Source organism: Bufo gargarizans, chromosome 3, assembly GCF_014858855.1.
Source record: "Bufo gargarizans isolate SCDJY-AF-19 chromosome 3, ASM1485885v1, whole genome shotgun sequence".
In the NCBI taxonomy this organism is placed as follows: domain Eukaryota; kingdom Metazoa; phylum Chordata; class Amphibia; order Anura; family Bufonidae; genus Bufo; species Bufo gargarizans.
In genome coordinates, this window is record NC_058082.1 from 450959909 (window position 1) to 451031997 (window position 72089).

At 42.9% G+C, this 72089-nt stretch overlaps 2 protein-coding genes across 5 annotated transcripts in view; one reads left to right on the forward strand and one right to left on the reverse strand.

Moving 5' to 3' along the window:
* The window catches only part of LOC122931662 (probable G-protein coupled receptor 139), a gene marked incomplete at its 3' end in the record, with an annotated part of 23932 nt that extends 22338 nt beyond the window's left edge, over positions 1 to 1594 (forward strand). The window contains exons 3-4 of the mRNA XM_044285736.1: positions 1 to 436; positions 1563 to 1594. The exon at positions 1 to 436 is cut by the window's left edge and continues 437 nt beyond it. Coding sequence (XP_044141671.1) covers positions 1 to 436; positions 1563 to 1594 — 468 coding nt within the window. The remainder of the gene's footprint in view (positions 437 to 1562) is intronic.
* A 10079-nt stretch (positions 1595 to 11673) lies between these two features.
* On the reverse strand, positions 11674 to 54782 carry LOC122930293 (ras and Rab interactor 3-like). 4 transcript variants are annotated; one of them, XM_044283552.1, is made up of 7 exons: positions 41440 to 41494; positions 38725 to 38771; positions 29705 to 29982; positions 25357 to 26139; positions 18035 to 18346; positions 17789 to 17917; positions 11674 to 11899 (listed from the first exon to the last, which is right to left on the reverse strand). In XM_044283552.1, the coding sequence occupies exons 3-7, from the start codon at positions 29931 to 29933 to the stop codon at positions 11724 to 11726; spliced, it is 1629 nt and encodes a 542-aa protein (XP_044139487.1). In that variant the 5' UTR covers positions 29934 to 29982; positions 38725 to 38771; positions 41440 to 41494; the 3' UTR covers positions 11674 to 11723. The 4 variants fall into 4 exon arrangements, with proteins under 4 accessions (XP_044139487.1, XP_044139486.1, XP_044139489.1 ...); XM_044283551.1 differs by lacking the exons at positions 38725 to 38771; positions 41440 to 41494 and adding an exon at positions 54705 to 54782; XM_044283554.1 differs by lacking the exons at positions 38725 to 38771; positions 41440 to 41494 and adding an exon at positions 41717 to 41821.
* Between the last annotated feature and the right edge of the window lie 17307 nt (positions 54783 to 72089).

The window sequence follows — 72089 nt, forward strand, 5'->3', positions numbered from 1 at the left end:
AAGCTGTACGTGGATTGTTTGGTATGGCTTCAGAACACTCTTGTATATATCATACCATTAATTATCATCTTTACTCTCAATGGATTCATTTTAAAACAGATCTGCCAAAGCAACAAAGTGCACAGTGAAATACAGCAAAACCGCAAGAGTTTTTTAGCGTTTGTCATGGTGAAGAAGCAACGTTTGAAGTCAATGGTGCTATTAGTGACCATTTCCATGACTTTTTCTTATCTATGCACCACACGTTTTGTTACCCAAGTCCTTATCAAAACAATGCACTATGATATAGATAGAGAAGACTATAGTAAAAGCATTAACATTGCTGCAGACATGGGCACCATGCTTGACCTTTCCAACTCTGCAGTCAACATGTATCTGTATGCTTGTACTCAGCCAAGATTTCGAAAGGAGATTATACAGCTGGTAAAATCTTTGATAATCCCTTGCAAACATGAGAAGTTGGAAACTAATATTCCTGTCATATCTCGCATGCTTTCCTAGAACCATATAAAAAGCCACGGGCAACTACACAATGCAAAGTGGCCTCTTATAATTTGAAGCAAACCTTTCCTGCCAGTAAAGTTAAAGGGAACCAGTCCCCTCCCAAAAACATCCCTAGCCGGCAGCAGTACCTGAGAGTAGCCAGCAGCGTGTTTGTAACCATCATTTTCTTCCTGCAGGCAGTTAAAGCAAAAGCTGTAATAACGTTCTTTAATCCCCTGCCAGCGCGCGTCTCTAGTTAGGCTTGAAGTCACGGAGGCAGTGGCCTCCTTGCTTCAAGTCACGGTACCCACGCCCCCTTCCCTGCCCCTTTGCTGAACTGCCGGCTGTCAGTCACAGTGAAGCCAGCCGAACTGTCGTGCATTAGCACTGTCAATCACAGCGAAGGGGCAGGGAAGGGGGCGTGGTTGCAAGTATATTAGACGGTCATTGGATATCAATTTTACTGCAGGCCAGTACAAATAGATGTCAAATACATATGTTTAAAAGAACAAAAAATATTGGATTGGATAAAAAACATGGCTAACAAAATTCCTCCTCTTGAAAAAAAACCAAATGATAATAGTTGAAATTTGATAACACGTGGCCGTCGTCAAAACATGTGTTGAATTCCTCCAAGGTCCCAAACATTAGGCATTCACCGGACAGAAAAGAACAATTATGTGGCTGGAGGTATATTAGAAGGTCATTCAAAATCAATTTTACTGCAGGCCAGTGTAGTACAGGCCCCAAACATTAGGCATTCACCGGACAGAAAAGATCAAGTGATAATGTGGCTGGAGGTACAGTAGGTGGTCACCGTATAACAATTTTACTGTTTTCCAGTTAGATTACAGGCCCCAAAAATTATGCATTCAACGTACATAAATGATCAAGTGATTATGTGGCTGGAGGCAAATTAGGCGGTCACCTTATAACAATTTTACTGTTGGCCAGTTAGATTACAGGCCCCAAAAATTATGCATTCACTGTACATAAATGATCGAGTGATTATGTGGCTGGAGGTTTATTAGATGGCCAATCAATATCAATTTTACTGCAAGCCAGTGTAGTACAGGCCCCAAACATCAGGCATTCACTGGACAGAAAAGAACAAGTAATTATGTGGCTGGAGGTATATTAGACGGTCATTAGATATCAATTTTACTGCAGGCCAGTACAGATAGATGTCAAATACATATGTTTAAAAGAACAAAAAATATAAAATTGGATTAAAAACATGGCTAACGAAATCCCCCATCTTGAAAAAAAAAAAATGATAATAGTTGAAATTCTATAATGCATGGTCATCACAGGTGTTGAATTATGCCGAGGTCCCAAACATTAGGCATTCACCAGACAAAAAAGGCCTTTTATGCCGCTGTATTTACCTAAGACAGGGACCATTATTTGTTCTGCGTAGTGGCGGATATTTGTGGGCTGTCATGAGGAAATTTAATTAAATGTGGTCATCACAGATGTTGAATTCCTCTGAGATCCATGCCTCATTCATTTTTAGAAATGTGAGATAGTCCACACTGTCGTGAGCTAGGCGATTGCACTTATCGGTCACGAGCCTCCTGCTGCGCTGAACGTCCTTTTCGACAGGACACTCGACGAGGGGCAAGCCAAGAGTTCCATGGCAAATTGTGCAGGCTCTAGCCTAGGTCAAGGCTGCACACCCAGTAGTCCAGGGATTCCTCTCTTCTCAGAGCGTCCACATTGGACGTTAATCCGATGTAGTAGGACACCTGTCGGTCTAGGCATCCTCTGAGGCTGGATCCGGAGGGCGGCTGTTGATGGTTTGGCTGCAAGAATGATCTCATATCCGAAGTGACCAACACATCTTCAAACCGCCCTCTTCTTGCATACGCTGTAGGATTGGTACTCACAACTGTTTCTCTGTGGGTCGAAATTACTCTGACAGTGCCCGCAACAGCAGAATGCAGCATCTCTCGCAGCAAGGCCTGGAAATGCTGCATTCTGACAGCCCTCTGTGATGCTGGTAACATGTCCTCCATTTTGTGTTTGTACCTGGTGTCTAAGTACGTTGACACCCAGTACTGGTCATTGCCCTTTATGATTTTTATACGGGGGTCCCTCCTCAAACACTGGAGCATGAAGGCCCCCATTTGCACTAAATTAGAAGCGGCCTGGCTCCTGCTCATCGCCCAGGAGAATGTCGTCCTCGGTCTCCACCCCCAGCCACGGACAACACCAGGGATCCCAGAAAAGTGTAAAGCCTGCTCTTCTTGCTCCTCCTCCTCCTCCTCCTCCTCCTCCTCCCCCCTCAGGCACCATCCTCCTCTGATTCCTCTTCAGACTCCTGCTGACTTGTCTCAGATGGAGTAGCCCCCCTTGGTAATTCATTCAGCATTGCGACTCATCTTCCTGCTCCTCGACGACTTGATCAATGACACGACGCAATACATGCTCCAGAAAGAAGGCGTAAGGTATGATGTCACTGATGACTCCCTGGCTGTGACTGACCAGTTTGGTGATCTCATCAAATGGCCGCAGAAGTCTGCATGCATCGCGCATGAGCAGCCACTGGCACAGTGAAAAAAAAACAAGCTCCCCAGAACCTGTCCTGCCGCAGAGTTTGTACAGGTAGTTGTTAATGGCACGTTTCTGCTTAAGAAGCCTATCAAGCATATACAAGGTGGAGTTCCAGCGCGTCGGGCAGTCACAAATCAGACGTCTGACAGGTAAGTGGTGTCGCCACTGAATGTCAGCAAGGCGAGCCATGGCCGTGTAAGATCTTCTAAAATGACCAGATATTTTCCTGGCCTGCCGCAAGACGTCCTGGACCCCAGGGTATTTAGCAATGAATCGCTGCACGACTAAGTTCAGGACGTGTGCCATGCACGGCACATGTGTCATTTTTCCCTGTTTCAGTGAGCTCAGCAGATTGGCATCGCTGTCGCACACCACTTTACCAACTGTCAAATTGAGTGGGGTTAGCCACTGATGGACCTGTGACTGCAGAGCTGAAAGCAGTGCAGGACCGGTGTAGCTCTTGTCTTCCATGATCAACAGCCGCAGCACAGCTGGGCAACCTCTCACCTTGCACGTTAATTAGGTTTTGGGGAGCCTGGGGGGTGCAGCGGAAGAGGCAGTAGCAGTGGAAAAGGAGGTGTCAGCAGAGGAGGAGACTGAAGATGGAGTAGTAGTAGGAGGAGAAGAAGAAGCAGGCCTGCATGCAATCTGTGGCGGTAACACCAAATCCACACGGGTGCCATGGTTACATGCTTGACGGCCGTCCGAAGGTTCACCCAGTGGGCAGTAAAAGTTATGTACCTTCCCTGCCCGTGTTTTCTAGACCATGTGTCTGGTCAGATGTATCTTGGCACCGACACTGTGTGCCAGAAATACATTCACTTGCCGCTGAACATGGCCATATAGCTCTGGGATGCCCTTCTGGGAGAAATATTTTCTTCCATTGCAGTGTGCCAATGTGGCCACAAATTTTCTAAAGGCCTTTGAGTCCACCAATTCATATGGTAGTAGTTGGCGGCCTAGCAGTTCAGACAAGCCAGCGGTCATCCGTTGGGCAAGAGGATTATCCGGTGTCATCATTTTTTTTACGCTCGAACATTTGAATGTGGAGTGGAGGACACTTGGGAGGAGAGAGGAGAAGAAGAAGAGGCAGGACGTGGAGCACCAGGAGTGTGACTTTGTGGGTTCTGACGGCGTTGCTCCCACTGGGCTTGGTGATGGGAGGCCAGGTACCCCCTCTCCAGCCACCATCAGCATACAGTCCCATGTAAATAACATCACACCATCTCTCCAGCCCCCTCCAATATACAGTCCCATGTAAATAATATTCTTCTCTGTCTACAGCCCCCTCCAATATACAGTCCAATGTAAATAACATCACCCCCTCCCTAGCCTCCTCCAACATACAGCCTCATATAAATAAAATCGCCCCCTCCCCAGCCTCCTCCAACATGCAGTCCCATGTAAATAACATCACTCCCTCTCACAACCACCATCAACATACAGTCCTATGTAAATAACATCACTCCCTCCCCCAGCCACCATCAATATACAGACCCATGCAAATAACATCACTCCTGAACTTTAGTCCCATGATAATATCCCTCCCTTCAGTCCTAATATACAGTCCCAGTTAAATAACCACAACTCCCAGCATTGCTCTGCCTCTCCCTTCACTTACTCCTCATGTAGCAAACATCACCACAGCTTCTTCCCAAGGACTTTTTCTCTTCACTGCGGGCCTCTCCTGCACTGGTCACATGATGGTGACATCATCGCAGGTCCTTCTCAACCCCTGCCTTCTGCACTGATCACGTAACCTTTGATGTCATCAGAGGGCCTTCAGATCTTGCAGTGCATTATATTCAATTGTATTGCCATCCTAAGGATGGCAATACAGTTGTATCTGCCTGGCAGGCAGTGCATTCGGGGCCTGGGACAAAACATCAGGGGCCCAGTCCCCAAATGTTTTAGCCTAGCAATGCCCCTGATTGACAGACTAACTCAGGTATACATGCCTAGCTCTAATAAACTAGCAAATAAAAAATAAAAATATGACAGTTATCCTTTACCCTTTGTTTCAGAAATTTCACAACTGAAAATCAGTTCCATTCACCTGTATGTGGCTTGCCACCCCATTCAAATGAATGGAACTGGGTTTCAGTCGTGGAAAATTCTGCATCAAATTCTGCAGCGTGTGAGTGCACTCAAATAGAGGCTGACTTGCAGACAAGCAGGTGTTGCCAAATTACAGCATAAAGGCCATAGGCTTGAATTTTCAATCTCTGTTTTGGTAACCACTTGCATCCCCCATGTACAGTCGTGGCCAAAAGTTTTGAGAATTACATAAATAGTGGAAATTGGAAAAGTTGCTGCTTAAGTTTTTATAATAGCAATTTGCATATACTCCAGAATGTTATGAAGAGTGATCAGATGAATTGCATAGTCCTTCTTTGCCATGAAAATTAACTTAATCCCAAAAAAACCTTTCCACTTCATTTTATTGCTGTCATTAAAGGACCTGCTGAGATAATTTCAGTAATTGTTTTGTTAACTCAGGTGAGAATGTTGACAAGCACAAGGCTGGAGATCATTATGTCAGGCTGATTGGGTTAAAATGGCAGACTTGACCTGTTAAAAGGAGGGTGATGCTTGAAATCATTGTTCTTCCATTGTTAACCATGGTGACCTGCAAAGAAACGCGTGCAGCCATCTTTGCATTGCATAAAAATGGCTTCACAGGCAAGGATATTGTGGCTACTAAGATTGCACCTCAATCAACAATTTATAGGATCATCAAGAACTTCAAGGAAAGAGGTTCAATTCTTGTTAAGAAGGCTTCAGGGCGTCCAGCAAGCGCCAGGATCGTCTCCTAAAGAACAGTGTTGATCACGAATACTCGAATTGCAAATTTTAATCGCGAATATCGCCATTTTCGAGAATTCGCGAATATTTAGAATATCGCTAAATGTAATCGTAATCGCGAATATTTGTTTTTTCTTAAATAACAGTGTATGCAAATTTTTATGCAAGTTTTTTTATGCAAATTTTTGCAATCAAGAAAATAATGCCTGGAGATCACCAATTCACGAATTCTCAAATATATGGCGAATATTCGCAAAATATTGCAAATTCGAATATTGCCCCTTCCGCTTATCACTACTAAAGAGGATTCAGCTGCGGGATCGGAGTGCCACTAGTGCAGAGCTTGCTCAGGAATGGCAGCAGGCAGGTGTGAGCGCATCTGCACGCACAGTGAGGTGAAGAATTTTGGAAGATGGCCTGGTGTCAAGAAGGGCAGCAAAGAAGCCACTTCTGTCCCAAAAAAAAACCCATCAGGGACAGATTGATCTTCTTCAGAAAATATGGTGACTGGACTGCTGAGGACTGGGGCAAAGTCATATTCTCCGATGAAGCCTCTTTCCGATTGTTTGGGGCATCAGGAAAAAGGCTTGTCCGGAGAAGAAAAGGTGAGCGCTACCATCAGTCCTGTGTCATGCCAACAGTAAAGCATCCTGAGACCATTCATGTGTGGGGTTGCTTCTCATCCAAGGGAGTGGGCTCACTCACAATTTTGCTGCTACACCCAATACTGTGCCCCCTGTGCTCCTCAATGCCCCAAATACTATACTGAAGAAACAACAGTGTCATACAGATAGTACCCCTCCATAATGATAGTGCTACCACACTGCCCTAAATAGTAATAGTGCCCTACAGTACCCCCAATAGCAATCACATCAGTAATGCCCTCCATAGTGTGCTCTATAACATTGCTCCCACAGCATCCCTGATATTAATAATGCCTCCATAGGGACCCTAGTAGAAATAAGTCCTCCTATACTGTTACCATCAGCAACCAGACCCCTCTAAAAGGGCCCCCTTATAGAGCCCACAGTAGTAATAAGGCGTATCTATAAGGCCCTCCTATAGAGCCCACAGTAGTAATAAAGTCTCCTATAGTGTCCCCAGTAGTTATAATGCCTCCCGTAGTAGCCAGTATTTATAAAGCATCACTGCAGTGCCCCTTGTATTATAATACCCCCTATAGTGCCACTACATATAATGCCACCCCCGCCCACCCCCACCCCTTAGTGCCCATATGTATAATGCCCCATCTGTATTATTACAATATAAATGGATCCCCTCTATATTATTAGGATATATAATAGCCCCCCTTGTATTATTAAAATATAAATTGGTCATCTCTGTATTATTGGTATATATAATGGCCCCCTCTGTATTATCAGTATATATAATAGCCCCCTCTGTATTATTAGTATATATAATGGCCCCTCTGTATTATTAGTATATATAATGGCCCCCTCTGTATTATTAGTATATATAATGGCCCCTTCTGTATTATTAGTATATAATAGCCCCCTCTGTATTATTAGTATATATAATAGCCCCCTCTGTATTATTAGGATATATAATGGCCCCTCTGTATTATTAGTATATATAATAGCCCCCTCTGTATTATTAGTATATATAATAGCCCCCTCTGTATTATTAGGATATATAATGCCCCCCTCTGTATTATTAGTATATATAATAGCCCCCTCTGTATTATTAGTATATATATAATGGCCCCTTCTGTATTATTAGTATATATAATAGCCCCCTCTGTATTATTAGTATATATAATAGCCCCTCTGTATTATTAGGATATATAATGGCCCCCTCAGTATTATTAGGATATATAATGGCCCCTACTGTATTATTAACTAATTATTAACATACATACTGTAATTCCCCCACTGTATTATAAGAGTATAATGGCCCCTCTGTTTAATTAATACATATACCATAATTCCCCCTCCATGGAAAAGAAAGGGGAGAAGAGGAGGCAGCTCGTGTGTAGAACCTTACGAGTAGTGATAACACAAATACACTGATTGTGCTTACCATATATGGTTGTGATAGTCACAACGCCTGTAGGTCGCCTTGCTGGATTTTTCCCGTCCAGCTTGCGGGAAGGACTCTGCAACTGCTGTCCAGGTCTGTGCCCTTTTCCGTGGCTCACAGTCAATGGGATAAGGAAGAATCATTTGAGAATAGAAGAATTCAGACCATCCAAATCGGCGCTGATGCAGTGAAGAACTCCGTATTTCAATGTTACTATAAACGGTAATCTTTTATTCAAAAGTCGACGCGTTTCAGGGGCGAACTGCCCCCTTCATCAGGCTTGTAAAAGTTTTATTGTCCTGATGAAGGGGGCAGTTCGCCCCTGAAACGCGTCAACTTTTGAATAAAAGATTACCGTTCATGGTAACATTGAAATACGGAGTTCTTCACTGCATCAGCGCCGATTTGAATGGCCTGAATTCTTCTTCTCTCAACTGATAATTCCCCCTCCGCAAGATTTAAAATGCTCTACCCCACCCCTGTTGTGCCCCCAGTACTGCCTGCATTAGCATATACATGCATTTAACAAAACAAATAGTCACCTGTGATCCTCTCTCTGTCGCTGCCTGTGACCTGAGTTCCAGCATCCCAGGCACAGGGTAACGGTCACCCTGTGCCCTCCTGTTCCACGTCCTCACGTCATCTCGCGAGACACAGAGCAGGAAGTCACGTGAGGTCTCCTGCGCCGTTCTACTGCCTCATAGGTTTCAGGCCTAGTGGCCTGAGACCTATGAGGCTGAACTGCGGGGAAAGAAGCCATAAGCTCCCGTGCCCCACAAGAATCTACACTGCTGCCTGGCACCCGGGAATTTGTCACCATGATTCTGTACTGTTATCTGCAGTATTATATGAGTAGTACTGCACATAAGGAGTCTAGCTTGCCATTTTTTTATTTTCCTGCTGCTCCCCTTCCCTATTTTGCCTCTGTCAGCATACACAGTTGCACTAAAAATCAGAGGACTGCTCTGCTAACACAATAGAGAGGACTCCTGTGCACATGCACAGCAGTCCCAACAATATATTTCAATACAGCTTTAAACACTGACAGCAGGAGAACAGGGGCCAGTAGAAAAATAAAAAACTAGGTTATTTGTCTGTCTACAGATGTTTATGAGGCCTACATAATGGTTAAAGGGGTCCTAACCTTTGCTGAAACCACAAAGGAGCAGCAGTGCTTGTTTGAGTGCTTTGCACCTTTAGAATTAATCGGCTTTGCTCAGATCTATGGATCCATAGAATGTATAAGGGATCTGTACTCCGCACACTAGAAAAGCCAAGCAGATCCAATGAAAGCTGAAGCTCTTGAGAAGCCGTCCTCTCCTGCTCCTCTGTGGTTTCAGCAAAGGTTTCGGTCCCCTTTCGAGCAGGCTCTGATACCTGTACCAAAAACATAGAAGGAGGGTGTACTTACTTTTCTTTCGTGACTGTATTTATGTAATCATAGGCTACAATTCTGTAAGATATGCTGTTGAATAGGAACTTGGGCAACATTTTGTTACTACACATATATGTCCTCATTGCTTAATGCTCATGGTTGCAATGTTACTCGTTGCATGAGTTTAGCAATTTGTTTAGCTTATTGTATTTCTTCATATTGTGTTATCAGGCTGACGGAGGCTAGCAAGATGAAACTCACCCTGGTTGTCTTTAGCCTGTACTGTAAAAACTGCTTGTGTACACTATTGTACTAAGATAGCCATCTACTTATTATATTGTATATGGGCTTGCTTCTTGTCATGTAGTCGAACAGTCCATTTCCATGTTAGTGCTGTAATCAGATGTCACATCAAAGATGCTCAGACGTAATGGCACAGATAAGAGATGGTTAGAAATTAACTATTATGCCATGTGTGTATTTGAGGAAGGATTTACTTAGATTGGATGAATATATATATACCTATTTAATCAAGTCTTACTTTTAATTGACTTTGTCATTTTATTTAGTATAGAACGTCTAAGGGATCCAAATGCATTGTAAATATTTGCTTGGATTCAGTTGTAAATTTGAAATATTAATTTCTGTTCAGGTTCAGTAAAATGAAATCTTACCTTGTCACTGTCTTTAGTTTGTTTTGTACCATGTATTAGGGCTCATGCACACGAAAGTATTTTCTTTCTTTCTTTCTTTCCGTTGTTTTTTTTGCAGACTGTATGCGGAACCATTCACTCCAATGGGTCCGCAAAAAAAACCAACTGAAGTTACTCCGTGTGCATTCCATTTCCGTATGTCCGTATTTCCGTTGCACAAAAAAATAAAACATGTCTTATTATTGTCCACATTACAGACAAGTATAGTACTGTTCTATGAAGGGCCAGCTGGGAATGCACATGGATGTCATCCGTGTTTTTTGGCGGACCACAAGATACAAACGGTCGTGTGCATGAGCCCTTATGTTGTGCCTATTTGCAATTATTGCACATGTAGAGATGAAAGGCAGTTACGTCACACATGCCTACATTCAGGGATCTGATGCTCCATCTGTCTACATTGCTAACTAAAGGAAATCCAGTGACCAAACAAGTGTATTGCCATAGGCAATGATCAGGCAGGGAGTGACTGGTTTTCATAGTCAGGCGCTCTGGGACTACATACTATCACCAACCTCTGTAAACAGAGAACTAAGTTTTATTTTTTGCATTTGGATTCCAAACCAACTTTAACCCTTTCATGACCGGGCAATTTTCTCTTTTTATATTTTTTTTTTTATTCCCAGCCCTCCCAAAGCCATAACTTTTTTTTATTTTTCTGTTAACATAGCTGTATGAGGGCTTGTTTTTTGTAGGACAAGAAGCTCTTTCTAATGGCACTATTGACGGTTGCACCAAAGTCATTCCAGGCCTTCTATGTTAGTGTGGTTCCGTTGGACCTTATCCAAATACCGTTCATAGACCTCGATCATATGGAAAACCCAAGCCATGTTTGGCTTACTGAAAAATGGCTTGTCATAATAAGTAAGAGTTCAATCACAGACTTGTCAAGTCTCCCTTTTTAGAAAAAGATGAGTTTTCTCATCCCCCTATAAATGCTGACTCTCAAGTACCTCCTAAAAAAGAACCAAAAACCAAACTAAAATGTCCAGACCCAAATATCTTATAGCTTACATATTAACTCAAGTCTCTGTAATGTATTTCTTGCCAGTAAATAAGACCCATATGGGAACAGAGCAAATACTGAGCTGTACTAAGACGGTGTACCCCCCTTAATGCCCCAGGAAAATCCAGAAGCTCTGTCTGTCCATATGTGGCCTCGTTCTCATCTCTGACTCTAAGTTAGGGGCCTCCTTCACAGATTCTGTTAAAAATGTCAGACAGAAAAAAAAAAATGCAGTATGTAGCACTGTTATGTCATTATATTCAATGGTGTCCATCAGGTGCTGCTCAAGTCCATCATTCAAGTGATCCTATGTTCCTATGATGGAAATTATCATGCAGTCAACAACTTTGCCCATTTTACCCAAATATTAATCAATATATTGGAGAAATCAGCTTCCGTGTATACATCAGCGTTGTGACCATAATGCTTTGTGCCAAGAGTTGCATTCAGACTTCTCCTTGCTAGGTCTTGGTCCTGAAATGCTTTACAACAGGGATGCTCAACCTGCGGCCCTCCATCTGTTGCAAAACCACAACTCCCAGCATGCCCAGACAGCCTTCAGCTATCAGCCTACAGCAGGGCATGGTGGGAGTTGTAGTTTTACAACAGCTGGAGGGCCGCAGGTTGAGCATCCCTGCTTTACAACATCACCATTGTAGAACTGAATAGTAACTTATTTCACACTAACACATGTGGACCTTATAATATACAGTTCTTTATTACATTCCAAGAGGTGCGCATTTTTCTACATTTCCATGCTAAATTTACTAGATTTTTGAAAAGTAGGTCTGTGATGAATAGTCCGTCTGCGCTGCCATTGGCGAATAGAATTTTGGGCCTCCCAACTAAGTTTCCGTGAGACTGTGTTAAAGCTGCTTATATGATACAGGGCTCCAAACATAGTAGTCAGGTAGTAGCCACCTGAAAAGAGATAGAAAAAAGTGGTTTCACACAAAGCATTTTTAAACAAACTCTGCAATTATTTCTGGCATTTTTAGAATTCTGCTGCCAGATATTAGCTGAAATTCAATAGCGATATATGAAAAAAGTGTGTTTTTGGGCAATTCTTCATTTCTTTTGGTGCATTTTTCAGGTCCATGGCACAATATCTAATAAGGATATTGTGCCATGGATTATTAGGATATCTAATAAACAAGTTTTTTTTGTTAGCCAGCGCATGCGCATTAATTACTGTGATGCCGTACCAGGAATGGACATCGCAGTGCGCATGCGCCCGCCGACGGACTCAGCGCGCAGGCGCGGGATCTCGGCAAGAGAAGAAGTAAGAAGATGGGCGGGCAGAGGTATTGACTGGGTGGGGGGAAGCGACGATAAGGCAGAGCTGCCTGGGCACCTACGAGGTTGACGCCGCCCCTGGGCACTTGCGAGCCCTCATTTGCATATCCTACTAAGATGGTTTTTGCCAGTTTTATAAGTCCACGATTTCTTATAAAGGTAACGTTTTTATCAACTGTAATGCTGCTAGAAAGCTATGGGAAGGGTTAAAAAGATGAAACTGTGATGGCAGACTCCCTCAAGGCTAAATGCACACGATCAGGATTGAGTGCGGATTTGCGTGTGTAAAATCTGCACTGTAGGTCATGTACATTTTATTCTATGAGAATTAGAAATTCCCAGTGCACACGATGCAGATTTTTTCCGCGCCGATTTTGACCTGCGGTGCGGATTTTTAAAATCCGCAGCATGTCAATTTATTTAATTTTTCCTGACCAGATTTTCTTCATTCACTTAGTAAAATCTGCATGCGGAAAATCCGCACCGAAACCACACCAAATCCGCATGCAAATCTGCACCAATTGATGCGGATTGACCGCACAGATTTGTCTGCAAACATCTGCGGATTTCAGTGTGGGTGCTCCGCACATGAATCCTGAACGTGTGCATCTACCCTTAAAGTGCCTTTGATTAACCCCAAATAAAGTTCAGCTGCTCTAGTTGGTCTTTCCTGAAGTTTTCTTAGTTGCATCCCAAAGCAAAGGCCATGGTCCACAGAGAGCTTCCAAAGCATCAGAGGGATCTCATCAGTCAGGAAGGGTACAAAAGAATTTATTAGAACACAGTGAAGACAGTCATCATCAAGTGGAGAAAATATGGCACAACAGTGACATTACCAAGAACTGGACGTCCCTCCAAAATTGATGAAAAGACCAGAAGAAAACTGGTCTGGGAGGCTACCAAGAGGCCTACAGCAACATTAAAGGAGCTGCAGGAATATCTGGCAAGTACTGGCTGTGTAATACATGTGACAACAATCTCCCGTATTCTTCATATGTCTGGGCTATGGGGTAGAGTGGCAAGACGAAATCCCTTTCTTACGAAGAAAAACATCCAAGCCAGGATACATTTTACAAAAACACATCTGAAGTCTCCCAAAAGCATGTGGGAAAAGGTGTTATAGTCTGATGAAACCAAGGTTGAACTTTTTGGCCATAATTCCAAAAGATATGTTTGGCGCAAAAACACTGCACATCACCAAAAGAACACCATACCCACAGTGAAGCATGGTGGTGGCAGCATCATGCCAAGGGTCTGTTTTTCTTCAACTGGAACTGGGGCCTTAGTTAAGCTAGAGGGAATTATGAACAGTTACAAATACCAGTCAATATTGGCACAAAACCTTCAGACTTCTGCTAGAAAGCTGAACATGAAGAGGAACTTCATCTTTCAGCATGACAACGACCCAAAGCATACATCCAAATCAAAAAAGGAATGGCTTCACCAAAAAATGGCCCAGCCAGAGCCCAGACCTGAATCGGATTGAAAATCTGTGGGGTGATCTGAAGAGGGCTGTGCACAGGAGATGCCCTCGCAATCTGACAGATTTGGAGTGTTTTTGCAAAGAAGAATCGGCAAATCTTGCCAAGTCAAAATGTGCCATGCTGATAGGCTCATACCCAAAAAGACTGAGTGCTGTAATAACATCAAAAGGTGCTTCAACAAAGTATTCGCTTAAGGGTGTGCACACTTATGCAACCATATTATAAAATTTTTATATTTTTTCTTCCCTCTACCTAAAAGATTTCAGTTTGTTTTTCAATTGAGTTGTACAGTTTATAGGTCATATTAAGGCCTTATGCACACGACCTTTCGGTTTTTTGCGGTCCGCAAATTGCGGATCTGAAAAACATGGAAGCCGCCCGTGTGCCTTCCACAATTTTCGGAACGGAACAGGCAGCCCATCGTAGAAATGCCTATTCTTGTCTGCAAAACAGACAAGAATAGGACATGTTATATTTTTTGGGGCGGGTCTACGTAACGGAGCAACGGATGCAAGACAGCACACAGAATGCTGTTCACATCTTTTGCGGCCCTATTGAAGTGAATGGGTCCGCACCCGTGCCGCAAAAACTGCGGCTCGGATGCGGACCAGAACAACGGTCGTGTGCATGAGGCCTTAAGTTCTGAAATTATTTATCTTTGTCTCATTTTTTTACATCACAGAAACCTGACATTTTAACAGGGGTGTGTAGACTTTTTATATCCACTGTGTATATATATATATATATATATATATATGTTGTGAGACAGTGACAGGTCTCACACAGGTTAGAGGCAAGGAAGGGGTGGATAGTTCGGTCCACACCCCTATTCCACCACAGGTGAGACCAGCTGGAAGTAATCAGGCTGGCACAAAGCACCTCCCAGGGTGTCAGCAAGGGGGGAGTGTGTTGCCTGTGGACAGAGGCCTGGAGGCTCTGTGTGGTCCAAGCCAGGAGGGCTGACAGACCACTATTCCCTATGTGTGCTGAGACACTGGACTGGAGGCAGTGGGCGTACTGTGCTCTGTACAGCCAGGAGGCTGTGGGACATTGGCTGAGAAAGCCGCTTGTGTTCACAGGGTGTGAACAAGGACTTAGGTGAGTCAGGAAACTCTGTGTTAGTTAGAACCTAGCCGGGCAAGTGTTTATTATTTTATGTGGATGTCACATGTGTAAGGTGAAGCTGCGACTTCATGATAACCTGTATTGGTTGGAGTGTGCACAATAAATGCACGGTTTGGACCTGAAACCTGGTGTCCTAAAGTCGTATCTGTGAGAATGACCCCCAAATAAGAGGCGATCCCTTACTATATATATATATATATATATATATATATACACACATGGGTAGGGGTTCTACCTTTGTCCATCCCACCACTGGAGTTTCTTACCCAATTCGATTTCACCTTACATGCAATTCAAACTATGTAATTTATGTTTTGATCGGTCCGTGTAAATTATTATATGTGGGTGAAACGTCGACGGATCTTAGAACGCGGTTGAACAATCATCGATTGTCCATACGCAAAAAAAGAAAGGACCTCCCTGTTGCCAAACATTTTACGGAGCTTCAACACTCCGAAAGAGATCTCAAATGTTGGGCTATTGACCACATTCCCATGCCTAGACGTGGGGGCAACAGAGTGTTGATCCTTAGAAAAAGAGAGCTTTTTTGGATCTATACCCTCAACAGCTTGAGACCCAATGGGCTTAATGCGGATTACAATCCGGGGTTATATGCTTAGAGAAGCGGTTTGCCCCACAATTGTTATGTGTGCGATATGTGTCTACTTTTTGAGGGTACTTAGTGTACTATGAACACTATTAAGCCAGTTTCTTATTTTTATTCTCCTTCTCTCTTTTTTTCACAGACAAGAATGATGCTGCGGGTTGGAGAAGTGAAACGTACCCGATGTGTTCCGTATTTGCCTACATGCTTCCATGCAGTGTTTATGTTGTTTTTTGTTTTGGTTACACTTTTTTCATACTTGGTGCATTACGCTATCTACTGTGTGTCCTGTATTGAATGTGTGTCCATTGGGAACTGTGGGCCTTTTTGTGGCATGCCCGCAGCATTCTTGTTGCTTGGTATATTGCTTCAAATGGCGCATTTGTGAAATGAGTAGCATCCTGTGTATGCATTCTCTTTTCTCTTTCCTCCTGCTTGATTTAAGTGTTCCTTCATTGTCATCTTGCGCATATTCTCACCGTTATTTGTGAGGATATTACACTACATCGCGTCTATGATGCGGTCTATTGTCTGCGCTTTTTTTTCCCATTTGAGGTTTTTACCACTTCCAAGATGGCCGACATAGCTTTTTACACTTATGCGCATGCTCCGGCTATGTCATTTGAGGAAGTTACATCTTACTCCTCACGCGACGTGGCGCCTGCGCACTGCATCCATCTGAACGCCGGAGTGGCGGTGTTCGACATGTGTGGCACGGATGGCGACACTGGGTATGTTATCGCTCCTCCTCCCTTTGGCAGCATCGTTTTGTCCCTCCCACTTAATATACACCTTATTATACACCTGATATGTATCGATTAATCAATTTATCTTTATGCACTTTTTGCGATCATGCATTTACTATATAATGTATTTGATATATATTATCGATTCATCCTTGCATCTTACACTGCTATATCTATATTTTTATGTAATACATATGCACTATTCGCACTTTATTGTACTTGGTTGTTAATTGATTACATTGTGATGTCATAGGGGTTGGCCTATATATACCCCCTTTTGTATTGTGTTCATTGCTTGAAAAAGGCTCTTGTATGAGCTGAAACGTTGCCATCCACATGGGTGATTAAACACCACTAGCTTTTACTTGGAGTGCTGTCCGTTTTTTCATCTTCTATTGACGGGGTAAGCTGCTACATCCCTGGACATAGCACCCTCCTTGTGTTTTCTTCCAGTGCCGCCATTGTTTTCTTTTCTTCTATATATATATATATATATATATATATATTGCAGACTCCATTTTGTGCTGCAAAAATACAGCGCTCTAGATTTTTTCTAATTGAAGCGCAATTTCTGTAACATACCTCTAAGAGTACTTTAACACTTGCGTTTTTCTTTTCCGGCACTGAGTTCCTTCAAAAGGGCTCAATGCCGGAAAAGAACTGATCAGTTATATCCTCATGCATTCTGAATGGAGAGCATTCCGTTTAGGATGGATCAGGATGTCTTCAGTTCAGTCTTTTTGATTGATCAGGCAAAAGATAAAACCGCAGCATGCTACGGTTTTATCTCCAACCCAAAAAACTGAAAACTTGCCTGAATGCCGGATCCGCCATTTTTTCCATAGGAATGTATTAGTGCCGGATCCAGTATTTAAAATACCGGAATGCCGGATCTTCCCTTGCGCAGACCGAAAAAAAGGTTAAAAAAATAAATGCTGAATCCGTTTTGCCAGATGACACTGGAAAGACGGATCCGGCATTTCAATGCATTTTTCGGACTGATCAGGCATTTTTAAGACTGATCAGGATCCGGCGACGGAACTGCTTGCCAGATCACTCTGCCGCAACTGTGAAAGTAGCACAAGTCAGTTATATGTTTGACCAAATATAGCAGTCAAATTTTTAAGATGAGAATTTTGTATGGCCCGCGAATGATGTAACAAATATCCAAATGGCCCTCAGCAACAAAAAAGGCTCCCCACCCCTGTTCTATAGAACCAACATATTCTGCATAAGACTGTATATTCACTCCCCCCAGTGAGATTAACAGTAATTTTTATTTCTCGAGCACTCATGCACACAATCGTTTTAACTTCACTAAGGAATTTATTAGTGTGTGAGATAAAACCCCAATAAAAAAAAGCAATAACGCATAAATGTTGTGTACCTGTTGCTTGGATAATATTCAATCATAGGTCTATGAGATCCTTAGTCAAAATGAAGTCTCATGTCCATGGCCAACATAATGTTACTGAACAGCAAGAGTATGATTTTCTCTTGGAAGGTTAGCAATCCTATTATGTGAACATGGATCATCCTCCATTATCTAACATACCTTCTCCTTGAAGTTGAGTGGGATCCAGAAGTTCCATCATGTACTCTACATCTAGCTGCACAGAAGTTAGGTCACAACCCAACAAAACATGGATGAGAACTGGTAAGAAGTCATCAGCACCAAAGGCTTCTAGAGAATGCAGATATCACACTTGATTAAATCACTCAGTTAATGCACAGAGGAAAAAAAAAAAAAAAACTATGCCACTGTATGCTACACATTTGTGTTTTAGCACATTTAACAAACCTTTCTTTCCACTGGAGGTCTCCATTGCCTCATAAATGAGTTTACACACTTTCAGCAACAGCCGTATCTTCTTCTCTGGGGAATAGGCCATGTGCATGAGGGACAACTTCTGTTGAATCTTCTCCATATTAGAGGGCCCAGGTACTCCCGAACGGGGTTTCTGTTCAAGACTGCTAGCCTTCATCTTCTTTTGGTTACCCAATAACTTGGCCAAGGAACCATCTTTGTTGTGCATCTCCAGGAGTTGGGAGTAAATCACACTTTTAAGAGGTTTCAGCAGACATTTGTAAAGTGATTTTTCAATGATACAAGCTACAAGAAATAAATATAGTTTGATTATTTAGTCATACTAGTATGACCCTAGTATGGTTAATTTAGTAATTGGTGACCCACTAAAATGGTGGATCACTGACTAAGAAGCTTCTGGCAAAGGTGTTGCTTGAAAAATGGTATCCACAATGGAATGGAAAGCTGACAATATCTTTGTAAGAATAATAATATAAGAACAAACTTTAGCTGTCCCTTTAATTTCTTATTAGATCCAGTAAAACTTGTAATTTTTATATTTATACCTGCAGCCCTGTGAAGTGCTATCGGTACAGGAGGGAGGTGTTATCAGTGACTGACAGCTATCTCTGTATGGTCTCTTATACACACAGTGCTATCAATCACTAATAACTCCTCTTTCCTATACCAATAGTTCACAGGAGGTAGAAAAAATTAAAATCTAAATGTATAAATTGCAGGTTTCCTAAATCTTTTCCCACAAAAATATACATCAATCTGCTCGGCTCATCCTGCTCTATAACACACTGCTTTCAGATTGTATAGCATTTTTTGGTGACAGGTCCTCTTTAAATATTACTTTATTATGTATTCCCAAATACCTTTCATTAACTATAATGGCTCGTTTTGTCTAGGGAGCAATCAGAGGAAATAAAATGTCAGCCTTCCTATTAGCACACACAAAACCTGGCCTAGTCACACAGCAGAACAAGTTACTTCAGAGAACTGAGCTAAAGAGATCTCTCATTTCCCTCTCTGCTCTACTTGTCAGGGAATATGACCCTGAATAAGATCTTTAGCTGTATCTCTGTAGAAATGGAGGTCACGAGGAGACCAGAATACATAAACTGTTGCTATGCACTGGCCCAAGTATGTTTCATTGGAAGCCATATTGTCTTTTAAAATAAGTACTATATATATTAATTCCTTTAAACAGGGGCGTAGCTATAGGGGGTGCAGAGGTAGCAGTCGCTACCGGGCCCAGGAGCCTGAGGGGGCCTAAAGACCCCTGTGCCACATAAGAAGACACTGGTATTATAGAAAGTGCATGCATGTCAAGTTACACTTCTGGTTGGAGAGAAGGGGTTAGGTCAAGAATTTGGCATGAGGGAGGGGGTGCCATTTCAATTTTTGCCTCAGGCAGCACAAAGGCTAAGTGCTCCCCTGCCCCTGGCCACAAAGCACTGAGGGAAGGGCAGTCCAAGCTCAACTCTTGCACCAGGGTCCATCAGCCTTTAGCTACGCCCCTGCCTTTAAACAGTGATCAATCAGGGTGTTACCAGTTGGGGGTGTGGAGGTGTCCATGCACAATTTAACCCTGGCAGCACTAAATAGATAGTGTCCGATTGTGCAGGGACACAACCCAACTGGTAACACCCAGCTGGACCTTCAGTGCAAAGTGCTAGCAGTTCATTCATACCTGTAACTGCTTGCAGGAGTAATAAGGGAATGGATCAATACACTGTAGAATCATAGGAAAGATGCTCCAGAAGGTTATTACATGCAGAATTCAAGTAGTTACTAAAATAAACATACCTGGAGAGGTGACCGCTCCTCAGCCTAGATATTAAAGGGGTTGTCCGGGTTCAGAGCTCAACCTGGACATACCCTTATTTTCACCCAGGCAGCCCCCCTGATGCTAGCATCGGAGCATATTATGCTCCGATGCGCTTCCTTGCCCTGCGCTAGATCGCACAGAGCACGGGCTCTTATGTTTAAAACAAGACACTGCCGGGGTGGAAGCTTTTTACTGGCTAGGGCAGCGCTTAAAGGGAACCTGTCACCAGGATTTTGCACATAGAGCTGGGGACATGGGCTGCTAGATGGCCGCTAGCACATCTGCAATACCCAGTCCCCATAGCTCTCTGCGTTTTTATTGTGTTAAAAAACCGTTTTGATTGATATGCAAATGACCTGATATGAGTCCTGTACCTGGAGATGAGTCAAGCGGAAAGGAGCCCAGCACCGCCCCGCGTCCTCCGAATCTCCTCCTTGCTGGCTGACGTCACAGAGCTAGAGCGCCGAAATCTCGCGATGCGCGAGCTAGCGCATGCGTAGTTAGTTCCCTGTGCTGATGTCGGCACAGGGAATGAACATGATGCCGACACTGCGCATGCGCTAGCTCGCTCATCGCGAGATTTCGGCGCTCCAGCTCTGTGACGTCAGCCAGCAAGGAGGAGATTCGGAGGACACGGGGCGGTGCTGGGCTCCTTTCCGCTTGACTCATCTCCGGATACAGGACTCATATCAGGTCATTTGCATCTCAATCAAAACGGTTTTTTAACACAATAAAAGCGCAGAGAGCTATGGGACCTGGGTATTGCTAGTGGCCATCTAGCTGCCCATGTCCCCAGCTCTATGCGCAAAATCCTGGTGACAGGTTCTCTTTAAGCCCGCCCATCAGTGCCGGTGACGTCACCGGGATTCCTGGCAGCCCCATGGAGAGCCCAGTTCGTCACCGGAACTCCTGAAAATGCCTTTGCCCTGCGCGATTTAGCGCAGGGCAAAGGAGAGCATTGGAGCATGAACTGCTTCGATGATCAAGTCAAGGGGGCTGTCTGGGTGAAATTAGGGGTATGTCCGGGTTCAGCTCTGAACCCGGACAACCCCTTTAAGTGTCACTAACATTTTAGAATCTCACAAAAACAAAAGAGACAAATGCCAAGAGAATAATAAAGCCTTGTCTGATTCATTTTAGGTAAAGTTTTGTATTATTACTTTCATAATGACTGTATGTAATCCAACTGATAATTGTATATGATACGTGTATAAAATCAGCTTTCATTTTTCTCTACTTTTAGCTGTTGAATGAGACCGGAAGTCTCTGCTGGCATTGTTAAACCACAGCCACATATCAGTTCTGAGAAAGAGTGTGGTGGCTTTATACAGAGGCTTCACTAAACCAGAGAAGATACATACAGTACATGTGAAATGGTAGCTTTAAAGGGCCCACAGACAATTACTAGAGCCAATTTCATATAAAGGGGTTCTCTGTCATTTTGATATTGATGGCCTATCCTCAGCAGGGACGGACTGGGAACTTGATTTGGCCCTGGAAAAAAAGCTAAAAGTGGCCCCAATTTTGTAGGTTAGTCCAAATTGAGGGTGTGGTATCACAAACAGATGGGGCCAATACAAGTTGGCAGGGTCAGTAATACAATTCCACAGACCCAAATACTACAGTCCAGCAGAAAATACCTCCCCAGAAGCTGTCCCTGTGTGGAGGCCATCAATAGCTGCTACATTCTGCCTCCTCCTCGAATTGTCTCTAATATGGATATGGAGCAGGGCGCTTAGGAGGTGAGATGTGGGCCACAACACCAAGCTAGCCCTATCTTTAGCATGTTACCCGAACTTACTGTAATAATGACCCCTATAGGTTTTCCAACAGTATGAACCCGGCCAGCGGCAGTAAAGAGATTTCGGATGGCACTCAGGACAGTCATTAATATGAAATCGGAGCTGGTCTGACACCCAGTATCCCGCTGATCAGCTATATGAAGATGCTGTGGCACCCCCTGAGTGCTTAGGCTTCTTAGTAGGCCTGTGACGTTACATTTATCAGTCACATGGCCTAGGAGCAGCTCAGTCCCATTTAAGTGAATGTGCCTGAGCTGCAATACCAAGCACAGCCACTAACAAATGGGCGGCGTTTGGTAAGCTGCGAGAAGGCCACGTGCTCAAAGGAGCGCCGGGGAGCTCTGTTCTTCTACAAACAACTGATTGGAGGAGTATGCGAGGAGTTGGACCCCGTTTGATCTCATGTTGATGGCTTATCCTGAGGATAAATCCTGGAGAACTTTTAAGTCAATAAAATAACTACAATAAATTGTTTTCCCCTTGTACAATGATACTTAAATTTATAGCCGTAGTAGTGAAGATTGTGGTACTTTCAGGCTATGCGGCGCATATGTCGCAGAAAAGTCGTGCAACATTTTTTAGAATAATATCCAACGGTGTCATCCTGCGACATGCCACGACTGCGACGCGACAGTCACAAACCTCAGTCGCAGCATGTCGCAGTGCGACACCATTGACAATCATTACGAAAAATGTTGCGTGACATTGTGTGACACCTGTCGCAGTGTAGCCCTAGCCTTACTAGCAGGAGTAATTTGAGTAATACAACAGGGCATCCATTAGGTCTAGGAGATCATATCCTCCACATTATCTATCCCAGCACATCAGCTCTTGGCACTTATGTACTTTAAATGGCTAAGGCCTCATTCACATTTCTGTTTTTCCCTGATGTGTGAAATGATGATGTACCCACAAATTTTAATATGCTTATTCACAAATCGGTATTTTTTTAATGACCTTGGGTCAGTGAGAAACCACGGAGACATCTACTGCTTTGGTCCACGATGCGGACCAAATGCGCCTATTATATGGGTCTATGGGTCCGTGTTTGGTCCGTTTTTTACTAACTACTAATGGGAGATGCCCTGGAAATAAACTTTTAGCTGGGCAGTGTCCTTGGAATACAAATAAAAAATGGAGGGCAAAAGGCATTGACCAAAGATGAAGATCTTCACGGATAAAACACATGGAAATGTGAAAGAAGTCTAAAGAAGTGCTGCAGTATTCCTGCATGATAACAGCTATATTAGTTGTCACTCTACTCTCCAAGAACAGATGTAACGTATATTGGAACATTTTAGTGAGAAAGCTAATTCTTCGACCATATAGACAAGCTCTGGGGTAGGGGGGTTACTCATTGAAGAGATCCAGCTGGTACATGGAGACTTACAGGAAATGTTCCATGGGAAAAAAGATGCAAATTATCTCTCCTCCAAACGTGCTAAATTGCATATCATATAGTTAAGTAAGACACAATGTACCTAGAGAAAAGTCCATTAATGTTTGTAACTTGCAACCCTCGATCAGTTATGAAAGTTAGTGCTGAACCAGACTGAATATCAAAAGGGAAACTGTCTGTTGTAGATATGACTGGTCACTATGCTTTTACCCTAGTGTCAGCTGCCAGTGAAATGACCCTATCACTAAGTTCTTGTAATGCTCCTGACAATTCTGGTGCCACCAGTGCACAATATTATCCACAGCCGCTAACTTGCCACCCAGCCAGTATCTCGCCGGAAAGGCCGGTATTTTAGTGGCCCTGCCAGTGTCTGTAATTTTTTTTTTCTACCAGCAATATTAATTGCCGGTATTTTTCTACAAGCACTGTTACTAATGAGCGCTTCCACTGTGGAGCACTCATTAGTACAGCTTTTAGCCCCACCCACACACACACACACGTGTTAATAAAAAAAAAAAAAAGAACTCACCACCTCCATTTGCTCACGCTGTGGGGAAAACTGGCTGCTGACTGGAGGACAGGACCTGTGAGACATCATCACGCTACAGAGCAGGTCCTGTCCTGAGCTTCCAGTCAGCAGTGAGTGCGAGCAAAAGGAGGAGGTGAGTTTTTTTTTTTTTTTGCAGAAGCAGAGAAGGCGGCACTAATGGGGGCATTACTGTTATTGGGGGAACTAATGAGGGCATTATTCTTACTGGGGGCACTATTATTGGGGGCACTAATCGGGGCATTATTCTTACTGGGGGGCACTAATGGGGGCATTACTTTTACTGGGGAGCACTAATAGGAGCATTATTCTTACTGGGGGGCACTAATGGGGGTATTACTATTACTGGGGGGCACTAATGGGAGCATTATTCTTACTGGGGGGCGCTAATGGAGGCATTAATTGTGGGGCACACTAATGGGGGCATTACTATTACTGGGGCACTAAAGGGCGCAATATTAATTCTGGGGGATGTTAATGGGGGCATTAATATTATTGGGGAGCACTAATGGGGGCATTATTAATTTTGGGGGGCACCAATGGGGGCATTACTATTACTGAAGACACTAACGGGGGCAATATTTATTCTATGCAGCAGTAATGGGGGCTATATTAATGCTGGGAAGCACTAATGGGGGCATTATTAATTCTGTGTGGCACTAATGGGGTTGTTATTATTACTGGGGGCACTAATGAAGGCATTAATATTAGTGTTAAGCCACACCTACAACCACACCCCCTGTGGGTGTGGCTTAACTTGGCAGGTATTTTTTGTTGGGAAAGGTGGCAACCCTACTGGTGGGGCACATGTGGCTCCTAAGCTAGTGGTTGGCTTAGAATCAGGATTTATAAAATTGGAGTATGTTACTTGTTTTTTGTTATCCTTTTAACTACTTGCCATTACTGAGCAGACATTTTACAAGGATATGGGGTAAAACAAATTTGAGTTCATGAAAATCAAATAAAGCAAAAATATGGCTAAAGGGTGAAGTTGCCATGTAACAACTGTATGTGTACAGGCAGCCAAGCAATATTATGGATTTTGCAATAAATGTATTTACATGTAAATGTCATATAAATTCCTGCCTTACATGTTAATGCCTGAATTGCTGAATTTTTATGAGGACCTTTTTGATGTCAAAAAGTGTGGAGAGATCCATTCCATCACAGAACGATCCATTTCACTTCCAGCTAAGCTGAGGGTTTTATACAGATATCATGATGTACTCTCTAGTTTAACACAGGACTGTAGTGAAAACTAATCTTTCCATGCAGGATGAACCAGGAATGTATGTTAAAATGAATGGGCTTCCATAACTCTCATATGAGCTCGCTTGAATGTCTCCATAGTTCCATCCACCTCTGGACACTGCATTCCTTGCAGGAAAGGACCGGGGGTGAAAGGATGGGGGGGGGGGGCATTTTAAAGACAGACGGGAATGACATCTAACATACATTTATAACATATCCTATAAAGATGAGAATACTCTTTTAAAGGGGTTGGCCAGCCACCAAAAAATTTGTGTAGTATAATAAAAGATGCAATATTCACCATACCAATCACCTGCCACTCCTGTTACAAAGCTTTCTAGGTTCAGCAGTTGTCTCTGTACTTCGTAGCCCCCTAGATCTGGACAAGTGACACTGCAGCCACTTTAGCTTCTGAACAACCCCTTCTATAAATAATTTTATATATATATATATATATATATATATATATATATCTCTTACCAATTGTTGACTCATCCATTTCTTGATGTTCCACATGCTCCCAAATTTCATTGCTCACAAGCAGGTAACTCTTCATGTTGGTGATCTGCTGACGTAGGGCTTGTAACATTTCCATGGTAGAGATGTACTGTACAGATCTCTTTTTCATATTACTTATAAATGTTTGAGCCGCACTTCCAAGATACGTTGATGAGTCTTCTGCAAGCAACTGGATTCTGTTTCCAAGATGTTTCTCATTGGAAATAAGTCCAGTGAGTGCAGTGCTAACTGCTAGAAGGCTATGTCTAACCATGTCTCCAAGTCCATGAGAATGTGTCTTCTTGTGCCTCAAGGTACTGTGCTCCCCTTCTTCTTCAATACTGCTGATGGAAACAGAGTCCATTTCTGGCAATGGTGGCAGTAAAAAGCTGTCTGATGAGTTCAGAGAAGAGTCTGAGCTTGATTTTGTCAAAGAAGCGCCTGAAATATGTTCGTGTTCTTCAATCCATGAAACTCTGTGGGGGATGAGTGAATGTCTCTTTCTGTGGGCCTTCTGAAGTGTACTTTCTATGTCAATGGAGCCTTCCTCTGGATTTTGGCTTTTGTTGGATCCATGTCGCATCCTTATGACAGATTTCCTAAGAAACGTTGAATTGCGGAAATGTGGCTTTAAATGGTCTTGACCTTCACAACTCTCACTTTCTGTTGTCTCTGGAGTATTTAATGTGTAAGAGTCTTCCCTGCTGGGTGCTTTATAGACATTTGGTGGTTCTTCTGTATCACTGTGTTCGTGGCCATTTATATCTAGAGAAATAGTATTTAGTCAAAGATGTTTAAATTAGTACACTACTGTTTGGCAGTATTGTCTACACTAACATTGAATCATATGGTATCTGATAATGGACCTAGGATTAGAGTATTTTATGAATACTGCCTTAACGTTTTTATTAATTAAAGTAGTTGTCTGTACTCTTAATTTTTAATCTTTAATTAAAAATGCTCTGCACGGTGTAAAATAATAAAATAAATCATATTTACCATATTGATCCCTTGTTCCTATGCTGGTCTCAGCTTCCTGTTCCCTCTCAACACATAGGAAATGGCTGCTCAGCCATTCACAGACTGCATCCACTGACTGGCTATGTGGTCCTGCATGTCAAGTGGGACCAAGTAGCAGAGACTGGCATGGAGCAGTTGGGAAAAGGGTTGTCCCACAATTAAATATATAGTCATGAAAAACATAGTGTGTGTGTGTGGGGGGGGGGGGGGGGGGGGTTATTATTTGCGTTGGTTTTGGTGTAAGTTTTAAGTCTGTCTTTTCTTTGTGAGGTTGCGCCAAATTTATGAAGTAGCGCCCAGTAACAATATATTTGGCGCAAGTGCAATGTGGTGTACATTTATGAGCTCTTTACAAGTTTTGCCTAATGCCACCAGGTATAAGTCAACATGTAACCCTTTAAATAGGCCTTGAAAGATGACTTTGATAACAAATAAGCCATCACCTTCTCTGCAGACAGCTGTTTCAGGGTGAGAACCCCTCATCAGTATAGAGCAGAGAGTACTGGTTTAACTGGGTGAGAGGCCTAAGCTTGTTGATAACTCATTTGCTTCCCTTTCTTCCATAGATGGTTTAACTGGGTGAGAGGCCTAAGCTTGTTGAGAACTCATTTGCTTCCCTTTCTTCCCAAGATTCCAAAGTATGGCCTATAAGCCTTTTCACTCCGATAAAGGCACTTTCCCCAAGGAGAGATAGTACCCCCAAATCCTGACTTAGGCCTCTCACCCAGTTAAGCCAGTACTCTCTGCTCTGCACTGAAGAGGGGCAATCACCCTGAAACAGCTGTCTGCAGATAAGGTGCTGGCTTATTTATTATCCAAGTCATTTCTCAATGCCTGAGATAAAGGGTCAAACATTGGCTTATAGGACAGTTAAGAGCTCATTTGCATCCCTTTCTTCCCAGAATTTATGAGGAGCATGTATGGCCTATAAACCTTCTCATGCCAATTAAGGTACTCTTCCCAAGGAAATATAGTACCCCCCAAAACCTGACATAAAGGTGTTCTAATCTGAAATCCTGACCTACTATTCACTCGCTTCTAAAAGTAGTGAAGGTCGCTGCTTCTCGGCCTTTTGGCTAAGATCAAGTCTATTGTCTGTTCTTATCAGTTCTGGAGGTTGCCAGTCCAGGCATGGGATCCAGCCGGTTCTCTCCGGTTCTGCCGAACCGTTTGTTAAAATTACAGGCGGTTCGCAGGACCGGTGAGAAGCAGGGATCCCGACCCGGTCCTGCAGCTGCGCCTGCACCAGTGGCGTAGCTATAGGGGTGGGGGCGGAGCGGAAGCCGAGAGGAGAGGCCCTGTGTGACGCGCACTGTGCAGGGCAGCTGGGCAGGCGAAGTGAGGAGGGGCCGGGGGAGCGGCTTCAGTTGAGGTGCGACGCAGGACTTAGTCACGTACCTCACTGTGACCTCCTGCGGCGGATCTCGCGAGATGACGCGATGACGCGGCGCGGGAAGGCACAGTGAGCGAGGCATTGGTGACCGCCTGTACCAGGATGCCACAAGCTGTGAAGGAGAGAGAGGTAAGTATTAATTATTTCTCCTAAGCAGGTGCCTACTCCACCTTCCCCTCATCCTGACCCAATGTTTAGATTCTTTTAGCCAAACAAGAGTTATGGATGGGGTTGATGACAATATTTAAGGTGGCCACACACAGGGAAACACATCTATTTTGCCCACAGAGTAAGAGCAGCTTTTTTAAGCGGTACTCCACTATGTAATGGCCCCCTCTTTATTATTAATATAATGGCCCCCTCTTTATTATTAATGTAATGGCCCCCTCTTTGTTATTAATGTAATGGCCCCTCTTTATTATTAATGTAATGGCCCCCTCTTTGTTATTAAAGTGGGGGCCATTATATTAATAATAAAGAGGGGGCCATTATATTAATAATAAAGAGGGGGCCATTATATTAATAATAAAGAGGGGGCCATTATATTAATAATAAAGAGGGGGCCATTATATTAATAAAAAAGAGGGGGCCATTATATTAATAAAAAAGAGGGGGTCATTATATTAATAATAAAGAGTGGGCCATTACAGTAATAACAAAGAGGGGGCCTAAGGCTTTTTAAAAGTTGAGTGGTATGTGTGTAGTGTATATATAGTGTATTTGTGTGTAGTGTATATATGGTGTATGTAAATATGTCGTGACTGTGTTGCATATATATGGTGTATGTAAATATGTGTCATGACTCGTGACGCGCTGCGTATCCACCGCTGAGTAGGGAACCTGTTGTTAAAAATTTGAATCCCACCCCTGTGCCAGTCCTCCGGAATGTAGGGCAGAGAACCACACGGCATACCTAGGGCTTACGGCCTGGGACCAATGCATCCAGTGCTAGGTGACCAAGGGCTCTGCCAGATCTAAATCAGGGGCTGGGAATGTTTGAAAGCCTGAGGTGCAGAAGTGCCCCAGGAGTGGTGACCATGGGGTGCCTGAACTCACTGGGGGTGGGAGCCCACTGAGTGATGGCACATTTGCACGCACTCCACTTTCTCACATTTTTGAGCCCGACACACCTCTTTGCCGTCAGACCTGGTGTAAGGAGGAGGAATTTTTATAATTCCGTCCGGATGGCCCAGCTGAGTCTCAGCACACATTCACTATTTATTTAGTTTTTTGTTCTCTGTGTGTTCACTTTCTACGTTTATTTGTCACAAGAATTTCTTGGGTTGCGGAGCCCTTACAGGTACCCCCATAGAGGTCTAGGGGGTTGTGTGTGGACATCCCGGTTTCTCACCCCCCTGCAAAACCCCAGACTTAGTAGCCTAGCTCCATGCCAACACTCTGGGTGGCAGCCTAGGTGAAGCTGTGGCAGATGTCTGCTTGTCGTTTAGCTCCATTAAATGGGGCTAAATCATGTGCAGAAAGTGCTGTGGAGTACTGTCAAGATCTACAGTGTGAACGTACCCTTGCAGTTCTGTAGCACGAAGCATATGGGTTGGTTCTTCTCTGTACCCTATTTTCCAGTTTACATATAGAATTAATCTACTCAGAAAGCTGACAATGTAAACTAATTTTATTTGTGATCCTTACTGGATCCTAATTCACAGCCTGTATTATAGTCCACAGCTACATTCACAGTCCTGCAGGACGTAGAGCAGAAGTCTCCCAGCTCTCCCTGGCAATGGAGGTGTAGTCTATAACAGGTACTGTTCAGTAATCATTGCAGGAGTAGCAGTTACTAGCATTAGTGGAGCTCAGCTGATAGCGGTGTGAATAATTGGGGCTATTATTAGGGCTTTAGTCATGTTATTAAGTGGCCAATTCTATGAATCTAATGTATCATACTAGGGTTCCACCTACCTTCCATTGCTGGTTCAAGGTTCATTTGTTCAAGCTTTCTTTGAAAACACCAGGGCACACTCTCTCTTTTTTCTTTACCAGAGTTATCAGACATATGTGTGAGCCAATTGTCTCCATGTTCATGCAGATATAGTGGATTGATGATAAAGAGAGCGCCATTGTCTGATGTCACCTGTATAGAACAGAACTGCTGTTCCTGTTTGTTGCTCTGTGTCACATCCAGTTTCATGCTCTGTATGTAAGATTCTCTAGGTAATTCATGTACGCCCTCCAGATTCCTGAATTTAAGTTCCGTAAAGTGAGACAGAGTTTGGTTTTAGTTGCTAACATCATCAAGAACATACAACCCATATGTGTAACTCTACCTTTCTCTCATCTGTCCACAGTACATAGTTCCATAAATGCTGGTATTTGCCTAGGGGTTTCTGAGCAAGCTTTAGTCTTGCTCCCGATATTCTTTCTCGATAGCAAAGGTTTTCCTTTGACTCACCTTCCACGTAGATCTAATTTGTTCCTGTTTATAATGGCACTTTCATGCATTCTAACTTTGGTAAAAGATACCTGTAGGTCCATGCTCAAATCCTGGACTTTTGTAAGAATTCTTTCAGTATCTTGCTCTCTGTTTTTAAGTTAAACTTGCTGGTATGGCTTGACCTGAACAAGATAGTAGCTGTTTAACACTTTCCCTCCCCTTTAGGCATTTTTTTGCTATATACAGAAATCTATTAAAAAATGGCAGGAAAAAAAGGATTGGACCCAGAACATGCTGTAATAAAAAAAAAATGCATTTTTTTTTCCATACCTCTATCCACCCAAAAAAATAATAAAGCTTTTCACCACAGTATAGGCACCCCAAAATGGCGCAACACAACCTGCCCCACAAAAACAAGCCCCTGATATGTCTACGTCAATGGAAAAAAAAAATTGGAAAGTAAAAATAGGCCCCTTTTTTTAAGTAGTTATCCTGTTTTTTTATTTTGATGGCTAATCCTCAGGATGGGCCCTCAATATAAGATTAGCACCGGACCTCAGTGTCACAGTTCCGTCCTTTGTTTAGTGGATGGCGCAGGTAACTACAGCGCTGCTCCTATTGAGATACGTTAGGGCGGTGCTGCAGTTACTAGCTCCGTCCACTGCACAATAGACAGGTAACAGCTGATAGGTGTTAGACCCTATCCTGAGGATAGACCATCAATATCAAAATCCTGGGCAACCCTCTGGGGTTAGAATCATGTGGGCTGAATGATGTCTAATAGTTTGGAGATCATAATCTTTCAAAGATCAAACTGTGGTCATATCAAATTTCTTGCTAAAATTTTCACACAGTTAAATTTCACCAATGAAAGCTGTGAGTGCATTATACATTATTACATATAAGGATGTACTTACTTTATCCACAGAAGGAAATCTCATATTGCTGAATTATTACATAATTGTAAGATCACTTAGTTGTGTTTTTGTTCACTTTTATCTGTGCATGTTTAAATGGAAATTAAATACTGATATGGCCACATATGTAAAAACTAAAAACATTTACATGGGACTCTCTTTCACCTGACTGTAATATAGATGATAGATAGATAGGATAGATAGGATAGATATGATAGATATGATAGATATGAAATAGATACTGTAGATAAATAGATAAATAGATAGAAAAAGCAAAAAGCAGCAAACAAAAAAGATCCGCCTTGTATAAACATTGAAAAAAGAGGCAGCACTCCAAAAATTGTGAAGAAAAAGTGGATGTCTTTATTCAGCCATGCATCAGCTAATGCATGGGTGAATAAAGACATCCACTTTTTCTTCACAATTTTTGGAGTGCTGCCTCTTTTCTTACCGTTTAGATAGATAGCGGTATCTGGATAATACATATATGATAGATACATAGATTGCTTGCCTATGAGGTTAGAGAAGTTGGAGGCTGGAAGAAGATGACTTCCTAACCACTAATGTGTTTTTATTAACAATATGTATTACTTCTTCTTTCCAGGTTAGTTTAAGGAAGTACTACATCATATATTTAGTGGGCAATCCCAAAATATATTCTACATCCATTATGTAATTGGGAGTAGAAACTACTGCTTTAACTACTTTCTCCTACTAACAGGCGTATAAAATATGTCCCAACTGAAAAGGAGCACACATTACAATGTATTAACTTGCTGAAACTGGCTGAAAAAATGTTACTGACTTTGTATCCCATGAACCCATATTCTTGCATCTCTTGTCGAGCAAAACATTTTGTAACACATTGTTAAAGAGAACCTTTTGTGGCCACCCCATTCCCAGGTGATCAGGAATGCTGGTTCTGGTGCCTAATTGGGACAGTGGATAGCCAAGGGGCTGGCCACCAGCACTTATTCCTCAAGTGGAAGTGACCTTCGCTGCTCTGACATTGTCCAATCTGCTCACATGCTGCATGGTCTTGCAAGAGGTACCTTATCTCACTGTGTTCTCACTGTGGCACAGCATCCGGCACAGCACTGGGGAGGGACACACAGCCAGCACCAACTGACGCTGGTCACTGTCTCCTTGGTTATCCCATGCCTATTAGCAAATCAGGTGCCAGCACTGATTGCAAAGAAAAAAAATTGTGGAGTAGAATGGAGGTAGGTGAATTTTAAACAGGTGACATGCTCTCTTTAGGGGGCTGGTCACATATTTTTATTAATAAAAAAAAAAATTCTAAAAACACTTTGTCCGACATCATTCTACAGTGCATAACACTAAAGAGTACAAACTTTTAGCTGCAATAAACCAAACAACAACAAAACTAAATAGCTCAACACAACTAATATAACAAGTGTTTCTCTAAATTTAACACAAAATGCCACTTTTGATGACTTCTGCAGCCAAAAGAGTGGTCCAGAAAGCTAACAGGCTGTTGCCATGAACAGACAAGGAAAGGGCTACTAAAAGATGGTAAAGGCGCTCGCTGAAGGTGATCCTAGTAATACAGCTGGCAATCATACCTGAATGTTTCAGAAAAGTAAAACTATCACTGGCTGACACCATATTCCTGAAGAGACAGGTGGTCAAAAAGCCTTAAGTGACAGCAAAAGACCTGCAGCAAAGTTTGCTGGCAACAGGCACTGGGATTTCATTTTGCACAGAAGGGCCGAATGCACACGGCCGTGGAACACGGACGTGAGCGGTCCGTGGTACCCCGGCCTGGCATCCTGCTGACAGCAGGAGCGCACGGCGTCATTGGTTGAGCTGCCTAGGTGGTTGAGGGAACGGAATCTTACTACACATTACACTCTGACACTCGCATATACTACACCTTGGTGAGTTTTACTGTCGGGCTGCTAAGCCATAATGGCATATCATAGGATCGAATCACTACCATCTATTGTAGAGCAGTTGGATGTGTAGTGCAACCTTACCCACCCTGGGCAGCTTTGCAAGTGGTGGTAACCAGTCCTGCTCACATTCTAGTAACTGACAGCCTTTTTAAGTCATCCCCAGAGAACCCCTTTAAAGATGTACACTTCTACTGACCCGAGAAATTTTGACTCTAATATGCTCAAAACCATATCAATATGCCACAGAAGTTTTGGGGTTCTGTTCTGTAGAGAGATGAAACAAAATTGAACTTTTCTGGCCTTTGGACTGCTGGAGGAGGAAGAATGGAACATACACTTAAAAGAACACCCTGTCTACAGTGAAGCATGGTGGTGGCTCAGTGATTCTCTGGGCCTGCTCTACTTCTTTTGCCAACTGAGACGTGCATCAGGCCATGAGTAATGGGCTATGGTTTCTCATGAATGTTGCCAGAACTGGTGTCTGGCTATTCATCCAATTTGCAAAAGGGTGATCTTGTCATGCATTATCACTGCAGCCAGTCATTGCCAGCAGTGGTCATGTCACCCGGAGTCAAACCAGATGTTGACACTGGGAGACTCAGGAGCTCCAGAGCTGGGGGGCAGTGATAGAGCCACCTGTCTCTGCAGTCATCGGTGCACCAATGGAGCCGGAAACCCAGAAGCCGGGCTCAAGTAAGTATGATTGCCACTGCAGGTCCAGCCACACTGTGGGGTCTGTAGAAATATAATCAAACAATAAATCCAAATGGATGAAATAAATGTGTCTTTATTAGGGTGGGTTTTTAACAGCATTTTTGTGGTGTTTTTGCAGTAAAGACATCAGGTTCAGATGTTAGCTGAAAGTCCATGGGAAATATGTAATGCCGGATGAATGTATATAAACATTGATTTACATTTTTTCACTAAATCATTTAAAGGAAACCAATCACCTGGTTTGGGGCCACTGTGACTTGCAGCTATTATATTTCTGATGTGCCATTCTGGTGTAAAAAAAAAAAAAAAAAAGCCCCCCTATTCCAAGCACCAGAGGGTTCAAGGAACCACTTTTTCTATCACAATCTTCTATTTTCAATGACACATCAGAAGATAAATTGTAGGTCACGTATCAGCTTTGCAGAGATTCTATCTTTCACAGCAAAAAAAAATTAATATTAAACCAAAGCTCTCATTATACAATGCTGGCCTGGGTGGCATATTACGGGTAAGGTACACTGTACTATTGTCAGCATAGAAAACATTACACTGTAAGGCTTAGAGGCACCTACTAAAGCAGGGATGCTCAACCTGTGGCAGTCCAGCTGTTCTAAAACTACAACTCCCACCATGTCCTGCTGTAGGCTTTGAGCTGTAGGTTGTCTGTACTAAAGAATACAGTATTCATTTACCGCTGGCTGCGGTTTCTATCTGACTATACACCGAGGCCATTAGTCACTAGTGGAGCAGACAAGGGTCCATTGTGTTTTTGTTAGAGACTATTATACAAATGGCAAAATGTTAGAAACTATTAGTTGTGATACATAGGGGAAATCTGGAAATACTTTCAGAGGATTAGATAATAGGTTATTTTATATTCATAGGGGACACGTCTTACACTAACTGTAACCATGCAAGGCAAGTTTAAGGGGTTGGCAAACTAGTCAATGGCCCAGGGACTCCCTTTGAACCCCAGGAATAAACTAAAGTCACCCAACATTATATATTTGTATTGCTTGGGAACTGAATTCCATTACTTAAGTGGGAATTATTATTGCAGTATTATGTGGGCCCCTTACATGATTCTGCAATTCAGTTTTGTGACGGTCACGTACACTATACACAGGGGGGAGGATAGTGACCACTGCACTCCACCCTCACCCCTGGCCCTGCCTACTTGCCTCGCAAGTCCTAATGACAGGTGACAACTAGACGACAGTCCCTAACTTGGGATACGTGCTGGGAAGACAGACAAGACAAATAACGGAACGTGAACGGACCGGGTCAATACCTAGAGAGCTACGCAGTACTAAGGAATGAGCAGGGAATAGTCAGGAAAAGCCGAGGTCAAATACCGGAGAGAAACAAAGTACAACAGAAGTCAGCAAAGAATCATCAGGTGGAAGCCGGGGTCAGGATACCAGGAGAGATGCGCAGTACAGGAGAAGCAGGCAAAGGATCGTCAGGGAAGAGGGTCAGGTAGTATTCAGTAGGCCAACAAATAGCCAGGAACCTAGAATTAACAGGCAACCTGTGGCCAGCAGGCTGCCTGTATTTATAGTGGGGAGTGAGGGTCATGTGACGTGGCCAGCATCACATGACCGACAGACCAACCAGTCGAGCACCGAGTGATCAGCTCGGCGCTCAAGGCAGACCTAGGAGCAGGGAGCCTCCCAGCTAGCAAAGCCACCCTGGGAACGAGGCCAAACACAGATCCTCGCTCCCGAAGCTAAGCAGCAGGTCTACGGCTGATGGGAGACCGAGTGCGCCTTTGGCACCCCGTGACAAGTTTGTATGTTTTTGCAGTATACAATAGTACAGTATAGTGTGGGCTTTATATGGCAACATTATTGTATTGGTAGTAAGGACCCACATTCTCTAATACCTGTCCTGCAACCATGAGAGATTTTCAGTAGATGGTCACCATACCATTAGGAACATTATCACATCTGCTTACTTACAAATAATACCACGTGATAGAAATACCTAAAGAAAGCAACAAAGTAAACATACAAAGAGAAATATTCTAAATAAAGCAAAACGAATCCATTTATATAACAGATGGTAGACCTCAAATGGCTTTTCCTAGACTTGTATACTGATGAGCTATCCTCTTGATAGGTCATAAGTTTCTGATCGGTTAGGGTCTGACACCCTGGAGATGACATTGGCGCTCGCAGTAGTGCAGCAGCCTTCTTGCAGCTTTGCCCAGGCCATATGATATCACATTTATTGGTCACATAGCCTATGCACAGCTCATCCCCTTTAAAGTGAATGGAACTGAGCTGCAATACCAGGCACAGCCGCCACTCAATGTATTGCAGTGTGCTTGGTAAGCTGAGAGAAGGTCACTGCGCTACTTTGAGTCCTGGCGTCTTCTCAAACAGCTGATCGACAGGGATCCTGGGTGTCGGACCCCCATAGATCAGATATCCAGGTGATAGGTAATCAGTATAAAAGTCTCGGAAGACCCCTTTAAAGGTTTTCTTCAGATCAGAATGGGTTGAAAAAAAAAAGTACTACTCACATCCACCAATCTCGTTCCATTCTGACACTGGTCTAGTTTCTGCCACTTTCCACTCCCTATCCCAACTTGACCTACCGGAAATGGCTTGAAATGCCAGAAATGCCATTCAGCTAATCAGTGGCCAAGCCTCCCCGGCATTTCCAGTGTGTCGTGCCAGGACAGGAAGTGCAGAGCAAGAGGGACCGGAAGAGCCTCAGAACAGCAGCAGAGTTAAAGGTGAGTAATTGTTTTTATGTTTTTTTTTTTACCCATTATGATCTGATTTTCTTTTTAATTTGCTCACTTGAAAATCTGTTTAATAACTAATTAAATGCTATTTTCACTTTATCATCATAGTTACATAGTTGATAAGGTTAAAGTGTACCTAACCTTTTGAAGAAGTTTATTGCAAACTATTCGAAGTATCATGCAATTCTTTTTTCTCTATATTTTTTTTAACATTTTACTTTACAAAATAGTCACCTGAAGTTCAGGTGTCTATCTGTACACCCTTACATCACTGCCATGTCAGCAGTGTACGAGTGTATGGATTCCACTGTAATGCATGCATAAGGGCTGAAGTGAGCGCTGTACTGGCAGGAACATACACTGCTGCTCCTGCCTGTGCTAGCTCCGCTGTGCTAAAGGCTTGCATAGTACACATCTGATGTGCTATGCCAGGCTTGAGCAGAATGGAGCTGGCACAGGCATGAGCGACAATTTGCTATGCAGAGCTCCTACTTCCTACACGGCTCCTGCCTATGCCGGCTCTGCTATAGCCTGATATAGTACTTGAATGTACAGTGGAATCCAAAGACTGCTGACATCCATCAGTTTACGGATTCCAGAGCACTGTAGACACCTGAACTTTGGGTGCCTATTTTGTCAGTATGATAGTAAAAAAAGAAATAAAGGGGGACATTTATTAAGACCTGCGAAATATACGCCAGTCTTAATCTCTCTGCGCTGCCGGTGGATGCGCCAAAGTTATGCAGAGGCGTAAGCCTCTACATATTTTTGGCTCTTGCTGCCACTAGCCGTACTACTTGTTATAAACTACACCAGCTCCCTTACTGGCATAAACTGGCATGGAAAATGATGAATGAGACAGGCCAGCCCACCCTCTTCCACTCCCCTTTTTCGACCACTTCGCGCGGGCGTGAGTAGCGTAAAGTCACAGATTTTGTCACAAAACAACTCTGTGACAAAATCTGCAACCTAATTATGCCAAAAACTGTCATAAATCAGATAGTAAATTACTGCCAAAGTTTTTTTACAGAATTAATTAGTGTTCTTTTTGAAAAAGTTTTTAATAAACTTCTTTAAAAAATGGGCAAAGGCCCATGAAATCTATACTACTGTGTTGTTTCAGAGGACGGAAAAAGTCAGGAGTATGAGAGCGATATATAGTTTTGTAGGGAAAGATTCCGCAAAATCTGTCTGCTCTTTGTGAGTTCTGTGTCTCATCAGCCACTGATAGCATTCCCTGTGTAAGTGTGTATACAGAGAAGCGATTCAGTCACTGATAAGACAGCCCCATGTACAACTCAGCTCAAAAACAGCAAAAATGTAAATCTATAACTTACAAGTTTTACTGAATATCATCCCACAAAATGATTAATGCGTCTGCTCAGCTCCTATGCTCTAGAACAGGGATGCTCAACCTGCAGCCTTCCAGCTGTCATAAAACTACAACTCCCACCATGCCCTGCTGTAGGTTGTCCGGGAATGATGGGAGTTGTAGTTTTGCAACAGCTGAAGGGCCGCAGGTTGAGCATGCCTGCTCTAGAAGAAGTGGATGCCCTTATGTCATGTGATCATATTGTATAAAATATCTAACTGTATATATATATCAGGGCAAATTTACAGTTGCAAATGCACAAAATGCCCTACATTGTATTTGTCAAGGGTTTTGACAAGGCATGGACAGTCTAAAGGTGCACCAGACTTATCATCCAGCACCAGCCACTGTCCTAATCTTAGACAATATTAGTAAATCTGCCCCTATTTATCTGAAAGAGTTTGTCCCATATTGGCATTTCTTCGGAGAGATAGGACTAAACGTCAACCTCAGGTGGCCGGGCTTACGGAAACTTTCCGAGCAGGCCAGTGCTCCACTGTTTTCATAACTCCCATTGCAGTGAGTGGGAACTTAGTAAATAGCCTACAAGAACAAACTAAAATTCTGCTTCTGTAACTTCTGAATTATGGACACAGCATAGCTTGCTGTGCTACGCTGTTTCCAGAAACAGAGGAGCTCCAGCCTGCTCAGCACTTTCCATAAGCCCGGCCACTTGAGGTCAACGCTTAGTCCCTTCTCGCTGTGGAAATGGCAAGATGGGACAACCCTTTTAAAAAAAATCTATATTCACAGATATTATATTGCACTGTAAGATTGTTCAAACTCGTCCTTCGGTAACTCATCTGTAATAAAGTTGGTATGTAATAAATATATCTAAACACTGATAAAAGCTGCGCGCTTCTTCACTTACCTAAGGTTCTCGTGCCGAGTCCAGGTCAATCAGCCCTGAGTGGGATGCTGCATTAATAGAAGAACAATGCTTAACTTCCTAAAACCCCTTCAACAGGAAGAAGTCATTTCATTAGGTCCGCTCTCCCTCCTCCCTGTATTTCCTTTACAATACAGTGTACTTCTCTATGCGGTTTGACTTTACACTTCTGTTTGTATGTACAAAGTATAACTGGCAACAGTAAGTTACCTATTTGCTGACTTACCTGGCTCTGCAAACATTAACCAAGCGATTGATGATAATAATAAGCAGATTGTTACCTCAGCAATGCTACACTCATCCACGCTTTTGTATTCCTAGATGTGCAATCACATACAGTAATATCAAGCAGTTTAATGGATCGGGGGCTCATGAGATTGGCCCCTTGAACAATTAAAGGGCAGAGTTGTAGTGATGTGATTAGGGGCAATGTCCTAGCAAAATATAGTATGACTTTGAGTCACAGAATATTAACTCCTGGGCCCATTTTCATTTTTGCATTTTCATTTTTTTCCTCCCCCTGTTCCAATAACCATAACTTTTTACATTTTCCGTTCATATAGCCATATGAGGGCTTATAGTTTGTGGGATAAGTTGTATTTTTTTAATGGCACCATTTAAAGGGTTTCTGTCACCCCAATTTTCGCTATTAAACAGGCTGACATTATAGATGTGAAAATGTCACCCGAATTTAACTCTGCGTTTCTTTTATTTAAGTATGCTCCCATTTTAGTGTAATTTTAACTTTTATTATATGCAAATTAGCCTCTAGGAGCAGTGGGGAACGTTGCACCTGCTCCTAGAGGCTCCGTTCGCCCACCTCATTTCCACGCCCTTCTGTCTTGATTGACATGGCCAGGCCAGTGTTGGTTCTCCTGCTGGCCCTGTCTGCTGTGTAATTCTCACGCCTGTGCCAACCTGTTCAATATACGGCGCAGGCGCAGTGAGAAAGCTGGCAGCCAAATACTAACGGGACGGCGCAGGCGCGAGTTAAAATTACACGAAAACGGGGGCATACTTAAATAAAAGAAATGCAGAGTTAAATTCAGGTGACATTTTCATATCTATAATGTCAGCCTATTTAATAGCAAAAATTGGGGTGACAGAAACCCTTTAATTTACCATGTATTGTATTGGAAAATGGGAATAAAATTCTTTTTGGGGTTAAAAAAAATTAAAAATAAATATATATATATATAATTCCCAAGTTTTTTTGAGTTTTCATATTAGGGTGTTCGCTGAGCGGTAAAAATGACATGACATCCTTATTCTGTGGCTCACTAGCAATACGGCAGTACCAAACCTGTATAGATTTTTATTTATTTTTTACTACGTTTAAAAAAATAAAAACCCTTGAAAAAAATCGAAATTTTCTTTGCCTTGCCATTTTCTGACAGCCATAACTTTTATATATTTCTGTCTACAGAGCTATAAGACGGCTTGTTTTTTTGTGGGACGAACTGTAGTTTTTATTGGTACCATTTCTGTGGAACATACGACTTTCTGATCACTGTTATTCAAAAAAAATTTTTGGGGGGGGGAATGACTAAAAATGGCGAATCCTGTGTTTTTCTTTTTTTCTTCCCTTACGGCGTTCACCGCACAGAAATGTTTAAAAATATTTTAACAGTCCAGACATTTGCGGATGTGGCAATATCTGATATGTGCATTTTTTTATTCCTTATATATTTTTATATGTAAAATTGGGAAAGGGGGTGATTTAAACTTTTAATATTTTGATGGAGAAGCTACTGTGAATGCCACTGCCTTCTCTCAGCTCACCAAGCACAGTACTGTCCATTGTATAGCGGCTGTGCTTGGTATCACAGCTCAGTCCCATTCACTTCAATGTCACCGATAAATGTGACGTCACTGGGCTAGACAAAGCTGCAAGAAGGCCACAGGGCTACTGCGAGCGTCGGTGCTTTCTCAAACAGCTGATCAGTGGGGTCCTGGGTGTCAGACCCCCACCGATCAGATACTGATCTATCCAGAAGATAGGTCATCGGTCTATCCAAATCTCACAGAACATCTAATCTTTTACGATTATTGGTCTAGAAAAGTGCCAGAAAACAATTGTCATGTCCAACTAGACGTTAATTTACCACACATTAGCAAGGAGTGCGTCAGATTCATTCATTTGGTAGATTCGGCTCTATGGGAGAGACTGGCGCAATGTTGGGATGTAGCCCAGGGATAATGCAACACTCAGAAATCATAGCTTCCAGTCCATCTTTCATAGTTCAATTCTTTTATCTCTTTTTCAGGTGTATTCCAAAATAGTCACTATATAGATAGAATACCTCATATTCTACAATAATGCCACCATTATTATTATTTTACACACTTATATAGCGCTACTATACATTGGCATCAAGCTGTCCCCAATGGAGCTCACAATCTAAATTCCCTATCAGTATGTCTTAGGAGTGTGGGAGGAAACTGGAGTACCCAGAGAAAACCCACGCAAACACGGGGAGAACATACAAACTCCATGCAGATGTTGCCGAAGGTCAAAATCAAACCTAGGACCCCGGCGCTGTAAGACAACTGTGCTAACCACTGAGCCACCAGGCGCCATAAATAATAATGTTGATGTGCATTACATGATGGCCTTCTCCTGCTCATTGCCAGCCTTTAAAGAGCTTCTTCTAGATCTACACTGACATTTCTTAGACTGAAAAAATGTTGACTCACCACAATCCTGCCAAAGGTATAAATACTACGGTATATATCCAGAAATCCTCTGTGCTGCATGTGTGTGCTGTAGCGGGTCCAGGAATACAAGTATGATAGGGTAGAGGTAACCTCCATATTTATTACATGGTTCAGCCCACTCTGGGTTCTTAGTCATAGCTATGCTTATGCTCCACATATATAATACGACTATACAGTAACAGGAGGAGGGATTTCCGCTATGTATCTACTATATGTCAATGTGGCTTCTTGCAATGACTACCAGCACCGTGCTTACCTTGTGGGTTCAGGAGCGCTGCATGAATGAGAGGTGTAGGCTACATTGAGTCACAAAAAGATGAAACCTTTACTGGAATCTGCACACTGCATTTCCACCTTCTCGCTTCCTATGCTGTGTTCTGTCTGCTGCTGGTGTAGTAAAATGCACGTGGTAAAGTAACCACATGAAGACAGCGAATAGAAAGGTGTAGCATACAGTACTTTAAAACGTATTTCCACTGTAGCCTACAATGAGCGCAGGAGCTAGTAAAAACGCCACGTCTGTTTTATTAAATACTTGTATTCCCCGCTTTCTTTTTTTATAGCTCTCTGTTCCTCTGTTATTCCTCCTCAAATAGTTGAATAAACGAATAACTCAGGGTTAGGGCTCATTCACACGAACGTTTCCGTATTGCGGACCGCATTTGGGGATCCGCAACACACGGGCACCGTTCTGAGTGCATTCCGCATCACGGATGCGGACCCATTCACTTCAATGGGTCCGCAAATCCGGAGCTGCGAAACGGAAGCACGGAACGGAACACTACGAAGTGCTTCCTGGGGTTCCGTTCTGTGCGTCTGCACCACAAAAAGATAGAACTTGCTTCTATCTTTTTGCGGAAAAGACGGACCGCAGACCCATTCAAGTGAATGGATCCTTGATCCCCATGTGGCTGCCCCACGGACGTTGCCAGTGCATTGCGGACCGCAATTTGCGGGTGTGAACAAGCCCTTATCCTTTGCTTTGTTAACGGATTGTGTCCCTTCACAATCTGATACTGTCCAGTTGGTGCTAATAGTGCCTGTGAATGGACACATCATATAAAAAAGGGGTTTGGCAATGCCAAGTTGTAAATTTTTAGGAATTGACAACAATGTTTTAGGAAAAGCAACAGAGGAACTGCACAATGCAGCATTAGAAGAAAGATGCTCCAAGATTGTTCTTTGCAGGGTATTTTCTAAAAGAGCTGACAGATCCTGTTTTATACAGCAACTTACATGGCCTTCTTCTGTAGCACCCATACCCTGGGACATTTACTGCTATCCATAGCTTAAGCCACATTCACACGTCCATGCTCAAATCCGTGAGAAGGTGGTCAGTGATCCATCCGTGAAGGATCTGTGTGTTGTCCGTGTGTCCGTTTTTTGCTGTCAATGTGCCATCCGTGTTTTACTGACCCTGCACAGCTGAAAAATCATTTCCAAAGCATCTCTTCCTAATGATCCGTGAAACACGAATGCAACACGGATGCCATGTGGCTTTCACGGACCTATAGACTATAATGGGCGTGATGGATCTGTGAACACAGACAAAATAGAGCATGAATCCGTGCTAAAAACACGGACCCCCCGGACCGTGCTAAAACACTGATGTCTGAATACACACATTAAAATGAATGGGGACGTGTGCTGTCCGTGGAGAACATGTACGGCACACATCCGTGGAACACTGACATGTGAATGAGGTAGTTAGTGCATCTCTGACCGTCCTGAAATACTGTAGACTCTGCACATTCTAAGTTATATTTATATACTGAGCCCCATATAACATTTTACCATATTTTGCAGACTATCAGTGACACTTTTTTCTGCTGGAAACTCTGCTGCAATCTTCCGGTGTGTCTAATGCTAAGGCTTCACTGCAACATGTGTCGCAGAAAAGTTGCACAACATTTTTGGGGATGATCGTCGATGGTGTCGCACTGTGACATGCTGCGACTGCGACACAACCCCATCCAGGTTGGATTTTTGTGCGACTGTCGCAGCGTCATTACAAAAAATGTTGCGCATTATTGCTGAGACACATGTCGCATGTTGCCATGTAATCCTAGCCTAATAGTTGAAGAAGGATTCTGAGCTCCTTTAGGGCTTGTGCACACGACCGTTGTTGTCCGCCATTTTTGCGGATCCACAAAACACGAATACTGGCCGTGTGCATTCTGCGGAATGAAAGGGCCAGCCCCTAATAGAACAGTCCTATCCTTGTCCGTAAAGCGTACAATAATAGGACATGTTCTATTTTTTTGCGGCACGGCAATGCGGACATAGAACCACAGAGTAATTTCCATTTTTTTGTCGCCCCATTGAAGTGAATGGTTCTGCATACAAGCTGCAAAAATTGAAACGGAAATGGACAAAAAATATGTTTGTGTACATGAACCCTTACTGAAAGGTCCTGGCAGTGCAGTTGTGTGAACGCCGATCGCAGACCTTTAACCCCTTAGGTGCGACTACGGCATCTGAAACGGCTTTCCCCAGCAGTGCTGTGTTCCCAGGGTCTGAATGGCTCCCCCAGATGGAGATTGAGGGAGCTGTATGTTGTCTGCAGTAGGCTGGGTCTCTCTGAAGAAACCCATGCTATTACAGATGTAGTTCTTATGGGGGTCTCCATAAGAACATAACGAATCTGCAATACAAGGCAGAAGTGATCTAGAAGATCTTGGATGGGGCAAAAAAAAGCTTAAAAACTGTTTTTAAAAATATTTAAAAGAATATTTTCCCCCATAATAAAAATAAACTGTAAAATAATAAAGATCATAGGCATCGCCATATTCCTAAATGCCAAAACTATTAAAATATAAACCTATTTACCTTATACAGTGGAAGCTATAACAAAAAAAAAATGGTATCAATAAAAACTATAGATATTCCAACAAAAATTAGTCCTCACACAACTCCATAGACGTAACTGTAAAAAAGTTATGGGGCCAAAATATGGTAATGAAAAGAAAAAAAAAAAAATTTCCAACGGTCTTTACAGTATTCAAATATAACAACTACTATATAGTTGTGTTATAATCGTATCATACTTGTAGGGACCCAGAGAATGCAGATAACAGGCTAGTTTTATCACAGGGAAAAAACAACTTTTTTTTCCAATTTCACCACATTGGGATTTTTTTTCCAGGTTCCGACATCCACTATATCATATGCAATATTAAATGGTGCTGTTAACAGCTACGTGAATAGAAAAATAAAAAAATATGGCTCTGGGAAGGCAACGAGTAAGAAACATAAACATAAAACCAGAATATCACCCTGGGCTGAGAGGGTTAATATTGCCAATAATAAAATGACACAAACATTTACATCACTTTCCTTCACATAATCTGCTTTATATGTTAACCCCTTAGTGACCACCAATATGCATTTTTGCAGAGGTCACCAAGGGGCCTTAGGCTGGGCCACCGCCTTTTTACAGCGGCCCAGTCTAAGGCCCCTTTCACACGGGCGAGTTTTCCGCGCAGGTGCCATGTGTGAGGTGAACGCATTGCACCCGCACTGAATCCTGACCCATTCATTTCTATGGGGCTGTGCACATGAGCGGTGATTTTCACGCATCACTTGTGCGCTGAGTGAAAATCGCAGCACGCTCTATATTGTGCGTTGGTTATAAGGGAAAATAATAGCATTCTGAATACAGAATGCATAGTATAATAGGGCTGGAGGGGTTAAAAAATAAATAGAAAAAAGTTAACTCACCTTCACCTCTTGATCGCGTAGTTCCCGGTCTCCTTACTTCTTTAATGATGATCTGTGGGCTAAAGGACCTGTGGTGATGTCAGATCACATGCTCCATCACCACGGTGATGGACCATGTGATTGGAGCATGTGATCTGACGTCACCACAGGTCATTTAGCCCACAGCTCATCATTCAAGAAGTAAAGAGACCGGGAACTACGCGATCAAGTGGAGAAGGTGAGTTAAAATTATTTTTTTTTCTAACCCCTCCAGCACTATTATACTATGCATTCTGTATTCAGAATGCTATTATTTTCCCTTATAACCATGTTATAAGGGAAAATAATACAATCTTTAGAACACCAATCCCAAGCCCGAACTTCTGTGAAGAAGTTCAGGTTTGGGTACCAAACATGCGTGATTTTTCTCACGTGAGTGCAAAACGCATTACAATGTTTTGCACTCGCGCAGAAAAATCGCGCATTTTCCCGCGACGCACCCGCCTCTTATCCGGGCAAAAAATATGACGCCCGTGTGAAAGAGGCCTAAGTGTTTCACTGGGGCTTGGCTCTGACATGAGAGCCGTGCTCCTGCTCTAAAGACCCGGACTGGCAGAAGCAGGCCGTTTAACCCCTTACATTGCTATTGCCCGAGGCATGTAAGCAGTTACAGAGGGAGCAAACTCCCTCTGTCTCCTATGGGCACCCCACAAATGAGATTGCAGGGTGACGATGTCAGTACAAGCTGGCCTGGGCCTGCCTCTGATGTGTCCCAGCAAGCTGCACCTCTCTGGCGCAGCCTGCTGGTGAATGTCAGTATAGTACTAACATTGAAATACATTGCACTATAGGAATAGTGCAATGTATTTTAGAAGGGATCAAAAGATCACCTATTATAGTCCCCTTGTGGAACTATAAAATAGTTAAAAAAGGAAGAAAAAACAAGTTTTATTAAATAAATGAAAATCCAAGTAAAAAAAAAAATACACCCTTTTTTCATTGTATACTCAGTCAAGTAACCACACTTCACTAAGGTCTCACACTTTCTCAGCCTCCTATGCAGGGCCGGATTAACGTAGGGGCGGATGGAGCTGCAGCTCCAGGCCCCTGCGTGAAAATAGGCCCAGCAGCCCGCTAGGCGGTGGCAGCGGCAGGGCACAGGCAGATGAGCGCTTCCATTGTGAGCGCTGCCGTACATTGCAGGACACAGGCCGGAAGAGGCCTGCATCGCATCGCTGACATGGAGGTAAGTATAAGTGCTTTTTTTTTTACATGTTATTGGCATATGATGGGGCGGCCTCTTGTTACTGGCACATGATGGGGGGGCTCTTGTTACTGGCACATGATGGGGGGCCTCTTGTTACTGGCACATGATGGGGGGACTCTTGTTACTGGCACATGATGGGGGCCTCGTGTTACATGATAGGGTGCTCTTGTTACTGGCACATGATCGGGGTGCTCTTGTTACTGGCACATGATTGGGGGGCTCTTGTTACTGGCACATGATTGGGGGGTGCTCTTGTTACTGGCACATGATTGGGGGGTGTTCTTGTTACTGGCACATGATGGGGGGCTCTTGTTACTGGCAAATCATTGGGGGGCATCTATGGGGCACATTTTACTGACACATTATTGGGGGCATCTATGGGGGCACTTATTACTGGCACATTATTGGGAGCACTTCTTACTGGCACATTATTGGTGGGCATTATAGGGGCATCTACTGAGGCCACAAAGAAGGGGTATTTTATATGGGGGCTCTCCACATTAGCATTTTATACTAGGGCACATTATGGTGGATACTGTTGGGGAGAGGAGTACTATGGGGTCATCTACGGGCGCACTAAGAAGGGGTATTTTATACTTGCAAATTATGGGGGACACTGAGGGCATTTACTGGGGCACTATATATGGGGCATTTTATACTGTTACATTATGGGGGGCATTAGGAGGAAGGTGGAGAGGAGCACTATAGGGGCATTTACTGGGGGCACTATATAGGGGTATTTTATACTGGCACATTATGGGGGCACTATGGGCACATTAGCTCAACTGGGGGCATTACAAGGGGGTATTTTTTGCACTGTCACATTATAAGGAGAATTATTTCTATGGGGGGGGGCATTATGGTGGGTTTTATTACTTCCTCATGGTATGACCCCCTAGAAGCAGCAGCAACCTCTCTCTGCTCTGCTATTCCTCTGCCCCTTCTCCAAATCCTTATTATGAAATCTTTCTCATTAGGATAAAACACAACATCAGCTCCGCCGAGCCCCCCAGCCAAAGTGTTGAAGTGGCGTCCGAGATCCCCAAGGGCCAAGCCAAGTAACTGTAAGTTTTCATATGAAATATGTTTGTTATACACATATAGCATACACTGTGCCACACAATATACAAACAGTATACCTCTACACTGTGTAGTCTGTTCTATAAGCACCATTGTTTCTGCCCTGTGAGTTCATGCCTGCACCTTCTTTGACACACACACATCCTGCATGCGCTGTGAATGGGGATTGCGTTGCATGCACAGTCTCAGGTTCCTACAGACTCCACATTTGTGTACCGCATTCCCCATTCACCCATTCATGGCACATACGCAGGATCTCAACACGTCGCTGTCAAGTAAACCATTGGTGTCAACCAAAGGAGCGGGCGTGACTTCACATGGGAGAGGTGTTACGGTCTGGAGGGCACAGAGGACCCCCTACCACACCTCTTTTGACACTCTGGGCCCCCATAATTGTTTTACTTAAAACATTTTTATTTTATTTATTTTTTTAAGCTAAGTAAAGGCTAAAGAACAGACTCTATAAAGGTATGCAAGGTACTGATACATCAACATCTATTCAGCTATGCTGGTGATTTCATATGCATAAAACATATGACAGATGCACTTTATCTGTGTCATAAAAAATTGCTCTGCATTAAATTGCTCTGCATTGCGTTTTCATTTTCTAAAAAAAGGCCCATTAAAATCTTCAGCACCAGGCCCATGATGCTCTTAATCCAGCCCTGCTCCTATGGAAACAGTGGGGGTATATTGTACTCACAACAGTTTCATGTTTAATAGCAGAAAACAACAGATAAGACCAGGACTTCAGAAACATGGCCCAATTTTGCACGGGTTTGGCCTGGACAACTTCTTCCAGGACATAAGGCCACATTAGTGAGTGTCTTTACTTAAAGGGAACCTGTCACCGGGATTTTGTGTATATAGCTGAGGACATGGGTTGCTAGATGGCCGCTAGCACATCCGCAATACCCAGTTCCCATAGCTCTGTGTGCTTTTATTGTGTATAAAAACAGATTTGATACATATGCATATTAACCTGAGATGAGTCCTGTCCCTGACTCCTTTCACGTACAGGACTCATCTCAGGTTAATTTGCATATGTATCAAATCTGAGTCCTGTCCCTGACTCCTTTCACGTACAGGACTCATCTCAGGTTAATTTGCATATGTATCAAATCATTTTTTGACACAATAAAAGCGCACAGAGCTAAGGGGACTGGATATTGCGGATGTGCTAGCGGCCATCTAGCAACCCATGTCCTCAGCTCTATACCCAAAATCCCGGTGACAGGTTTCCTTTAAATCGTATTTAGGGGATCGACAAACATTATCATTTTTATAAAAAAAAAACTCTAAAAACAAATACATAAACATGAATTAATGCTTTCTGCTGTTTCTTTGCACTTTGCATAAAATGCAGTGATCCACTAGGCCACTGCTAGTGATTAAACCAGGTATATCTGCTGAATCAAGGCTGACATCCTATGCCTGAGATACTGTTTCCAGGGGGATGGTGAAGCCAGGATTTTCCTCAGGATAGGTAATCAATATGAGAACAGTGGGGGTCTAACTCCCAGCACCCCCACCGACTAGCTTTTTGAGGAAGCCATGGTGCTCACCAGAGCCCTGTAGCTTCCTCACAACTTACAAACCCCAGCCTTCCTTTTGATAGCAGCTGTATTAGGTAATGCAGCTCAGCCTCATTCGCTTGAATGGGGTTGAGCTGCATCTAGGCCATATGACCGATATATGGTCGTCCAGTGGCCCTCACACAGCTAATCGGCGGGGTCCAGAGGATGGGCCATCAATATCAAAATCTCGTAGAACCCCTTTAAACTTGACATGCCTTTTGTGAACTCATTGAGTGTGCAGTCTAAGAAGCTTCTGAAGAAGCAACATCAGGTTCTTTAGGTCAGAACCAGCTCATTTGAGACCAAGGGAGAACTCTAGTGAAGCCTTTACATGGGATGCAGATAAGAACTTTAGATTTAGATAGGCTAATGGGAAGCAGATTGTCGGGAAGGAAGAGTTCCTTCCTGACAGTCAGCTGCTCGTTACGTGCAGCTGAAGTGCTGCATTTACACACAGCGATCATCTCCACAGTATGAGGACAAGGGATCACTATTGCGATCGCTCATCCTCATACAGCTGCATTGTTTCTGGGCAGCAGATCACTGTTTGGACAGCTCAATCTGCTGCCCAGAAACCATAATTTAGGTGCCCGTGCAACGGGCGGCCTCCCCCCAGGACCCTTTATATATTGCGCAACCCAGGTGTAGGAATGCCGAGTGGTATAGTGCGGCCTAAAATTTCTCTTTATGTGTGTCAAGGTTGCTCCAACCTGAATATGGCTGGACCTCAGGCTTTGGCTCCGAAGCAATAAATAAGGGGAATAATTGAGGAATTAAAGAAGAACTTGAGATGAAGTTCAATAGCAGCTTTACTTGAGTAAACGTTTTTCCAAAACAGATTTCAGGCTTGATCTTGGTTCCAGCAGGCTTTAGCATTAAACTGGCAGGCAAACTCAACTCTGCTATGTCTTTGTTGCTCTCCAACTCTGCTGTACTGACAGGCTGGCTGTATAACTTATCTTCTTCTGTATGCTGCACGTATTCTCTGTAGTCTGACTCTAGGTTATGACAGGGAACTTTCCTCCTGGCTCCTGAGGCTTTAAGCTTTGGCCTTAAGGTGCTCTGGCTCGAATGGGCACGTCCAGCAGATACGTTCCACTGCACATCCTTCCCCTAGCTGGGGGTAAACTAGACTACTAGAAGTTCTGCACCACCCTTCCTGCAGGAATTAGGACTCACACACCTCTCTCCGGGGAATAGAATGGAATAAACAGTTTCAATCTATCTAAGTATAGCTCTGCCATGTTTGCTGCCACCTGCTGGTGAACCAGGCACATTACATGAACAGTTACATAACATTAGAAATGCACAGTGTGGAGGACCTGGAATAAATGCATAAGATGACATTAGGTTAGACCAATAAAGGCAGTAGCAAGGTGCAGAAGTGGTAACAACACTCTGGGGTGTTACACCTGCATGAACGACAGTTCCACTCAATGAACGAGTGTTACACTCGTTCATCGGGTTATCGGCTGTACTTTTTGATGGGCAAATTGTCGGGAACGAGTGTTAGCAAGAATGTGTGTTCTCAATAATTTCCCGATTATCTGGCCTTTTAAATCCACCTTTAGATTGTTGAGCAGCTGAGAGAACGAGTGTGTGATTTAGCCTGTGAAGGTAGCGCTTCACAGCCTTTGATTGCGTGTAAAAGCTTCCAGCTACCAGTCATATCGGTGTTGCAGCTTGCAGGTGCTGCTTTTTGAGTCTGCACCTCACAGTTAGGAACTGCAGACACTGCATAAGAAAATTGCACCTCTAGGCTGGATGAGTATGTGAGGAATTGTTGCATAAGAAAGAGCTTCACAAAGGGAACTCTGGATCTAACCTATCATTTAGCCAGAACCAGTTGGAACTGTTTAAGGCTACTTTCACACTTGCGCTTGATCGGATCCGTTCTGAACGGATCCGATCATATTAATGCAGACGGAGGCTCCGTTCAGTACGGATCCGTCTGCATTAATAACTTAGAAAAATTTCTAAGTGCGAAAGTAGCCTGAGCGGATCCGTTCAGACTTTCAATGTAAAGTCAATCGGGAACGGATCCGCTTGAAGATTGAGCCATATGGTGTCATCTTCAAGCGGATCCGTTCCCATTGACTTACATTGTAAGTCTGGACGGATCCGCACGCCTCCGCACGGCCAGGCGGACAGCTGAACGCCTGGCCGTGCGGAGGCGAGCGGAGCGGAGTCTGAACGCTGCCAGACTGATGCAGTCTGAGCGGATCCGCATCCATTCAGACTGCATCAGGGCTGGACGGAAGCGTTCTGCTCCGCTCGTGAGCTCCTTCAAACGGAGCTCACGAGCGGACAGCAGAACGCTAGTGTGAAAGTAGCCTAAGACTTGTGCCTCCACCTTGTTTGGAAGTTTGTGGCTCGCACTTCAGTAAAGACTCGTGTTACCTTGTTCAACTGCTCTTCCTCTCTGGTCTCCTGTCTTTTACCTCCACTGTAACACTGGGGGCACCCCACCCTCCATCAAGCCAGAGACTCCAACCAGGGTATGCCCTTGGAAAAGCAACTATTGGAGGTTCAACTGTTCAATCTTGTCATTTAACATAAAATGGTGGATATATTTCTCTCTTAAGTATCTGTACTGTCACTTTAAGTTATTTAAGGACTTTATGATCTCTCTGAGAGGTATATCTGAGATTTAACAGTTCTACTGGCTAAACTGGGTTTGCAGTTAGTAGTAACTATTTGCAGATTGGTTGAGTATGATCTGGTATGGTTGTATGCAATTTGGATTGCAATATGGAATCTGAACGCTTGAAATTTGTAGCTTGCAATTTGTATTTGCAATTGTATGTGGTGGAACTGTAAGTAAACACACATATAACTGGTTCAGTATACAGTTCTAATCACAATACTAACAATATGAACATGATATAACTGTTCTAAATACCTATTTTGGCCTCTTGTTCCCATAAAACTGGACTCTGACTGGAACTGTGTGTCTGTTCAGCTCCTGTCTCTGGTGAATAATGATTCCAGCTAGGGGAATTCCGCACACAGGCTGGCTGTGATTGGTGAAAACTCTTGCTGTGTGAGAAGCTGGCTGTGATTGGTTTAGACTTCTGCCCAGCAACAACAGATTAACACCATGCTTTCTGTTGTTTCTGCTGTGTCACTGAGCTTTTCTTACATTACAAAATGAACCTTAAAGGCATATTATCTTTTTCTGCTTCTGTGAACACAAAATATAACAGTTATATGACATCCAAAACGTGATGTCACAGTAAATAACTCAGATTTTTTTCTTCAACACATAAACATAGGAACTGTATTAAGGTTATTAGCAGGTTTAGCTGTATACACATATAGTCTTAGCTGGCCAGCTACAGCTTGTGACCTGTCTGTCTGGGAGTTTACAGGATGGGGACCAGAAGACTGCAGAAGAGAGATAGAAGTGCTCCCAGGTCACTGGAACAGAGCAATAGGGAGCTAGTACAGTAAGTACAGTATGTTTTTTTCAGCAATTACAGTTGGCTAGGCTTCAACTTTTAACAAGTGTAAAACCCTAGAAAACCCTTTTAAAGGGGTTTTCTAGGACATAACTAATGAAGTTAGAATCAGAACATCAGAACAGTGGGGTGCCAAGAATCAGAACTCTGCTGATTTGATACTGATAACCTATCTTAAAGGGGTTGTCTGGGTTCAGATCTGAACCCATATTTTCATCCAGGGAGCCCCTCTGATGTTAGCATTGGAGCATATAATGTTCCGATGCTCTCCCTTGCCCTGTACTGGATCGCTCATGGCAAGGGCTTTTTTATTCAAAATAACACATTGCTGGGTGGAGGCTTCCGCCCAGCAGTATGTTCATTGACATCACCGGCTCTGATGGGCTGGCTTTAGCGCTGCCCTAGCCGTTTTACAGGCTAAAGCTCGCCCATCAGTGCCGGTGACGTCACTGGGCTCACTGCTGGGCAGAAATCTCCGCCTGGCAGCCCTAAGGAGAGCCCACTACGTCACCGGATCTCCTGGAAATGCCTTTTCCCTGCGCGATTCAGCGCAGGGCAAAGGAGAGCATCAGAGCATGAAATGCTTTGATGCTCATGTCAGGGGGGCTGCCTGGGTGAAATTCTGGGTATGTCCGGGTTCAGCTCTGAACCTAGACAACCCCTTTAAGGATAGGTCATTTTACATTTTCATTTTTGTAGGTCACATAGTTAAAGGGGTTGCCTCACTTCAGCAAGTGGCATTTATCATGTAGACAAAGTTAATAAAGGCAATTACTAATATATTGTGATTGTCCATATTGTCTTCTTTGCTGGCTTGAATCATTTTTCCATCGCATTATACACTGCTCGTATTCCACGGTTACAACCACAGCTGCAGAGCAGATACGAGGTTGCCAGGATGAGAGATGCCACTAGAGAGGGCAGCGCTTTTTCCTATAGTGTGTAAGCACGACCACCAGCTGCTTAATTGTTTTGGGTAGGGGTTAGCAGAAGCTCAGGGAACTTAGTGACTTGTTAATAAGAGGTACAGGTTGCTCAGGCAGAAGGCGATCTTCCGGGGCTAGCATTCCTGGACACAGCCAGAGGTGTAAATCCGATTGTCCAAAAACTCCCTTATAACCTACAGGAGAAGTGGATCACGCATGGTTCCCATTATAAACTGTTTCATAATGTACCATTACCCCCTTCATGGTGTTTGTAGACTTTGTTACTCAACAGACGAGGATTAGAAATGATCCCAGTTTTGGCTTTACATTGTCATGTTCCACTGCTCCCGGTGTCAAACCTCATAAAACATCAGTGGCAAAACTAACGTTGTCTCCACAAGTTCTCCTTACAGGCAGTTTAAGGCTAGTTTCACATGTCGTCGTTTTATTCCGGCCGCCTCTCGGCATGTTTGCCGTGCTGCCGCCGGAACTCCAGTCCACTCCCATTAGGAGTCAATAGGGCCGGAGCGGTAGTTCGGGGGCACACATGCACTAGCGGCAGCACGGATCCGACACCCGCCGGAACAGCCTGCCAGAGTTCCTTGCCGCTATTGTGAACGTAGCATAAGTCTTCTCAAGAAGAGAAAATGCCCAAAGATCTTACCAAACAATGCCCCCTGCACAAGAAACCACATTCTCTACTAAAATGCAGAGCCTTCAGGGAGAAGTCTTTAGAGGTCAGTGTGACATGCACAGAATGCGGTAGCCCAGAACACAACACGGCTTTACACCCTGGACCACCCTCTCAGGTATCACCCCAAGCAGAGGAGCATGACGGAAAGCAGATAGTCACTGACATAGACACCGCAGGAGACACTTCTCACTGTACAGAGATCTGTAAGGGACTGGCAGGAGGGAAGTCCTGTCAAAAATCTGCCTTGTCAGAGTTCATCCGGGCGGTCACCAAGATAAGGCGATCAAGGTATATGCAATCTTAGATGATCAAAGCAATAGGTTTTTACCTAAATCCACTTTCTTCGACACCTGCAACATCGTAGCGCCCATTGAGAAGGCGGGGAGGAAAGCAACTGGGTACAAGGTGGAGTCCATAGATGGTCAGACCTGCTTGTCCCTGCCAACCATACTGGAGCGCAATCACATTCCTGACAACCATTCTGAGATACCTACACCAGAGGTAGCAGCATACCACCCCCACATGAAGCATATAGCTCACCTGATACCGGAACTGGACCCAGAAATCCTGATAGTCTTACTCCTTAGAAGAGACATACTACAAGTTCACAAGGCTAGAGTACAGATCAACAGTCCCCAGAACGCTCCATACGCCCAGAGACTTGACCTAGGATGGGTCATCATAGGAGACGTCTTTCTAGGAGAAGCACACAAGCCGACCTTAGTCAACAGTATGCTGAGCAACACACTTGAGAATGGATGTCCTTCCCTATTCCAGCCATGTCACAGAAGTTTCCTGATAAAAGAATTGCCACACAGCGCTCCTATGCCTTGTCCTTTTGCAGATACCTCCTGTGAAGACAACGCCTGCCATGGTGAGCAAGATTACTTAGGATGCACAGTTTTGCACAGGACAAGAGAAGACAACAGGGTCGCAGTGTCCACAGAAGACAGGCTGTTCTTGGATATCATGGATCAAGGAATAATAAAAGACAAGTCAAAAAGCTGGGTCGCACTTTTACCGTTTAAACCCCGGAGACAACGCTTACCTAACAACAAAGAACTTATCTACAGTCGATTTATCTCCTTCAAACACAAACTTCAGAGGTCACCAGAGATGAGAGAACATTTCTTTACCTTCATGGAAAAAATATTCCAGAACAACCATGCAGAAATGGCACCCGCGCTCCAAGACTCCGAAGAGTATTGGTACTTACTCATATTCGGCGTGTATCATCCTAAAAAATCAGGGCAGATACGAGTAGTATTCGACTCGAGCGCCAGATGCAAAGGTGTCTCACTAAATGATGTCTTACTGTCTGGTCCAGACCCCAACAACAGACTTCTGGAGGTACTTCTACGCTGTCGCAGTCGCTATCTACGGTCTCAGGCATTCAACCTGAGAGGGTGAAACAAAGTACGGGTCAGATGTCAGATCCTTTGTGGAAAAACTTTTCTATGTGGACGACTGCTTGAAATCCACACCCACGAACTAGACCATAATCAGTCTCCTGAAAAGGGCTCAAGAGATGCTCGCTTTATCTAATTTGAGGTTGCACAAAATTGCCTCCAACAGCCGTGAGTTAATGGAGGCCTTCTCACCCCAAGACCATTCAAGTTATCTAAAGGACTTGGATCTTAGCACCGACTCCCTTCCCATGCAGAGGAGCCTTGGTTTGCTCTGGTATTTAAAGGCAGACACATTCACCTTCCAAATCAGCATGGAAGAAAAGCCCTTCACACGTAAAGGAGTTCTGCATACCATAAACAGTTCTGGGATTCGTAGCGCCTCTTACTATCCAAGGCAAAATGATCTTAAGAGACTTAATGAAAATACTTAAATATTATTTTATAATAAATATTTTCACAAATACCTTTCATTACTTAGAATGTCTTGTTTTGTGTAGGGAGCAATCATTAGGAGAAATAAAATGGTTGCCGCCCTATCAGTACACACAAAACCTGTCCTAATCACACAGGAGGACAAGTTACTTCACCACAATGAGCCATAGTGCCTCATCCTCCTCTCTGCTTGTCAGGAATCATGATCCTGAATACAGGTGAATCTCTGTGGGAATGGAGATGATGAGGAGACATGAGAGGAGGGTGAGGTGTGGCTAATGAGCAGCAGCACTTGTATGCAGTCTACGTTGCCACAGCCCCACATTACCACAGGAACTACAGGTTTTGTGTGAACTAATAGAATGGTGGCCAATTTGTTTCCCCTGATGATTGCTCCCCAGACAAAACAAGCCATTATACCTAATAATAGGTAGTTGAGAATATATTTAGAACAAAGTAATATTTAAGTATTTTTATTTTCTTAATTCCCGGAGAACCCCTTTAAGGATGGCGCCACCTCGAGCCCTGCAGAGCAGATCTCAATAAGATCTAATAATTGCTTCTTATAGTCAACTAGGATGACATAAAAAAATGTAAAAAAATAAAATAAATGGAAGTTTTTAAAAAATATAAAAAATACCAAAAAATATATAAAAATACAAATCACCCCCTTTCCCTCTGATTAAAATAAAAATAAACAATAAAAGGAACCCATCATAGGCATTACTGTGTTAATGCTGTAACGAAATAAAAATCTAAATGTCTGATTTGCCATTTTTTTCTCACTTCAACTACCAAAAAACTGAATAAAAAGTCACACACTCCAAAATAGTATCTCTAAAAACTACAGACCCTGCAAAAAAAATTATCCTCATATAGTTATACCTAACTATAAAAAAAGTTATGGGGGGGTCAGAATATTAAAACACACAAAAAACTATATAAAAGTGCTATTGTTGTAATTGTACTGACCCAGAGAAGGAAGTTAACAGGTCCGTTTTACTGCACAGAGAAAACCATAAAAACAAAACCCAAGAAAATGTGACGGACATGCATTTTTTTCCAATTCCACTCCATTTGGAATTTTTTTCCAGGTTCCCAATACATTGTATGTAATTTTAACAACTTGTCCTTCAAAAAAACAAGGCCTTATACATCTATGTGAACAAAAACAAAAAACAAAAAAAAGTTATCAGGGAAGGCTGGGAGTAAAAAAAGGAAACCCCCTTAAAATGGAACATCCTCTGGGCCTGAAAAGGTTAAAGTCCTGGAGAACCCCTTTAAAAAAAAACACATTCTGTCACAACTCTAACTCATAACTGTCACAGAAATAGGTGGAAATGTCACCACAGTCAGGCGTGTCTCAGGGAAGTTGCGCTCACAGCTTGTAAAACTGAAGGTTTGCAACACAGTTACACTATGACAAATGCAGAATGACAATTAGCAGATTGTTACATAATACACAGAGCCATCAAGTGCAACCTTTCTCAGATCCGTTATACAACATGAATTATTAGATTATAACCCTCAATGCCATTTGCTATTACGTAAGCATCTCTTCCTTTTTTAAATCTTGGCATAGTACAGTATCTGCTATTACTACCTCTTGGAGTTGGGCACACCCTAACTGTAAAGAATCCTTTCCTCAATTGATATTGAAATTGCCATTTCCTCCACATGTAATGAATGTTCCTTGGTCCTTTGTAAAGTTGTTGGAACAAATAAATTATATACCAGTTCTTTGTATTGACCACAGATATATAATTATACATGTGAATGCGATCATGTCTAAGGCGTCTGGCTTTTTTCCAAGCTGAACAAGCCCAATTGTCTCCCAGTAACCACTGTATAAAAATAGCTAAAATATTCCATCAAATTATTTGAAATTCCGTCATATCTTTGTCTTTAAAAAGTTAACTATTACTGTATCACATTAGTTCCAATACTCCGTCTCTCTATAGCCAGAAGTTACTTTTCTAAATGTGTATAAACCTGCTTCCCGCCAAGATACAACCATTGGTGCTGAAATTGCCATGTGCTGAATAGGTCATATATTATAATACAGTGGCGGAAATAATTATTTGACCCCTCACTGATTTTGTAAGTTTGTCCAATGACAAAGAAATGAAAAGTCTCAGAACAGTATCATTTCAATGGTAGGTTTATTGTAACAGTGGCAGATAGCACATCAAAAGGAAAATCGAAAAAATAACTTTAAATAAAAGATAGCAACTGATTTGCATTTCATTGAGTGAAATAAGTATTAGAACCCCTACCAACCATTAAGAGTTCTGGCTCCCACAGAGTGGTTAGACACTTCTACTCAATTAGTCACCCTCATTAAGGACACCTGTCTTAACTAGTCACCTGTATAAAAGACACCTGTCCACAGAATCAATCAATCAAGCAGACTCCAAACTCTCCAACATGGGAAAGACCAAAGAGCTGTCCAAGGATGTCAGAGACAAAATTGTAGACCTGCACAAGGCTGGAATGGGCTACAAAACCATTAGCAAGAAGCTGGGAGAGAAGGTGACAACTGTTGGTGCGATTGTTCGAAAATGGAAGGAGCACAAAATGACCATCAATCGACCTCGCTCTGGGGCTCCACGCAAGATCTCACCTCGTGGGGTGTCAATGGTTCTGAGAAAGGTGAAAAAGCATCCTAGAACTACACGGGAGGAGTTAGTTAATGACCTCAAATTAGCAGGGACCACAGTCACCAAGAAAACCATTGGAAACACATTACACCGCAATGGATTAAAATCCTGCAGGGCTCGCAAGGTCCGCCTGCTCAGGAAGGCACATGTGCAGGCCCGTCTGAAGTTTGCCAATGAACACCTGAATGATTCAGAGAGTGACTGGGAGAAGGTGCTGTGGTCTGATGAGACCAAAATAGAGCTCTTTGGCATTAACTCAACTCGCTGTGTTTGGAGGAAGAAAAATGCTGCCTATGACCCCCAAAACACCGTCCCCACCGTCAAGCATGGGGGTGGAAACATTTTGCTTTGGGGGTGTTTTTCTGCTAAGGGCACAGGACAACTTATTCGCATAAACGGGAAAATGGACGGAGCCATGTATCGTGAAATCCTGAGCGACAACCTCCTTCCCTCTGCCAGGAAACTGAAAATGGGTCGTGGATGGGTGTTCCAGCACGACAATGACCCAAAACATACAGCAAAGGCAACAAAGGAGTGGCTCAAGAAGAAGCACATTAAGGTCATGGAGTGGCCTAGTCAGTCTCCGGACCTTAATCCAATCGAAAACCTATGGAGGGAGCTCAAGCTCAGAGTTGCACAGAGACAGCCTTGAAACCTTAGGGATTTAGAGATGATCTGCAAAGAGGAGTGGACCAACATTCCTCCTAAAATGTGCGCAAACTTGGTCATCAATTACAAGAAACGTTTGACCTCTGTGCTTGCAAACAAGGGTTTTTCCACCAAGTATTAAGTCTTTTTTTGTTAGAGGGTTCAAATACTTATTTCACTCAATGAAATGCAAATCAGTTGCTATCTTTTATTTAAAGTTATTTTTTTGATTTTCCTTTTGATGTGCTATCTGCCACTGTTACAATAAACCTACCATTGAAATGATACTGTTCTGAGACTTTTCATTTCTTTGTCATTGGACAAACTTACAAAATCAGTGAGGGGTCAAATAATTATTTCCTCCACTGTATGTGGTCAGACACACACAATATTCTTGTGTTTTAAGTGCCGAATAAATACAAATCAGACTTTAAACAAAGGCTTTATTCACCCAGTGTATGCAGAAGGATGTACTTTTGGCATATTCTGGGCCAGTATTCGTTGCATAATAGAGTACGCTACGCCATAAAAAGTGTACCCCACAGTATGTTTTACGCTACATGCACACAACAGTGAAAAAAGTCAGTTAAAAACTAATAAACCGTTTCTTTTTTTCACTGATGCCTTTCTGAGAAACAGACGTTAAAAACAGACCCATTCAATTGTATGGGGGCAGTAGGTCCGTGAAAATCGGACAAGATAGAACATTTAAAAACAATTTTTTTTACGTCTGTTATTCACTGGCCGTCAAAAAACACTGCCATGTGAATAACCCCATAAACTACCATTGGTCTTAAAACGTATATGTGATGTCCATTAAAAAAAAGTCCATTACATGTCCGTTTTTCATGTGCATGTAGCCTTATTCTTATAGTGGGGGCCTTTTGGTGATGTATGCCACAATATGGCTATACAGGTGACATAGGTTGTACCCTTGTTTTGAAGGCACACATCAGAATTCTCCTGACACTTACCTTCGGCAGAAAGTTTAAATGTAAAGATAACAGGGCCCTAGTAAATCACACCCAGGTCTGTGACCTCGGACCATCACTAATTTTTAAAATGAAAACGTTTTATAGGACGTGCATACCTCATTAACACTAGTCAGTGATTTGGGTTACTGGAAAAATGTGACAATGTTGTAAGCAAACAATCTTTGATTTTAATGCTTTTTCAATTCTCTAAGCAGTTCCAATTATTCCCATCTTATGAAGCTAATTTAAAGCTGTGTACCTTTTCACCGTTTTTTTCCTGCATATCAGTGACCTGGCCAACCCCAAGTGAATGAGGCTGCAGCCCCTTCCTTCTTAGGATAGTGGGGGTCCCATGGCTATATGCCATCACAAGTTGGATATAACCCTTTAAGCAGGTTATAAATAACTTTCATTCTGGAAATATGTGGCAGCCTAAGATTAGATTTCCCAAATGTCATCTTATGTATGTCTTACGGCACTTTGAATCCTGCGACCCAAACACCCCAAATGTGTTTTTGTTGGGCATAAGTAGTAAACTTATATGAATTTGGTATCGCTGTAACTGCAACAACCCACAGGAAAAACTTACTATATTATACCACATGTAGAACAATGTATCCCATTTATGTGACCCCAAAATGGTGACATTAAAAAATACAACTTATGCTGCAAAAAAAGTCCACATAAGCAAAAGGAAAAACAAAAAAGTTTTGGCTTTTGAATGTGCAGTGAAAAGTTAAATAAAATAATCCCTGCATCGTTAAGGGGTTAAACAGGTCACGGTTTTGTTTTTTTAACTACAAAAAGTCCCTATAATGCCACCTTGTGGTCAACTATTGAAGTACACATTCATTCTGATTTCAGCTTTATAGTTGCACCAGACTATATCGGTAGCACAGTAACATCTGTCTGTCTCTCTCTTTCTATATATATGTCTCTGCTTGAGAAAGATCCCAGGAGGTGGAGCTAAACATCGCAGTCTGGTGAATAAAGCCTAATTTTATTTTACGCTTTGGATGTGCCGTGGAATTTCTCCTGCTCCTATATATATATCTCAATATGTCTATATCTCCCTTTTGAATAAGGGAAGACAACTAATAGAGCAACTGCGGTGTACATACACTCTGAGGGTGCCAAATAGATAAGCACCATCTACTCTCCTATGGAAAGAAGTGTTCATCTGAAACCACACTGATACAGTCCATGATCAACCTACTTAGTACTTAATGCTACTTTTCTATTAGAGGAGTCTAACTATGTCTACATACAAAGTATTTTCTATACTTATTTTTCCCATTAGATCAAAGCTATTTGCAAGGTTTTACTAGAAAACATTGCCCGAATGTCCCTACTTTCTAGATTCACCCTAAGATTAGGGCGACACATTGATCTTGGCCACAACCAAAGATCGGTCTGTAGTAGTGCAGCAATGGAACTTAATTGGGTCACAGCATAATTTGCAAGAGGCCATGCATGAATGTGACTCTCTCCATCATAGATTATGGGTGTTGTCATAAAAGCCCGGCATTTCACAACTCCCATAAATTACAATGGAGAGAGTCACATGCATTAAAGGCCACTTCTAACTCATGTATGCCATTCTGGAGTGCCAAATAGAAGTCAAAGGATTTACATTCTCCTGATATATGGGGGACCTACAGATGGCTATACAGTGCACCATTAGTACTTGTCCATCCCTACTCTGTGTCCAGAGAGTTGGGGTGCGCACAAAATGGCCGTGTAGGCCTTATGTGGCTCCCGGTCTACATCTAGTGCACATCTTCTCAAAATGAACAATCCTTTTTACAAATAAATCCCAATTCTTAGAACTAGATACTTCAGAAGGAAAAGGGGATACATGTCAGGTGCCTTTCAACTGAGCAAATATAAATCCCATGTGGATCATAACAGATGGAGTATGCAGTATTCATAGGCATATTCTATACCATAATTCCAAGATGTAATCAAACATGTCCATTTTATTATGGATTAATGCCATGAGTTATTCAAAATTGCTAACCTCCTTGATCCTTGCCTAGATATCCAATAGAGATGGAGAACACATCTGTTTCCATTGTCTAGCAATAAGACATTGGGCAGCTATCAGAATTTTTAGTACAGGTTGAGGTGGAATATTTAGCAAATGAGGCATAGGATCTAAGAGTTTAACACACTCTAAAACCCCCTGAATGAACGATCAGACCTCTCCAAAGCGGATAAATACGTGGACCCTCCATTTATGAAATATAAAAATAAAAAAAAATTCCTTAGTGTCTCTTCTCAAGCAAAAAATTGGGACTTATGGTTCAATTTATGAAGGAGTTCCAGAGTGTCATATCAGTGCATAAGTAATTTGTACAGCTTTTCTGTATTAGTTACTGATAAGGCGCATTTTACCACTGTTCTCCATATAAGACTCCATTTAGCGTTTGGCAGAACCCTACTCAGAAACTTTTCCCATTGGACAATGTATGAGTGTCTGAGTACACTATCTGTATCGGGATTAATCAGAAGATTAAAAAAAATTGTATATTTTTAAAATAAGGTCTTGCATTGAAGTACCTAACTTACATAATTGCTCAAAAGCTATATTGTTAGATACCTCAAGACTCTGAAAGGTAAACTATGCAAAATGCTTAATTGGTAGACAATGTAATATAAACTGGGAAGGTAAGTGGAAATTAATTTGGATGTTTTCAAAGGTTAGTGGTGGGGTCAACAATGACCACCAAATAAAAAAGACCACTTTGGATCCAAGAAGACCTGACGACTCTGACGTGTAATCTGAACTGGGAAGGTAAGTGGAAATTAATTTGGTTGTTGTCAAAGGTTAGTTTGACCGCAAAATGAAAAAAAACTCTTTGGATCCAAGGTTTAGAGATAGCTGATGTGACACTTTTGGGTAGCAATAGAATAATAAAGGCAGGAGGTCAACGGGAAACATGCAAAACAAAGAAGAAGCCTGCTACTGCAGGTTTTCCAGATATCCCATGTGAAGGCCATATGTCCTAAAAGTTCTCTAACAGGAGATTCATATGGTTTCAATCATAGAAGGGAGTTGGGGTGGGCAGGGACATGACAAAGCTTTTTTTTTTTTTTTTTAATCAGATCATTTTTATTGTTAATAATAAATCAGATCAACAATAATAAATCACAAGCGGTACAAGTAATACAGATATTATCATCAAAAGAGTACCACATATATATATATTCGCAATTCCATAGCAAGTATCGTAAACCATTACAAATGCTTTACATATTAATTCCACTACCAGCTCACCCCCACCCTGCAAACCCCAACCATAAGTATTACCTACCCTACCCCCCTTCCCCCTACTCCAGCATTGGTAGGACAAACAGTAATTATCTAGAAAGACCAACAGTCCCCAACCAAAGACCCCACAATTTATCAAACTTATGAGGACACCCCCGTTTCAAGAATACTGCTTTCTCATACATCAACATAGTATTAACTTTACTATGAAATTCCTCTATCCTTAGGGGAGATGATTGAATCCAATGAAGAGCAATACGTTTCCTGGCTATATATAATAACCTCCCTATTGCTGTCATACCAACCTCATCTATACCAACATCCGCCATATAACCCAAGATACAAACTTTAGGTTCACAAGGAACTCTTATTGAGAAGACTCTCTGAATTATTACCAGTACATTCCAAAACTCATCCAACCTTGGACAGAACCACAACATATGTATTAAATCTGCTGGGTTCATATGACATATTGGACATGCAGCATCCACTCTGACGCCAATTTGTTTTAAAAACACTGGGGTTTTGTAAACCCTGTGTATAATAAACAATTGCGATAGTTCCCCCCTGGCAAGTCTAAACGTTGAGGAAACCCCACCATTAGCTCTTATGCTCACCCTCGGGTCTGAGTATAATATTTGAACCCATTTGATAAAATGTTGACCAAAGCCTATTTTTTGGAGCGTGCACCACAGATACCTCCATTCAACACTATTTAAGGCTTTGGCTGCGTCAAGAGCTAACACAGCTTCATCCCCCTCATTATCTGGTGCAAGCTGCAGACTGATAAATACTCTCCGTATATTAATGGAAGTAGATTTTTGGGGCATGAAGCCAGTCTGGTCTTGGTGTATTATGGTGGATATCACTTTAGATAATTTTATTTCCAGGACTTCGGCCAGTATTTTAACATCCGCCGTGAGCAGTGAGATAGGCCTATATGAGTCTGGTAGTGTGGGGTCTTTGCCAGGTTTTGGTATTACCATAAGTGCCTCTTGCATTGAATCCGGCAAAGTACCCATCTCCAGTGAATATTGCAAAACTTTCATTAACTCAGGTAACAATTTTTAAAAATCTCCATCGGAACACCATCCATCCCTGGGGCTTTATCATTGACCATGTTTTTTAATGCCTCCTCCAGCTCTTCTAATCTCAATGGGGCGTCTAGTGAACCCTGTGCCTCCGGTGTCAACTTGGGCAAGCTAATCCCCTCAAAAAAAATCACACATCTCTATCTCCGAGCATGAGGTCTTAGAGGTATATAAAGAAGCATAAAATTCCTCCAATATATCCAAAATTTCCCTAGTGCTTGTTCTCCTATTCCCTTGGGAATCTACCAGCTCCGCAATGCAAGTCGACCCCTGCTGCACCCTGGAGATGACTGACAACAGATGCCCCACCCCTTCTCCTTCTATAAAAAGACGTTACTTAAAACATTTTCTTTTTCTGTTCGCCACTTGAAGCAGGTGACATCTCAGATTTTCTTGGGCAGCTTTTAATTGTGTACCTGCCAATACCGAGGGAGTAAGCACATATTCTGCCTCTGCTTTCTTAACCATCTCATGCATATGTGTATCCTCCTCCTTCGATTTGGATTTATGCCTACTGATACATTTAATCAAAATCCCTCTTAAAAAACTTTTCATAGCATCCCATGTTATGTAGCGTGCACCCATAAGTTCTACTAACCCACTATCAGTAGGTCTCTGATCAACCCATCATAGCCCCCCAATGCTGGAGTATACCAACCCCCCCCCCCCCCCCCTCCACCAACCCAACAACCAAAAAAGGAAATTGTAAACAGTATACCCTGTAATAAACCTTATAGGGGCTAAACACCTCTCCATTACCCAACATCCTCTGCAGCATGACCTAGCCCATTAAAAGGAAATACTCTCACAGTGCTGCCTCAACATCCTTCATGTCCCCCAGAACCTGCAACCAGAAAGCATTACATCTCCATCTCATAGGTCCTGGCCTATTACCTATAGATAAGGAAAATTCAACCTTCAAAAGAGAATGATCTGACAGAGATCTGGGCAAGTAATCCGTCGACTGTATCAATGGATACATAATGTTATTAACCAAGGCCAAATCAATTTTTGACAGTGAGGAGTAAGTGGAAGAGAGTATTTATGTTCTGCCTGTTGTTGTAATCTCCAAACATCCAGAAGCCCCATTTCTGACATTAAGTAAGTTAGAGATGATGAGACCGCGCGATTTCCAGAGGCAGTTATCCTACACCTATCTAATTGCTCATCAGGAACTTTGTTAAAGTCCCCTACTAAAATCCAGGGGATCCCTGCATACATGGCCAGGAAGTCTAGTATTAGTCTGAGAGGTACCACCGAAAAGGGCGGGGGAATATATAGGACCACCAAAATCATACGTAACCCATCTAGTATACAATACAGACAGCTAAATCTCCCTTCAGGGTCAATATGTTCTCTATTACATTCATAATGGACGTCTCTATGGACCAAAACACTTACCCCTCTGGAATGAGAGGAGAACACCGAATGAACCAAATGACTCACCCATGATTTTTGCACCATATGTAATGTCTGTTTAGTCAGATGAGTTTCCTGTAAACAATGGATAGCAGAATGAAATCTCGTCGGGTATGTAAATATACCTTGGCGCTTCGCTGCATCGACCATTCCCCTCATATTCCAGCTTATTATCTTAGTTGTGTGAGTCATTATTAAATAGGGGCCAGTAGTTTAGTCCCATAAGTTCTACAAACCCACTATCAGTAGGTCTCTGATCAACTCATCATAGCCCCGCAATGCTAGAGTGTACCAAATCCCCCCCCCCCCCCCACACCAACCCAACAACCAAAAAAGGAAATTGTATACCCTGTATACCCTGTAATAAACCTTATAGTCTACCCAGCCAGGGCTAAACACCTCTCCATTACCCAACATCCTCTGCAGCATGGCCTAGCCCTGTGCTTAAAATTGCACGGACTAGAGTCTCTTAGTAAGATGCCACATGCTACTCACGCTCCTGCATCAAAACTTTAGTAGGTACCATTTCAACAGGATATTGAGTCCCTTCCAGAGTTTAGTACTTCCGGCAACAACAGTGACCCTTCTTCTTCAAACTGGAACTTGATTAACAGGAACAAAAGAAAAAAACAAAACGAAAGGCAAGAACTAAAGCACCTCTAGCATCCCTTTAGGGGGGACAGAAACACATTAGTAGATTAGACCGGCAGGTCCTCCCATGTTTTCGTGCTTCATGTGTTGACGTCTTTCGTTTTCAATCGCTTCTCATAAACGTCCAACCACTTTAGGGCATCCTCCTGGTCCTTGAAAAAATGTGTGTTCCCCATAGCCGCCACTCTCAATTTTGCTGGGAATAGCATGGAATACGGTATTTGAAGATTCCCAAACGCCGTTTAATGTCCAAAAAACTTGTTATTTTCTTCTGGACTTAAGTAGAAAAGTCTGGATAAAGTGAAATTTTGACACCATTAATGGATAAATCCGGATGATCTCGTGCTTGTCGCAGAATGGTATTCCTATCCTTGTAGTGGAGTATTTTAGCTAAAATAGGACTGTATGTGCTCTTTCCACCGCGTGTAGGTGCGAAAGTCTCTTGTCCTGAAACTTTTGAGATATCCATTTTTCAATGTAATCGTGGCCTTAGCGCCCTCCACTTTCTGAGGGACACCAACGATTCTGACATTATTACGCCATGACCTATTCTCCAAGTCATCTGTCTTGGTGAACAAAGCACTGATATCTCGAGCTATCGACTTGGCCTCCATCTTGAGAGGCTCTGTTACATCTTCTAGATCTGACACTCTTTTTTCCACTTTAGTGGTTCTTTCAGCAATTTTATGCAGATCATTTCTCATAAAGGACAAATCTTCTCTTAAGCTCCCTACTTGCAGGGACAGTGATTTGAGAGTCCTACTGCAGTTTGTAACCGCCTTCATAATGACAAAGCTTTTTAGTTTCCACCCAATTCATATAAACAGGAAGGGCTGACCACACTGGGATTGATTGAAGTTCTGTATACCAATAGTAATGTAGAATAATGGTGACACTAAACCACCCTTATCTTTTATTGCCAGATAAACCGTTAGCAGTTCTGTGTCACTTATCAGCCCATATTAATCTCATACTAGAGACTTGCAGCGATTTAAAAGGGTTCTGTCACCAGAATTAACCCTATTAACCACTTCAACCCCGCTAGCTGAAACCCCCTTCATGACCAGGCCACTTTTTACACTTCTGCACTACACTACTTTCACCGTTTATCGCTCGGTCATGCAACTTACCACCCGAATGAATTTTACCTCCTTTTCTTCTCACTAATAGAGCTTTCATTTGGTGGTATTTTATTGCTGCTGACATTTTTACTTTTTTTGTTATTAATCAAAATGTAACAATTTTTTTGCAAAAAAATGACATTTTTTACTTTCAGCTGTAAAATTGTGCAAAAAAACCACATCCATATATAAATTTTTCGCCAAATTTATTGTTCTACATGTCTTTGATTAAAAAAAAATGTTTGGGCAAAAAAAAAAATAATGGTTTGGGTAAAAGTTATAGCGTTTACACACTACACCGCTTTTTGAAACAGCTCTGACTTTCTGAGCACCTGTCATGATTCCTGAGGTTCTACAATGCCCAAACAGTAGAAAAACCCCACAAATGACCCCATTTCGGAAAGTAGACACCCTAAGGTATTCGCTGATGGGCATAGTGAGTTCATAGAACTTTTTATTTTTTGTCACAAGTGAGCGGAAAATGATGATTTTATTATTTTATTTTTTTTTTCCTTACAAAGTCTCATATTCCACTAACTTGCGACAAAAAATAAAAAATTCTAGGAACTCGCCATGCCCCTCACGGAATACCTTGGGGTGTCTTCTTTCCAAAATGGGGTCACTTGTGGCGTAGTTATACTGCCCTGGCAATTTAGGGGCCCATATGTGTGAGAAGTAGTTTGCAATCAAAATCTGTAAAAAATGGCCTGCGAAATCCGAAAGGTGCACTTTGGAATGTGGGTCCCTTTGCCCACCTTGGCTGCAAAAAAGTGTCACACATCTGGTATCGCCGTACTCAGGAGAAGTTGGGGAATGTGTTTTTGGGTGTCATTTTACATATAACCATGCTGGGTGAGAGAAATATCTTGGCAAAAGACAACTTTTCCCATTTTTTTATACAAAGTTGGCATTTGACCAAGATATTTTTCTCACCCAGCATGGGTATATGTAAAATGACACCCCAAAACACATTCCCCAACTTCTCCTGAGTACGGTGATACCAGATGTGTGACACTTTTTTGCAACCAAGGTGGGCAAAGGGGCACATATTCCAAAGAGCACCTTTCGGATTTTGCAGGCCATTTTTTACACATTTTGATTGCAAAGTACTTCTCACACATATGGGCCCCTAAATTGCCAGGGCAGTATAACTACCCCACAAGTGACCCCATTTTGGAAAGAAGACACCCCAAGGTATTCTGTGAGGGGGATGGCGAGTTCCTAGAATTTTTAATTTTTTGTCACAAGTTAGCGGAAAATCATGATTTTTTTTTATTTATTTTTTTCTTACAATGTCTTATATTCCACTAACTTGTGACAAAAAATTCTAGGAACTCGCCATGCCCCTCACGGAATACCTTGGGGTGTCTTCTTTCCAAAATGGGGTCACTTGTGGCGTAGTTATACTGCCCTGGCAATTTAGGGGCCCAAATGTGTGAGAAGTACTTTGCAATCAAAATGTGTAAAAAATGGCCTGCGAAATCCGAAAGGTGCACTTTGGAATATGTGCCCCTTTGCCCACCTTGGCTGCAAAAAAGTGTCACACATCTGGTATCGCCGTACTCAGGTGAAGTTGGGGAATGTGTTTTGGGGTGTCATTTTACATATACCCATGCTGGGTGAGAGAAATATCTTGGCAAAAGACAACTTTTCCCATTTTTTTATACAAAGTTGGCATTTGACCAAGATATTTTTCTCACCCAGCATGGGTATATGTAAAATGACACCCCAAAACACATTCCCCAACTTCTCCTGAGTACGGCGATACCACATGTGTGACACTTTTTTGCAGCCTAGATGCGCAAAGGTGCCCAAATTCCTTTTAGGAGGGCATTTTTAGACATTTGGATCCCAGACTTCTTCTCACACTTTCGGGCCCCTAAAAAGCCAGGGCAGTATAAATACCCCACATGTGACCCCACTTTGGAAAGAAGACACCCCAAGGTATTCAATGAGGGGCCTGGCGAGTTCATAGAATTTTTATTTTTTTGCATAAGTTAGCGGAAATTGATTTTTTTTTTTGTTTTTTTTCTCACAAAGTCTCACTTTCCACTAACTTAGGACACAAATTTCAATCTTTCATGGACTCAATATGCCCCTCAGCGAATACCTTGGGGTGTCTTCTTTCCGAAATGGGGTCACATGTGGGGTATTTATACTGCCCTGGCTTTTTAGGGGCCCTAAAGCGTGAGAAGAAGTCTGGAATATAAATGTCTAAAAATTTTTACGCATTTGGATTCCGTGAGGGGTATGGTAAGTTCATGTGAGATTTTATTTTTTGACACAAGTTAGTGGAATATGAGACTTTGTAAGAAAAAACAAACAAAAAAAATATATATATTTCCGCTAACTTGGGTCAAAAAAATGTCTGAATGGAGCCTTACTGGGGGTGATCAATGACAGGGGGTGATCAGGGAGTGTATATGGGTGATCACCCCCCTGTCATTGATCACCCCCCTGTAAGGCTCCATTCAGACATCCGTATGATTTTTACGGATCCATGGATACATGGATCCGCAAAACACATGCGGACGTCTGAATGGAGCCTTACAGGGGGGTGATCAATGACAGGGGGTGATCAGGGAGTGTATATGGGTGATCACCCCCCTGTCATTGATCACCCCCCTGTAAGGCTCCATTCAGACATCCGTATGATTTTTACGGATCCATGGATACATGGATCGGATCCGCAAAACACATGCGGACGTCTGAATGGAGCCTTACAGGGGGGTGATCAATGACAGGGGGTGATCAGGGAGTGTATATGGGTGATCACCCCCCTGTCATTGATCACCCCCCTGTAAGGCTCCATTCAGACGTCCGCATGTGTTTTGCGGATCCGATCCATGTATCCATGGATCCGTAAAAATCATACGGACGTCTGAATGGAGCCTTACAGGGGGTGATCAATGACAGGGTGGTGATCAATGACAGGGAAGTGATCAGGAAGTCTATATGGGTGATCACCCCCTTGTCATTGATCACCCCCCTGTAAGGCTCCATTCAGACATCCGCATGTGTTTTGCGGATCCGATCCATGTATCCGTGGATCCGTAAAAATCATACGGACGTCTGAATGGAGCCTTACAGGGGGGTGATCAATGACAGGGGGTGATCAATGACAGGGGGGTGATCAGGGAGTCTATATGGGGTGATCACCCCCCTGTCATTGATCACCCCCTGTAAGGCTCCATTCAGACGTCCGCATGTGTTTTGCGGATCCGATCCATGTATCCGTGGATCCGTAAAAATCATACGGACGTCTGAATGGAGCCTTACAGGGGGGTGATCAATGATAGGGGGGTGATCAATGACAGGGGGGTGATCAGGGAGTCTGTATGGGGTGATCAGGGGTGATCAGTGGTTCATAAAGGGTTAATAAGTGACAGGGGGGGGTGTAGTGTAGTGTAGTGGTGTTTGGTGCTACTTTAGTGAGCTGCCTGAGTCCTCTGGTGGTCGATCCAAACAAAAGGTACCACCAGAGGACCAGGTAACAGGTATATTAGACGCTGTTATCAAAACAGCGTCTAATATACCTGTTAGGGGTTAAAAAAATCACATCTCCAGCCTGCCAGCGAGCGATCGCCGCTGGCAGGCTGGAGATCCACTCGCTTACCTTTCGTTCCTGTGAGCGCACGCGCCTGTGTGCGCGCGTTCACAGGAAATCTAGGCTCTCGCGGGAGGATGCGTATATGCGTCCACCCAGAAGAGCAGGGCCGCCGGCAGGACGCAATCCTGCGTACGGCGGTCCTGAGGAAGTTAAACTAGCTGACATTAGCAATGTGCTAATGTCAGCTGAACCTAACTAGCCTATTCCTACTTTTATCTATGCCCAGTGAGGGAGCCGGCACCCGGCGAGCACCCTTCACTCACTGCGCCTGCACCGAATTACACGGCAGACAGGGCCGCAGTAGGAGACCAACAACCAGAGGCGTACATAGGAATCACTGGGCCCTATAGCAAAAATCTGAATTGGGCCCCTTAACCCCGCCCACTACCCACCATGGCCCCTCCCACTTCCTGACTTTGCTCCTCCCATGCCACACCCCCATTAAATAAATTTATACATGACCTACAGAAACTGTTAGGGGTTTCCTGGGGATGACCTGTCACATGGGATATCTGCTGCAGCCTGCAGATCTCCTTATTTGGGGTGCCATGTTAGGCTACTTTCACACTTGCGTTCGGGTCTCCGCTTGTGAGTTCTGTTTGAAGGCTCTCACAAGCGGCACCGAACGGATCCGTC

Coding starts and splice junctions, on each gene's coding strand:
- LOC122930293 (XM_044283551.1), bottom strand. CDS start 54,760: ATGTCTCTTCTAAGGAGTAAGACTATCAGGATTTCTGGGTCCAGTTCC. Junction 29,983..54,704: donor GGGTCCAGTTCCGGTATCAG/GTGAGCTATATG, acceptor ACTTAAATTCAG/GAATCTGGAGGGCGTACATG. Junction 26,140..29,704: donor CCTTGAACCAGCAATGGAAG/GTAGGTGGAACC, acceptor CTATTTCTCTAG/ATATAAATGGCCACGAACAC.